The sequence below is a fragment of the Grammomys surdaster genome, unplaced genomic scaffold (assembly GCF_004785775.1).
Source record: "Grammomys surdaster isolate TR1022 unplaced genomic scaffold, NIH_TR_1.0 126118, whole genome shotgun sequence".
Classification (NCBI taxonomy): Eukaryota; Metazoa; Chordata; class Mammalia; order Rodentia; family Muridae; genus Grammomys; species Grammomys surdaster.
In genome coordinates this window covers 1895481-1967396 of record NW_021620926.1, presented here as the reverse complement: position 1 = coordinate 1967396, position 71916 = coordinate 1895481, and the positions used below count along the sequence as shown (strand labels likewise).

Sequence of the window (71916 nt, the reverse complement as noted above, 5' to 3'; positions counted from 1 at the left end):
GAGAGAGAGAGAGAGAGAGAGAGAGAGAGAGAGAGAGAGAGAGAGAGGAAGGAGAGAAGGGAGAGAGAAAGAGAGAAGAGAGAGGGGAGGGGAGAGAGAGAGACAGAGAGAAAGAGAGAGACAGAGACAGACAGAGAGAGAGACAGAGAGAGTCAGAAAGACAGACAGAGTTGAACTTCAAATGTGGAATGCCCCCCCACTCCTACTTAAGCATTTGATCCCCTTGTAGCTCAGTGAAATTGACAAATCACATTAACTATCAAAACCATTCTTAGTTAGGGTTTTGTTCCTGTGAAGAGACACCATGACCATGGCAACTCTTATAAAGGAAAGCATTTAATTGGGGCTGGCTTACAGTTTCTGAGGTTCAGTCCATTATCATCATGGTGGAAAGCATGGCAGCATCCCAGGTGGTGCTGGAAAAGGAGCTGAGAGTTCTACATCTTGATCCACAGACAGCAGAAGGGGACTGTCACTGTGTGCCACACTGAGCACAGTTTGATCGTTGGAGACCTCAAAGCCCATTCCCATGGTGACATACTTCCTCCAAAAAGCCCACACCTCCTAACAATACCACTCACTCTAAGCCAAGCATTCGAACACATGGTTCTATGGGAGCCATACATATTCAAACCACCACAGGTGACCCCCTCTGATGGTGTGTATATGCTCAGCCCAGGGATTGGCACTACTAGAAGATATGGCCCTGTTGGAGTAGGTGTGTCACTGTGGTCGTGGGCTATAAGACCCTCATCCTAGCCGCCTGGAAGCTAGTATTCTGCTAGCAGCCTTCAGATGAAGATGTAGAACTCTCAGCAACTCTTGCAGCATGCCTGCCTGGATGCTGCCATGTTCCTGCCTTGATGATAATGGACTGAACCTCTGAACCTGTAAGCCATCCCCAGTTAAATGTTGTCCTTATAAGAGTTGCCTTGGCCATGGTGTCTGTTCACAGCACTAGAACCCTAAATAAAACATCCCCATAGAATCTATGGGGGCCATACCTATTCAAGCCACCATTACCCTGTAACTGGAAGGGTCCTGCAGCAGCTGCCAAGATGGTTGGCCCACTTTCTTCTACCTTCTTCCTTTGCTGGCCTGAATCATGTGTGCTTCCATTTTGGATGATAAGAAAGACTTACATTCCTCTACAAAAGCAGAGGTATTTCAGGCCTTGAAAAATTCATGCAGCAGAACCTGCATATCCGTCAAAGACTTCCCATCTCTCATTTACATAGGAGAACAGAGAAATGTCACCCGTTCAGAACACTGGCTTCAGATGGGTTTCTACCCTTCACAGTTAGCTCTCATCCTTTTCCAAAACTCCCACTGCCCACAAAACCGAATCATAGATTGGACAGCAAATTAGAAAAAAATACCGAAGTTCAAGATTCATTTCTGTGATAAAACATTCTAACAGCAAGCAACTCAAGGAAGGAAAAAAGGAAAGGTTCATTTTATCTGAGAATTCCAGTTTACAGTCCACCGATGCAAAAAAGTCAAGTCACAGCACATTCGAAGTCACGAGCAGAGAGAAACGCTTAGTACTACTCCTCCTCTCACACACTCCAAGGCCCCAGCCAGAGAGTGTACCGCCCACTTCAGACTGTGTCTTCCAGTAATCAGAAGAGTCATGCAGGGACAAGCCGCTGATTTAGATAATCCCTCATAAAGATAAGACACTTTTCCGAGATTCTAGGTTGTATGAAGTTGACAATTTGAATTATCACAACTTGTGACCAAAGTACAGAGAAAAGGTCCTGCCTCTTGAGGGAGTACATTCCATCCTTGTACAGCACAGTAGTACACACACAGCCTGTCAAGTCATGCTATATCCACAAAAAAAGCGATCATGCCAGCAGGGATGGCTGGTGGTATCATCATCATTGCTATCATCTTTTCTTTCTGAAGTGCAGACGACTGTCTCTGCTTTGACAATGATTTGGTTTGAATTGATTCCTCATATTAAGCTGAGCCAAGCTATCCCATATCAAGCAAACAGTTTACTGTCTCATTAAATGGAAGGCTATGGCTTTGGAATCTCTTGTGGGGAGTTTTAAAAGCATCTTTAATGCATATCCACGCAGCCTTAAGGCAAAATTAGGAGATGGAGACAAAATTCTACTTTAGCATGATGGACGGACAGCAAAGCGACTGCATCTAATTTAAATTGTATTTCAATGGAGACCTAAGGTCACGGAAAGATAGGAACACAGAGAATCCCTTTTTTGCTGCAGTGGGTTTTTGCTGTGGTCGTTTTTGTTATGGTTTGCTGCTGGGAATGAAACCTAGTGCCTGGCTTGCTGCAGAGCTATAGCACCAGCCCCTAGGGTTTAAATAATGAAGAAATATTATTTATATTCTGCTTCATGTTAATATTGAATGTCCCAGAAATCCTCTCACTGTAGGAACCCTTTTATTATGCCACAGTTTTATTTGATCATAAAACTGTGCTTGCTTTTTTTTTACTCTTCTCCTTCTCTTCTTCCTCTTCCTTCCTCTCTTCCTTTTCCTCTTCCTTTTCCTCTTCTCCTCTTTCTCCTCCTGCTCCTCTTCCTCCTCCTCTTCCTACATACATATCAACATTCAGACAATGGTGTTGAAAATACACACTTTGAGAAATCCCTTACCATCCCTGCTTCCAAAGAGCTTTCCCCTCAGCGAGCATGCGCCAGCAGAGGGCCAGCATGGGAGTGCTGTGCTGTTGTGACAGATAGGCTTGCTGAATCTTCTCCATACCAGCTTTAATTAGGATTGCCTACATTTATTTAAAAAACAAAACTCTACTGTTAATCTTCCCAGTAGAGAATCAGTCCACTATCACAATTTTGAGCCAAATTTTAAGCAAGATTTAGTTAAATACTGGCCAGGAGGATGGGATCTGGCCAGGACCACTTTGGGATCCCTAGAAAATGGCTATGAGTCCTGTTCTGCAGAGAGTTAAAAAAGCAAAACCACAGGGACGCTATATTTCTCATCAGGGCCAATCAGGGGCGAGCATATATTCTGACTCACTTCCTGCCCGTGTACTTCTGGTCACCATCCAATCAGGGGCAAAGATACATCCAACTGCCTATACCTCCCGTCCGAATGTGCTGGGAGGTAGACAGACATAGGACAAACAGAAACTTATTCTTAACTGCAAACAGAGCTCTTAACATGTGGGTATATTTTTCCTGTTTTGGTCTCACAGAACACTGGCTAGTTAAAATTGGGTTTCAAATGAACAGAGGGATCTTGAAGTAAAGAAATATCCTAGGGAAGATTGGGGACATAATGTTACTAAAAAAATTACCCAATCATTGTCTACATGAATCCTGGGGGTTCCATTTTCACCGAATAGCCCCTATTTTCTCAGACGACCCTACCTCTTACTGTCGTTACGGAAAAGCAGGCCTTTTCTTCTTGGTTCAGACTTGAGTATTTAACAAAGCTCCTAAGCGGGTCTCAGGAGCAAAACTGACAGGCCTGAGCTTCTTGTATTTTTTGCTTGTTTTGCTTTGCTTTTGGCAACAGTGTCTCCTTCCCTTTCAGTCTTCCTAGCTCCGGCTCACTGGTGCTGGTATGAGACTGGATATCGCCAAGTGCAGCTTGATCCTGTTTTGGTTCCTTGCTTTTGAGGATCGTCCAATTCTAGGAATTGATCTGGGCTAGAGATCCACCATGTCCTCTGCAAACCTCTCCCCCACCCTACATAGTGCCTGACAGAGTAGCTGGTGGAGTTACCGCAACCAGGCTTCTGGTCCTCTTGTTTCTAGCTGGGCTTGGCCCATGGAGACCACAGGGCAAAGACAGAGGATAGGAGTGAGACAGATACTCATCTCCTTTCCTCTGGGCAAAGCCCTGATAAGCCGTGACTCCGCCGGGGGTCACGTTCCGGAGGCAGATCATAGCCAGCGTGGGATAGCTAACCTCTCCCATAGACACAGCCCCTCCTGTAGCTTCTTCCATTGTTCACTGTTGGAGGCCCAGGAGAAGAGTTTCCTAGTGGTTAGCAAGGCCCAGGGCTTCCACAGTCCTTCTGATCTCCCTGACTCTGCACCCTGCCCTGTTCTTTAAACAAGTCCCTCCCTGAGGTTGTCCTTGATGACCCTTTGGTGACTGTAGTCCTGTCCCTATCAGGGCCGTGACTTTCCTGATATGACAGATATACAGCTGAGATTCCTGCTCTCAACCTCAATCCTAAATCTCAAACTCACTGCTGGTATTGGCAGAAAGTCACACCCTGGGGGTTTGAACACCTGGCTAATAAAAAGGGCCTTTGTTTCCCATTTCTGAATGAATCAGAAAGAAACAAATACCCTGCCCATTTCATGGGCTGAATATAAGCTATTGTTATCATGGTGTTATCACCAGCATCCTCATACTACATTTAGATTGAATTGTTGGTATCACCTTGAGCGGGGAGGGGAGGGAGAACAGTGTTTTTAAATGCAGTGAATGAGAATCTCTATAGAAAAGAAGAATACTTGCCTGCAGACCTCATGAAAGGGTGGAGGCAGAGGTCAGGGTAGGAAGATGAGCTTTGCCTCAAGCCTAGGATCTGAGATCTAGGATCAGCAGAAATTCAGTATCCCTTATCAGAAAGGAAAAGCCCCTAGATATGTTTGTGAAGCTGTATGTCCTCAGAGCACTTAGACATGATGCGATTTACATGAAGAAAAAAAAACTAAAATAAACAGAAGAAGGCAGCTGAAAACTCTCACCCTTACCCCCGCACTCTCCCCCACTCCGGCTATTTTTAAACAACCAAATCACTGTAGTATCTGTGGCATTTTGGAGGTTGCAGGGATCGTGAGTCATATCCGTGTTTACAGGAATGATGGAGAAAGACAGCTTGTTCAGCACTTACTCCATTTATGGGATGTGAATAGCAATTAAGAAACCGGAGGAGGGGGGAGCATTTCACATGCAATTGTACCTAGTCCCAAAGACTTTATCTTTCCCTTCTCAGGACTCTGACCCGAGAGAGCAGCCACTGCCCAGACAGTGTTTGGTGACATAAAACACAGGGTCATCGCCTGCCATCCTGGAATCTTGTCTTGGCTGCAGAAACTTTGGTTCCTCAGTGGACACCCTGACTCACTCATCTATGCTCAGGATGTCATTTGGGACCCACCTCGCCCGTTGCACCCAGTGCAAGTCTGGCTCCTGGGAGACTCTGTGTTCCAGTACCTGTGACTCAGGTGATCACCTCATGGTCACAATCAGGGCCTCAGTAAACTGCCCTCGTAAAAGCAGCCTTTTATCTACCTGCCAGGGCTGCTGGGCGGGACATGCAGGAGAGACCTGAGCAAGAAGTTTTCAACACCTCAGCAAAACCAAGGCATGAGTGCCAGCCGAGCTGTATTTGAACAGTCTCCTAAATTAAACAGTCTCCTAAAGTCCCCCCAGAGCAACCTTGCATATACTGTGAAAAAGAAAAGCGAACATTCCCACTTGGTGAAAAGAGAGGTTAGAATGGGAGATGCTCAGAGCAACCCAGGAGCCCTGTGGTCAGCACCGGCCATTATTCTTCTCCACCTGTGTGCTTGCCCACATTCTTCCAATGCTCTGTGTTCCCTGCTCTGACAACCATCCCTCACCTACAACAGCAAAAGTGATACCTGAGTATAGGGAGGTGCAAGCCTGGAATCTGGGAGGTAAGGCAGGAGGATTACTATGAGTTTGAGGTCAGCCTGGGTCAGTGAATTAAACCCTGTCTGGGATAAGGCGATAATCCATCTTTTAAAAAAAAAATCAAACTCTGAGTCTAGGGTGTGACTGTGATAGTGTGCTTAGTAAGGCTCTGATTAAATCCCTTGACACCAAAGAGAAAAAAGGAACAGAGAAGAGGGAGGAAAGAACAGGAGAGAGAAGGAATGGGAAAGGCTGGGTGTGCTGGTACATGTGTGTGCTGGTGTGTGGGTGTGGTGTGCACAGGTGTGGTGGTACACACACATGGTACTGGCACTTGAGACACTGAGATTGCCTTGCATTGAAGGCTACCCAGAGAGAAAGAAAAAGGCCCTGTCTCAACCAACAAAAATAAACAGTAATCAAGGTGAAAGATAAGAAAGGCAGGCCAAAGAAAGGATGTTCTAGTTAACTGAGAAAAGCCTGCTGGGAACTTGGTGACCTTGAAAGCTAAAATTAGAAAACAGGTACAGGGCAAGCATTTTTATAAACAGCAGGATTGTGGGCATCTCCACATGGAGCGTGCTAATGGGAATAAGAGACAAACTCAAGACTAGTCTTCCAAGCAACGTAACACTGCTAAGGGCTTGTTTAGTCTCTAAGAATTACAGCCTTGCAACTTCATGTGCTCTCTTAAAAAATGAAATAAAATGCCTTAGAGAGATGGCTCAGAGGCTAAGAGGGTTAGGACTCTGGTCCTGAGTTCAATTCCCAGCAACCACATGGTGGCTCACAACCATCTATACTGGGATCTGATGCCCTGTTCTGGCTTGCAGGCATACAGACAAAATACTAAATACATAATAAATCTTTTTTAAAAGAAAACAAAAAAGCATATAGTTTATTTAGTATTGCCTGTATGCACACATACTGGAGCCTGGGTAGCCTCTTGGGGGCCACATCTGGGAGGAAAGCTGACTCCGTAGCATCTTCGCGGGTAGTGGCTCCTACAGATATGTTTCTTAAAGTAACCTTGCTCCTACCTTAATCTCTAACTTCAGCATAAACCTGTTCACTTATAGCCACACTGGCCTTACCCACAGATCTTTAAATGGGGCCTGTGTGTGTGCACACGTGTGTGTACGTGCGTGTACGTGTGCGTGTACGTGTGCGTGTACGTGTGCGTGTGCGTGTGTGTGTGTGTGTGTGTGTGTGTGTGCTTGTGGTCTAGAGCATTTTCACCACCTGCATTCTCTGCCTCTGTAGCTCTTACTCATCCTCAGATCTTATCTTATTACCAAACCATCCGAGATTCCTCATCTCATTCCTACTCCCTTTTTATACACACTCATAAACGAAATCTTTTTCCTGTTTGGCTCTTTACCCCGTTTGGCATATTCCTTATCTTTTACTGCTTAACCAATCACTCCAAAATTCAATGGCTCAAAGCAACAAGCTTTTATCATCTCGGAATTCCCAAGAACCAGGAGCTGGAAGCAGCTTACCAGGGTGGTTCTGTTCTGTCTCTGATGAGCCTCTGGCAGCCTGCAGCCATCTGAAGTCTTGCCTAGGGCTGAGGGTTGTGCCTGGCTCATTACTTGGCCATTGTCAAGGACATCAGTGGCCTTCTCAGCTCCCAGTTTGACTCTTTACAGCCCAGCGGCATACTTACCCTAGAGAGAGAGACAGATGTAGTACACCTTCCATGTTTTGTTTTCAAGTCTGGCTGTTGCCCTGTTTACTTATTAAAAACACATTTTTAAGTCTCATATGATCAAGAAGAAGAACTGGTTTCCACCTTTTGAGGGGATTTTTTTTTATTTATTTTTTCTCAAATCGTAATTCATTCACACAGCGCTTATAAACACAGAAAGGCAGGATGTGGGGAAGGGAATGACACTGAGTGTGGGTGTTCAGGGGGAATACAGGTATCTTCAGAACCGGGTATCTGCTGGGTGAAGGTTCAGGGGACAAGTCACTATGACTCTGCCTATGACTCGCTTGACCTTATCTAAGTTGGTACTGTCTGCCAAGGCTACCTATTTACAAAGTCTATGACTAGGCTTGTAGATTTCCACAAAAGCTGCCTGTTACATGCATGTTACATTAGCTTATAGCCATCTGTTTCAATGTTTTTCCACTGAGATCCAAGACTTGGTGTTAGTATACATGTATGACAGGCCTATTGTTGATTTTAGGCCTATGGTTGATTTTAGGCCTTCAATGTGTAAGCAGGTCTGCCCCTGACATCTCCTCCCTTCTCTAAGTATAGAAGGGTTGTGGCAATTCTAATCTTGCGAAGGTGGGGATAGAGGCCTGACCTCCAGTAATTGAAGGGGACCTTGTAATGGCTCTAATACCCCTGTTGTTGTCCAGTGAGGCATGAAGGCCATACCTTGAGGGGATTTTTAAAAAATATTGTAAGCTCCCCCATGTGATTACTTAAGTAAACTTGTATCTTTCCTCCTAGACTAAGAATCTCTTGGAATAGGACACCACCACCACCACCACCACCTCCACAGTTCTGTGCCAGAAGCCAGAAGGTACACAGGCATTCGGTAATATCACATAAATAGAAGGAAAGGGGGTCAAGGAAGAAGGTCTGGGAGGCAAGGAAAGAGAAATGGGGAGAAAGAGCATCATGAGTGGGAGTGGGGGGGTATCTTCGTTATTCAATCTCAGATCTAGAGATTCTAGTTTGGGGGAAAGTAGTATAAATATAGTCACTAGGTCGGGACATATGCAAATGACATCATGCATATGATACAGCAGACATAATCTATATGCATGTAGCATGAAAGACCAGAGAACTCTAAGGAAGATTACTAAAGCAGAGGGATAACAAACAGTAGTTAGAGGAGAAAAAACTGAAGACATAATTTCTCAACATGGCACAATCTAGTTATGTAGACACACAGCTATATTGTGTGTATGTGGGGGTGGGGGTAATTGTGTTTCATGAATTGAAAACATAAGGAGAGTTATTTGTAGGTAGGAAGGGGACCAAGTTGGCCAGAGGGGTCCAGGAAGAATGAGGAGGCACAGCAGGAAAGTAGTATATATGAGTAGAATATAATGAATGTGTCGTCTATTTTACATGAAAATATCACAATAAATCCCATTATTCTGTCTGCTGATTTAAAATTATGTCAAAGATGGCTCTGATGTGCAATGGACAGCATATTGAACCTGTAATGTTCTTCAAGAACTAGGGGACACCTGTACATAGAGAGTCCCATAGAGTCTGACACAAAAGGAGCCTGTTGAATCTTGCTCTGTGTTTAAGTCATTTATACTGTCTGTTTGATGTAAGCTCCACTTCCTGTGTATTTCCCATGCCTTGCACCTGTTGGTAAGTTCCCATGGCTATTACTCCAAGAACCTCGTGCACTCCTATGAGCCTCTTTCAATCCCTTCCTACACTTCTCTTTCCTTGGCACAATAAACACACTACAACCAGACTAGTCATTTTTTTTAATTCTTTATACCATTTGCTTTTGCAGTCTCCATTGCTGCTGCAATTGTTAAGTGTATAATGGAGCTGGGGGTGAGCTGCATTTGAATTTCAAGTCCATCTGCTCCTTGTTTGTACCAAGCTGATAATACACCCGGATAATATTCCCAAGCCCTCTGTGACTTAGAGAAACAAGCCCTGCCAGTTCATATACATTTGGCCACTAGCCATGGTCGATCACATTCTTCTCATGTCTGCACAAACTAAATGGCCCACAAATAGCAGGTCTTTTAGTAGAGCGACTGCAAAATGTAATGAGATTTTCATTATTCTTTAATTCTAGCTCCGAGGCGTGTACCGTCACACTCATACTAAGACCGCTGTGTTGATTTTTAACGTTCTGTAATATTAACAATATTGCTATATCAGGAGTGCTTTAATTCTGGTTTTCCTTCTTTGTGTTGCTGGGCGTTGACCCCAGGGTCTCAGTCAGTCAATGCCAGGCGAGTACTCCACCATGGCTTTATAATGTGAAAATGGCAAATTCTTAGCGATCTGTAATAGAGAAGATGTGTAGTAGTAAGTAAGGTTTGTGGGAAGTTGTCAAATGAGTGACAAATTCTGCCATTTGGTTTCTCTGACTTGCAATAAAATAGATAATACTTCATGTTTTAATAAACTGGAATCGACTGAAAACACACATGCTAGGGGCAAAGTTTGTGTCTGAGGGACAAATATCTATATTTTTCGAAACACTGGGTAAATCTTTTCATTGAGTCTAACAGGGTTACAGGTGTTATTCATACAGTGTTTCTGGGCAGTAATCCCAGTGACATCCTGTGCAGTTTGAATAGGAATGGTCCTCATAGGCTCCTATAGTTGAATGCTTGGTCATTAGGCAGTGGCACTACTTGACATGGGTTGGGAGGTGTGACCTTGTTGAGCAGGTGTGGTCTTGTTGGAGGAAGCGTGTCACTGGGGGTAGGCTCTGGGGTTTTGCACCCTCAAGCCAGGCCCAGTGTCTTTCTCTTCCTGTTGTCTGCACTGTAACTGGAAGTAGAACTCTCAGCTCTTCTCCAGCACCATGTCTGACTGCCTGTGTGCCACCATACTTCCCACCGTGACAGCAAATGGGTTGAACTGTAAGCCAGCCACGATTAAATGCTTTTCTTTTGTCAGAGTTGTCATGATGGTGTCTCTTCACAGCAACAGAACATTGACTAAGGTACATCCCAACAGTTTTACCTTCTCCAATGTTCATCCTGCTAGAGTGTGGGCTTTCTTGTCCTTAGTTTCTTCAAAAGATCATAACTCCTCCATTCTCCAGATATCAAACCCTGTGTCTACTGCTTGTGAATCATTCTTCTTCCTGCTGCTCCATTAGCCTCAGGATTGGTTAAATTTTGGAATAAAATCTCTTTTCTGTTAGTATTTCTAAGCTTCACGGTTACCAAAACACAAACAACTAAAAAATAACAAAACAAAACAAAAAAACAATTAGTAATGGTGTCTAGCCAAGATCGTGAATTTTTTTTTTTTTTTGCCTTGGGTCAAAAATTAAAGCAACAAGAAGTGTCAGACAGAAAGGTTTCACAGTGTTGAAGACTTTGAGGCCCACAGGAAAGCTTCATCTCTATAATGGGGAGGCCTCACAGCCTCTACACCACATATGAAGCACCCCCTGGCTTCCTATTCTGTGCCCAAGATCCCCAATGATCACCATGAGGGAACATCACTCTTTGTCCTGTTAACGTGCCATTGAATGGGACACGGTTTGTTTTAGGGAAGCCTGCCCTGTACGTGGTATCATTTTTGGACTCAGGCCTCCATCCCAGTAATGTCCTCTATCCTAATTGTGGTGACCAAAGAAAAGGATGAGCAAGATGCCTCTGCGGGGGCTTGCTGCCAAACCTGAGGACTGGCTTCAATCCCAAAGTTCTGCAAGGTAGAAAACGAGAACTGACTCTGGAAGTCCTCTGAAAATCGGATGGGCACCATGGCACACACATACATGTATGTTCACACACGTGTATAAACACAAATACACAAATGATAAATATTCTTTTAAAAGAAGAATGTTTCTAGGCCCTGTGACATATCCCCTGGGGGAGCATCACGCCTGGTTGGGAACCACCATCCCTGTCTAAGGTCATCACACCTCATTATCAGTTCAGTGCTCAGAGAATTCTAGATGAGAATCCTAAGTTTCTCCCTGAAAAAAGGACTTCAGTTCTTTTCCAGGACATACTACTGAGAATAAACTCTAACCAGGGGAAGTCCTTGCACAAAGGGATTAAGAAGAAAGCAAGACACAGGGCTGAACTTTGGATCCATGTTTAATGAAAAAAAGTCACGTGAATGGAAAACAGACACAAAACAAAGACAGGCAGGAAAGTGTGGGAGCCAGAACTAAGGGAGATCACTCTCTAAATCTGCATTCAAACACACATTCCTGTCAGCCTTACTGATCTAACCTATCTCCTGACATCCCCAACACTAGTTATGTCCTCTCACTGGTCTTACAGACGCTCAACTGCATGTAGTGTCTGAATGATAGCTTTCCACTTTCCCCATGCCCAGATCCCAAAGACACACATGGCCAAGGCAAACGTGTCCACTGTGTGTTAACAGAGGGAAGAAAGCCAGACAGCCTCGATTCTTCATTATACAATCAGCACCAGCCAGTGAGCTTTGGGCAAGGACACACGCCTGCTGATATTTTCATGAGAAAGCATTTAGGCTATGCAACCTTTTGTTCTTAGGACAATCAGCCACTGAACAGTTACATCTGACTCTACAGAGCACAGCTAGTCTCCATGGTTTGTAGCTGAGAGGACTTGAAATATGAAAAGGCATAAAATTTTAAAATGCACAGATGTGAAACTACAGTGAACACTCTACTGGCTTGTTTTATGGCTCATGATTTTCAGTAGGGCCAGTCAATATTCTACTTTTATTATTTTCTACTCTATTGTATAGTATGATCATATCTTTCTAACTAAGAAATATATATATGTATATCTTTGGGAAAAAGAACTCTGATCTCTGAAAATATATACTGGTGATAGCTTTGCATTAATGACCTTACTTAAAATAAAATATCCTTCTCTCAAGCTAGAAGCTAGGCAGCACTAAACTCATTCTAGACATTTGCCATATGGGTAATAAAGAGAAGCAATAGATTTTACTCTCTGTTCCTTTAGATGCAAATCCTTTCAGCCAGCGCATAGCGGTCAGCAACTTCGCTCACATTTCATCGGCTGATATTAGGAGGAGCCCTGCCTCTTCTGATACTGGATTCTGAGTTTTTCCAGTTGCTCTACACACTGAGACTGGGCCATCTTCAGTGTCCGGTTCTCCTCTGTCAGAGCCTCAAATTCCCGAACCAGCTGGGCAGCATCCAGCTTCTCCTTTTCTGCCTGGTCCAGCTTGGCGATGAGCTCCTTCCTGAAACGCAGGGCACAGGGCAAGGAGAAGCACAGGCTTTACTGCAAACGCATCCAGCACTAGGTGCTCCTCCCACAGCGCATCTCCCTGCGTACCCTTCCAGCCACCAAGGACGGACCTTTATTTTTCCCTTTTTAGTTTAAGTATTTTTGTTAAGTTTATTGTTTTATTAGCTTACAAAGCAACAGGTCTCCTTCTGGATAGTATTCCGTACATTTCTCACCTCATGATCCCTAACCTCTCTCCCCGACCGTACCCTCTGGCTCCTCTTCCACGAATTGTCCACTCCCCCCCCCAGCCCCCCACCACTGTGCCTTACCCTCTAGCCGCTCTTTAAGCGATACCCTCTCTTCCTCACTGTACACTCTGGCCCTCTTCCACATCGTTCTCTTTTCTCCACACTTCCCTTCAAGCCTCTCTTCTTCCACTGTTATAGGTCACTTCCCTCATTCCTCCCTTTACCCGCGTCCTTCCTTCTGGATATGCATATTTCACAACTGGAGGTAAGGATCTACATACAGTGTGTGTCTTCCTGAAACTGGGTTACATCACTTCTATGTTTTCCAAACCCGGCCGTTTTCCAAACCCAGCCATATTCCGAAAGTTTCATAATTTCATTTGTCTTTACAGCTGAATAAACCTCCACTGTGTACATAGGCTGCATTTTCATTTTCTGTTCATCTGTTGATGGTCATCTAGGCTGATTTCTATCTCCTTGCCATTGTAGAAAGAGATCAATGTGGACAGCCAAGTGTCTGTAGCAAGACTTAGAGTCCTTTGAGCATGTGCCCAGGAAAGGTAACCAGGTCATAAGCTGGTTCTATTTTCAGTTTTTTTGAAAAGCCTCCACACTGGCTTCTATAGTGGCTGTAATAGTTTACACTCACATCAACAGTGGATGGGACAGGGTTTCACCCTGCAGACCAGGTTGCCCTAGAACTTACTTACCTATGTAGCCCAGGATGGACTTAAAGGTGCAATAATTCTCCTGCCTCAGTTTCCCAAATACTGAAGTTACAGTTGTGAACCACAAAGCTTAAGCATTGGTCTTCTGTTTTTAATTTCTCTTAAATCACAAGTTTGGGGAACTTTTACTTAGCACTTCCACTAGACACATTCCAAAGACACATAGGTGATTGTGTCAATCATCCAAAACAATGGCCTTTCAAACTATATATTATTTGTGTATATGTGTAGTGTGTGTGTGCGCGGGTGTGTGTGTGCACCATGCATGTGCGCAAATACTAATGTTAAAAAAAAGTTGCAGCAAGATATTGAAATTATTACTTTACAGAGGGAATGAAAAGACTACCAGTTACTCATGGTATGCCTCAAGGCCCTGCCTATTGTCCTGTGGGGAGAAAGCTACTCTGTCTCTTACTGAATCTTTGTCCTTGAAACACAGTGTTTAGCTTCTTTTGTTTCTTATGTTTCCGTTTAAATAATCCTCGTGAGAGGCTGGAGCTGGAGTTCAGTGTCAGAGCATTTACTAGCCAGGAGCTCACAGTCCTGGGCTTGATCTAGAGGACATTATTTTCTATGTCTTTCTCTAGTACTCACACATATACAGTTGTCCCTTAGTACCCATCAGGCATGGGATTCAGGACCCTCATCGATCTGCTGATGCTCAAAAAAAATAGCATATTTTTAGGTGGTGTGCACACATCCTCCTGTGTGTTTAACTCCAGATAATTTACAATGCCTAACACAACATGCATGCTATGTGAAAATAAATAAATAAATAAATAAATAAATAAATAAATGTTATTCTGTTTGAAAAACAGGACAAGAAACATGCTCTAACTACTCTTCATCCTGACATATGTTTGATTGGATCATGATGTAGACCCTTGCATAGGAAAGACTACAGTCCTAAAAGTTTTCTCTTTATCTTTGTAAAAAAGAAACAACCAAGTTTGAAAGTGACATCTAATTGAGGGGCAAAGTGACAAATCAGAGAAAGATTTGACAGGATGCGTCAGAAATAGAATATGGCCAACTCTCACAAGAATAGAGAGGAAGAGAGGCTACTTAAGAACAATGTGAGGAGAGAGAAGGAGCTAGACAGAGGTGATGGTGGAGTGTGTGTGTGTGTGTGTGTTGCAGTTTTATCAGGACAGTTTTACTGAGTCAGGTTTCAATGAGAACAATTTAGACACAGGTAAAGACAGAACGAGACAGAGAATGAAAAGGAGCCAGAAGATTAGAACATATTGTTAAAGTTAGTATGAGGCCAGGCAGAACAATTCAGAATCTCAGAAGACAAGAGGAGCCAGACTGAATAAGTCAGCTTGGAAGATTGGATTGTATAGAAGCTGGGAGCCCTAGGCCTAGGAATAGTTGGAACAGAGAAGGAAACACTCTGGCTCAACCCAAGCCGTGTATTCACACTGCTTGGGTACAGATCTATCTCATCCCTTCATCTGAGGAAATAAAAGCATCATTTACATTCTTACACTAGCCTGATACTACATAAGACAAGAGGAAGAACAGAAAGCATATGCCTGTACAAAATAATAATATTCACATTCATATTGGAAGTAAGTCCAAGGTTACTGGAGCAAGGGAACTTTTCTGATCCTAAACCCTATCTGTAATGTTCTAATAATCTATAAATAGAAAAGGAAGTGACTATTCTATTCATTTAGATCTGAGCCATTTGGGCATTTAAGACCATTAGTTAAAAATTAAGATGTCATGAGTGTATGCCTGTTATCCTGGACCTTGGCAACCTGAGACAGCAACCTGTAGCCAGCCTAGGTTACACAGAAAGACCATATCTTAAAAACTAAAAAAGAAAAAAAAAGATGTTATTGGCTAAAAAAAATCACACACAAAACTGTGGACACAAATCGAGACTAATTCGTGAATTATACATGTGTTAGTGTATTCTGTATATTATAAAGCATACCCAAATATGACTGTGGTGAGGGAGCATTGGGTGTTAGGACAGGGGGGTAAGGAACAATACATTCAACACAGAGTTCACAAAGAATATTCCTGCAAAATCTGAGGAACTGCAAAGGGTAGAGGAAAGGAGAGGCCAGGATGACCAAGTCAACAGTATTGCTGTCACTTCTGCAGACATAAATGAGTACTACATGCCCTGTGAGAGACATACATCGTGTCTGTGGTATGTTCTCAACCAAAAACATGCAAGTTATGTGTGAGCATGAGGAATATTAAGACAATACAAGAAAAAAGAAAGCCCTCATTGTTGAGGAAGAGCACAGCACATTTGGGGAAATGTTTAGTAATTAGTAAATCCATTAAAAGACACACGATAATTTTAACATTTCCTTTGGAGTTTTCTGTACATTTGAAACCATCAAAATAAAAGTTACCTCCAAGAGAAGCAAAAATTACAACAGAATAGGAATTCTAGTATTTTCTTCCTAAGCCTGACAGACTCCCCTGGTCACTGAATTTGGTGTCTGCTGAGCAAAACCAAGCATCATAAAAGAAGGACCCAGCAGGAGGGCAGGAGAGGGTGTGGAACATACACTAGGTTCCTGGGCTCCAGCTGATCTCTGGATCTTCCAAGATGTTTAAAATAGAACAGGCTCCCTAGAAATACTTGACAAATGAGTAATTGAAGAAAAAGACTCTTCAGGGAGAGATCATTTGTATCTTAAAAGAAAGAAACTCTAACTCAAAGTGCTCCATTTAATTAAAAAAGCCACACAGCTAATAAGAAAGGGCAGAAATCAAGCCTGTCCTGATTAAATGCTCAGTGCTCTGTGTCCCTGAGCACAGTTACGGCGGAAAATATCGATAATTAAATATTGATTAGTAAAAGTTTTCTTGTAACTATCTTGAAGAAATTAATGAGAAAAAAACCTTCATGGGGTTGAAAAAGGAAGTCTTGCAAATCCTCAGACAGGTCTCTCCGGTCTACCCGTCCACCTCCCACCCTCATGGCACCCTTGTCACACAGGGCATTTAGGTCGACAAGAGTTCTGCCTTCACTGCGAGGTCAGAGGTGTAGGATCTAACAATGGCTAATTTCCCGACTCCTTATCTGACTTACATTGATCCCCTGTTGCCATCTGTCTGCCATCTTTGATTTGTAGAGATGACCAGCCATAGAATCACTGATTTCATAACTGCAAGGAAAGGCTGAGACAGTCTCCTTCCATCTCTCTGTATTGGAGAATGTCAATAATAATGTCACCTTTACTACAATCAAGAAGCCTCGGCTGATAGGTTTCTAAATTAGCTTCATGTAAGTAATTATATACATAGCAAATAAAAAAGCTGTCAAAATTCTGCTGTGTCCTGTTGAGGACTTATTTATTTAGGCATACTTATGTTTATCCATTAACAAGTCATGTGTAAGCCCCAGCACATCAAACTAGATGATTCCAAGAATTCACGATTCACACAGCAGTAAAATGTAGTCCTACTTTTGATTTTTTTGAGGGGCTCTCATGGTATCCCTCACTCGGTGTCATATGATGTGGGGTGGAAGGCCACAGCTACAGCAGTCCTAAGAACGTGTAGCACAGCACTTTCCATGCTATATCTCAGCAGCCTGAAGGCCACACCCTCAGCATCTACCAGGAACCGTCAGAGGCCCTCACCCCAAGCCACATACCTGGAAAAGCTTTACTTGGAAAGAAAAAGAGAGAGAGAAGTGAAAGTGTTAGTAAAGAAGAAATTAAAATTTTGTGGAAATTAATTTCAAAATGTAGAAAATTCTTCAGGTTTCAAGAGCTGACTCATTGATGGTACAAATGTTTTTTGTTGTTGTTGTTGGGTTTTTTTTTTGTTTGTTTGGTTGGTCTTTTTTGTTCTAGAAAGATCACTATCAGGTTGGGGTGGGAGATAAAGTAAAAATCAAGGTGCCTCCTTGTTCGGCTTCTTAGGGATGGCATTGCTGCCTCCTCATCAGTAATGGGCATCTACCTAAAGATACAGTCATTACGGGAACATACATGCCATGTCCCTTTTAACAAGGTTTCAGGCAGGAGGATGGGAATGAGATTCTAGTCAAGAGACTGGAGAGCACTGGGCTAGAAAGCCAATGATGACTAGGGCATTGAAGAAAAGTGTGATCTAACCACTTGATGATGTCTGGAGTACTGATATTTCACACAAAGCTAGCTATTTAAATGAAATAAAAATCCTTTGGCCCTTCCTCTGCCTCCAGAACCAAAGTCATCCATCAGCAATCAATTTCAGTTTCAATTTTCAGGGTCTTCTCATCACTTGCTCAACACATATTACATCCAAGCACAAACCAGGCAGTGTGTCTATTCTTACTAGCCTCTTAGTCTTAGGAAACATACCTTCACTGCTGGAAAATGAACTCCAATCCCATACCTTACCAGGAGGCAATGTGTATGCATAAGACACCACGGGAAAGAGAGGACAGGAGGTTTATACCATATGCCTACTCACTATTGGAAACATCTGTGGAACAATCCTCTCTTACTGTTTCTTTATGACAATGAAAACTCAATTTCTATACTGAGTAAATGCTTAAGTCCCATGTTCATGGAGTATAAGAAAGAGATTTGTTTCTCTGTATGTTCACACCATACAATCTTTTTCAAAGCTCACCCGCCCCCATGAGGGGAAAAATGCAGATAAAACTGGCATTTCTCTGTTGACTCTAGGACAGTGGGCTACTGACATCCTCTCTATCTCCAAACTTTGGGAGAGAATTTGGCTTAAACATCTGTCTTTGAAAATAATCTAAGACAGGGCTGGAGAAATGACCCAACAGTTAAGAGCACTGACTGCTCTTCCAGAGGTCCTGAGTTCAATTCCCAGCAACCACATGGTGGCTCACAACCGTCTGTGATGGGATCTGATGTTCTCTTCTAGTGTGTCTGAAGACTCATATACATAAAATAAATAAATCTTTAAAAAGATAAGAAAGAATGAAAAGGATCTAAGGCAACAAATGCTTCTATGTAGACATAAAAAGGCTGTTGACAATTTCAGAATGAGCTAAGTACCGGGATGAAAAGCAAACAAAAAGAGGGCTATTGTTACAGTAAAGTTTACAAGTAACATAAGTACCCTTTCCCACATTACAATGTTCCCTAGACAAGCTACTGTTTTCCGTCATCACTGTGTATCTGAATAAGACATAAACATGTGGGCTTTATGGTGTTTGTGGCTTTCCCCTTCTGGTGCTTCATCTGAACCCACTAACGGTATAGGATCCTTCTACTCAGCAACAAAAAGAAAACCTCTTAAAACTAGGCAATATATCTAAATAAATATTTCTCCAAGAAAACATAGAACTGGCCCAGAAGTGCATGCACAGTTGTGCAACATCGCAGCCATCAGGAAAATGTAAACTAAAACCACAGTGACACATCACTCTGTCCACTAGTGTGGTTTATTCATCAGACGGGCAGGGCAGACACCAGCAGAGACATGTGACCAGAGAGCACAGCTGCTCACAAATGTCTACAGTGACATTCTTCAAATACTAAGCAGTGCAACCAACCCAAAAGGACATTATCCAATGGAAGGCAAATAAGATGTGTACAATGTGATAGTATCCACAAATTAAAAGAAGGAAGTACTGAGGTGTGATGCATGGATGGACCCTGAAATATTAGGCTATAATAGTCTGAATCACATCAAAATCATATTACACAATTACATCCATTTTTTAAAAAATGTCCAGCAGAAAGCTGGTAGAGATGGGCAATAGGCTTGTTTGCTAAAATGCCTAGGAAAGGGGACCAATAAGAAGGACTGCTCAGGACCACAAGATTTCCTTCTGGGCCGATGAAAATAGTCTACATCCATGATGACAGCTATTCAGCCCTGCAAGCACTGCAGAGCCCTGAATCGTCAAACAGTAGATTTTCAGTAAGAAGTATCTTTTAATCTTTTGTAACGCTACCCTTTTCCTGATGCTGTCAGTCTCCTCAGCATGGTTCATATAAAGACTGGAGAAATGTTTTCTCTACCACACAACATATAATCATGTCTGGAACTCAGCAACCTTTACAGCTGGTTGTAATTTAATCATATATTTTAAATCATCCCTGTCTGGCAACTGATGCTTGACTTCGAAAGGTATTATAATATACAAAAGGAGGTATGTATAGGGAATGAGAATTCTTATAAGATGTATCAAAAAGACATGATGGGTTGTAATAAATGCAATTACAAGGGGTATGATCACAGGCAATCAGGCCAAAATGGTCCACCTAATGTAGAAACTGACTCTATCTAACATTAGCCATAAGCCAGAAAGAAATGTAAATAAATAAGATTTATCCCATGGTGGGAAGGCTTGACTATCCTATCCACCCAACAGCCACGACCGGGAGCACTTCTACAGGATCTTCTCCTGTGACTGTTCTTCCAAACCTGACCCAGGGAGACCTCCTCTGGAGAGACAAGAAAAGTGCAGCCTCAAGTTCACACATCAGGCTGTGCTTGAGCAATTCCAAAAAGAAAACCTTTTTATAAACACTTCAGAGTCTGTGCGCCTTACTTGCACGAGCTGGTTGCCAAAGGTGTCAAAGTCAGCCACAGTTTATGAAGTGTTGGGAGAGAAATTCTCATCAGAATCACTTTTAAAATGGAATGCTAATTGCTTGGGTCAGATCCACATGGCCTGATTTATTTTACTTGAAAACAAAGACTGTTCAGAAAAATCTGTTATAAAATGAACTACTGCTTCACTACAGTGTGACAAAAACCAATACAGTGGTTAGAGATGGATCTCATACTGTGATGTTTCCAACCACAGTTGGTGATTTGACAGCTTGTCTTAGTAACCCTTACTGACATCAACTCTGCATTTTTAAATATAAGACCATAGCAATACAGAATATGTATATGCCGAGGCTGTTACTGCAACCTATAAGGGGCTACCTTAGATCAACCTAATTCGTATTTGACCTCTATGATCAGCTCCATGGTGGGTGATAAGGATACAAAGAGATGCTAAAGAAAGTGTGTGTCTGTAAGAGCGACAAAGAGACACAAAGGTAGGAAGAAATTTAAACTGATAGCACTTGCCTACTGAAAGTTCAAAGGACCATTCCAGTGGCTCCTCCACTGCTAAAGAAAAGTTCTGATCACCCTGGGTGAGGACATAGAATAGGCCTTCCTTGAGGAACTACTGCCTGTGGAGCAGACACAGACAGTGTCCTGAGAAAGTTAATGAGTCAGTGGAATTGAGGCAGAAGGTCAAGACAGGAAGTTCTATAGAGGTTGCCAGGTTGTGGCTGTCGGGACTAGGAGTGTAGCTCAGTTGGGAGAGTGCTTGCCTAGCATGCCAAAGGTTCTGGGTTCGATTCACAGCACTTCCTAACAACACATGTCTATGATCTCAACATTAGGAGGTTGAAGCAGGATGATCAGGAGTTTCAGGTCATCCTTGGCGACATAGTACATTTGACTCCAACCTGGAATCCATGAGACTCTATCTCCAGAGAGAGAAGGATCAGGAAAGAGAGGAAGAGGCAGGAGCTGCTGTTAATTTTAAATACATTAAAAAAAACAGGAAGGAAAACAATTATAATATTCCACCAACCAAGATTTGAAGCAGAAAATCTTCAACCTAGACAGAAGAACTAGGAATGGGGGAAAGGGGGAGGGGCTTGAGAAACTATATGAAATAGGAAAATATAGTAAAATAATTTGTTCTACATTACAAGTAGCAATCATTTAGAGTATGCAGTTACATTTGATGAAGGGGTAAGATGACCTCTGCAGAAACACATATAACCTTGTGAGTCCCTTGGATGTATGTGTGTGTGTTGGGGGGGGTGTGTTGGGGGTGAGGATCTAACTTCATTGTGGTCCTGGAAGGTTATATAATCGATGCTGTGGTGGTACCCACAAGTTATCATTTTTCTCAACACAAAGAAAGGACAAGTATCAGAGCACAGACATTAGTCATCCTTATGTCATCATCTTGCCATATTTCAAAATATACCACACAAAAATATAAACTTTTAGGGCATATAATTTAGTGGATGATCTTACATTCCCATAAAAATGCCACATATGAGGTTAAATTAAATAACAAAGTCCCCCCAGAAGATCTGACCTGAAGCTACCATATCAATTAAATGAGCTATCTCAGTAGGCTTTTCCCCATTGTACCTACTTACTTCAGGTGTGCACATGCACAAGTAAACACAGCCCGGAAAATACAGTCGCAGGCTGCTGATCCTAAATCCTCCCTTCCCTGCAACGTAGGGCACTCTCAGATGTCCCGCTGCACTTACAAACAAATCTAAATATTTTGGACAGCTTATCAAGATTCTCCAACCCAAAAGAAAGGCATAGATTTATAAAGTTATTCTTTTGATTTCTTAACAGTTTTTAATCCCTTACAGCCAAGAGTCCAAGTGAAATGTTCTGTGTGACGTGAAGCAAAGCAGGGAATTTAGAGGAGGTTGGGTCTGTTCGGTAAATGTGAGTAGCCTGCTACCCAAATCTACAAATGTAGAGGTGTCCAACCACTATACTGGAGAGTCTCAAAAGAGTCCTAAGATTCCCCAAAACAAAACACATTCACCTTCTTTCATTTGGAAATTAACTAATAATATATTGTGTCACTCCAGGAAGCTGAAGGTGAAGAAACAGAAGGGTCAAGAACGGCCATGTCTCTGAGTTGTCTCATACCTAGCAAGAACGTGCTTAGCATGTAGGTGTACCCAACAGAGAAGGCTTCAGGAACCCAACCGTGGGAAATGTCTCTCTAGCTATGTTTTCACAGACTCACTCCTTAGTCAGAGGTGTAAAGACTACCAGCAGATCTCCCTGATATGGAAGAACAAACTGGCCAGCAGATGACGGCATGGTGTGTAATGATGCTTTTCAGGAACAAAAAGGGACAGATGTTGGAAAAAACCAAGTGCAATTGAGGTGAGTTCTGTGAAATAAAGAGCCAGTAAAATTAAAGTGCTCCAATGAGTTGAATTGCATAACCGATTACTTGAACTGTATAACTTTCCATAGCAGACCTATAATATAAAATGCAGTTAGTCAACTAATACATTTGTATAACTAAAAAGTGTTTCCATTTAAATGTGGGACCTGTACTGCTTAAACATAAATTAAAATTGACCCCAAGCCAAAGTATCCTGCCAACTCTGTTATGGCCATGAAGAATATGGCATGGCCCGAGATGTTACTATGACAATTTGAATTTCTTTAACTAATATTTCTTATTTAAAAAATAAATGAGCTTTGAGTGGCCGCACACCTGCAGCTCTTCTTCCTAGTGCACAGGTAAAAGCACTTGGTCCGTGGAAGGTCTGTTGCTCGTTCCTAAAACTCCTTTCTGGCACCCTCCACATCCCCACACTCCCACTCCCCCACAGCACCTGCCCCACTCTATCCCCCCATTCCCCCCACCCTCCATCCCCCACACCCCGCAACCCCCACCTCCACACACCTCCACTTCCACCACCCCCCACCAACCCTCATTTCTGCTTAGTGGGATAGTAGGTGGGAAGGTACTTACTTCCTTTCCTCAAGCAAGGCGATCTCTTTTTTGACTTCATGGTACTCTTCTGCTATTTGGCAGTGCTGTTTAAACACCTGCATGGACTCTACAGAGTCATGACAAGGTGGCAGAGGCTGCACAAAGAAAGAGAAGCAGTCAGTCGGTCCCATTGCCAGAAAGCAACATTGTCAGTCAACGTGGCATAGAGCCAGGCTACTTCTGTTTGTGGAACACAGAGCAGTGAGATGCTCCTGGAGACACTGACTGTCCTGTGACTTTCATGGGCCCCTCACCCCTGAACCAGGGCCCAAAGATGTACTACATGTCAGTTACCTGCCACATGTGGATGAAAGATACATTTCCCATTAATTTTGCTTCTCCTTGGAAGTTGTAAACTGCTTTAGGAAAGGTCAGTGGGAATACTTCGGTTGTCTGTTTTTATTTCCCCTTTTTGTCTACTTCATGGTAAGAAGCCCAAGCACATGAGAGTGGTGCAGACAAAGGCTCCCTTCTGAGAGGTGTGCTCAATGAGAGAGACAGGGTGTGAGGCCGGAGGCCTGGCTGACAGAATTAGCAAACTGGTAAGGAAGACCAGCCCCGACACCCTGCTTGTGACACGTGAGGTTGAACGGAGAACAGATTTGAGTTTCTTCTTTCCTCCCATCGAGGAGGAAAACAGGTCCACTTGGCAAAGTTTTCTAAATATAACATGAAAAAAAAAATCCTACTTCCAGAAATCATTTTTAAAGAACTAGTTTTCCGTGAGTTTTTATTCTTATTTCTATATCAGCAATGTGTGATTTAAAACACTATTGCTCGGAATCGAAGTTAATTGTCTTTTAATGAGTTTTAAAATCAATTTCTAATTAATTATTGGGGAAAAAAAAACATGTAAAATCTGAGAACCATGAAAGTTTGTTGTTGAACAAGTTCTTTGGTCTTATAATCTCCATAGATAAGTAAACAGTATGTCTGACTAGGCACCTCCTCACTAATTTATATTAGTAAAGTATGAACTAAAGGATTTCTTGCTCTTTGTTTCCATATTCTTCAAACACACAGATTACTTTGGATGGACGTTGTATTTGCTCAGTAAATAACAGAAATTCAATAAAGTGCATACTCTGGCTGATAGCTAAGAGGACCCCGCTCACTCAAAGGAAATAAAATTCTAAATAGATGTACATATGATTGACATGTCAAACAGAAATTCGTTGACATGCACAATTAATGCATATCAATAAGTTCCACAGTATTTTCAAATTCTCATTAGGACAAATTTTACGTTCGTGTGACTCCTCATCATTACTTAACTCACGTAAGAATCTAACGATAATCACTTTACAAAGCACCTTTCTCTGGATGCCTGTGGGCACATTTACAACGTCAACCTAGCCGGCTTGCAACCATGATTCTTTGCAATACAGAAAAAAAAAAAAAAAAGGGAAACTAGGGCACAGTAGTGTGACAATATAATTCACCCCGGGAGACGAAGCCCTTGCCAAAGGAATTCGGAACTCCTGGCTCCTCCAGCCTGTGTCCCAGAAATCTCAACCCACTCACCAATTTTCACCTGTTACGCTGGCAAGTCACCAAGCTTAACAGTCAGTGGAATGAAGGCGACATACCCCGCGCTCCAGAGCCAAGCTCTTAAATCGTCAGTGCCCTGTCAAAGGATTTGCCTACTGGCAGCCATAAGATTACACATTTCATCCGGTCCTCATAAACAGCGCATAAGCCACACTCGACTCAAGCGGAATTCAGCACATGGCTTGCCACCTACAAGTACCTGGACTGCGAATTCCGTGGCTGTTTAATGTCATTGTCAAAGGAATCTGTCCTGCACAAAGGCTCTGCACCCCTAGGAGAATCCTTTCTGCTGTGGTTTAAAAGGAAAACAGAATCCCAAGCACACTTCCTCCAGGCGAGGTGGGAGGGGATCCTCCCTCCTCTGCCCCTTGCTTGACACCCTACAACTCTTTTCAGTAAATGGTATTTTCCCCGTGACTTTGCATTTGTGTTTTGTAATTTTATAGGTATGGATGTTTCTTTTCCGCGTATATTTGTGCACCACATGCATGCAGTGCCCTCAGAAACCAGAAGGGGTCAGACCCTCTAGAACCAGAACTACCAACCTTTCCATATGGGTGACAGGAATAGAGCCCTCATCCTCCAGAAGAGCAGCTGTTGTTCTTAAGTGGTGAGCCATAGCTTCAGCCCCTTCACCTCTGTTTTTATCTGCACCTTAGCATGCTACCGCCAAGTGACATCTCTAGGACTTTTACAGTTTTAGTTTGGGACAGGATCTTGCTAAATTGCATGAACTCTCATTAAATTCACTGTGTAGTCCAGGTGATCCTCAAATCTGTCTCAAGTGTCAATCCTCCTACCCTGTACCCCCAGCAGCTGGAATTACAGATGTACGCCAGTGTATCTGGCTAACTGGCATCTCTTAATTTAAGAGACTTCAATAAATAAAATACTGTATTTTAGAAGAGGAAGAAAACCTCTGGGGGTGGGGAAGGCCAGAAGGGGTAAATATAATCAGAGCACATTATGTACACAGATGGAAATGCCAAAATGAATCCTATTGATGTATAATTAATACCAGCTTTTAAAACTATTTGGCAGGACACTTTTTACATAAGCAATGTGGCCATACTACAGAGGGTATGTGCTTAGTTAAGCAGCTGAACTGTGCCCTCGGAAGTGTCTACGATGACATGCTGTATTTATTGTAAACCATAGTACATGCTGATGTGAAGGTGGTTTCTCCTACTTCCCTAGCCCATCTAAGATGTTTTCTTTCTGGGGGTTTGCTGGCTGAGGCTCACTTCATTTGTACTCAGCTTTTTGTCTTCCCTGGCAACTTTGGCCAGGGAACTTCAAAATTCTCACCACTTTAAAACGTCAAGCCATTCACTGCTAACCACAAATGTTGCTGGGCACGTCAACATGTTTGCTGGTCAGCAGCATCAGTTGTCGTTTGAAGACAATGGACATTTATCCCGGACTAGAACATTCACTGAAGAATTACTTTATTCCCATTGCATGGGGTTTGCATCCCTGAAGAAATTCCAGTCAATAAAAGTATTAAAACATTTAGGTTTTACCTGAATGAATGAATGAATGAATGAATGAAACATAGGATAATGATGTGCTATTCTATGCTGCATCTAATACACATGGCCATGTTTTTTTTTCAAACATGTCATCAAGTTGGCCTTGATATTTCTGTGTAGTTGAGGATGATCCTGAATTTCTTTCTTTCTTTTTTTTCTTTTTCTTTTTTCTTTTTTTTTCGAGACAGGGTTTATCTTTATAGCCCGGGTGTCCTGGAACTCACTCTGTAGACCAGGCTGGCCATAAACTCAGAAATCCGCCTGCCTCTGGATCCTGAATTTCTGATCTCCCTGCCTCTACCTCTGTGTGCCACCGTTCCTGGTGTATGCAGTACTGGAGATTGCCCCTGGGACTTTCTTGTGCCAACAGAGCTCCAACCCCAGCCCTCTATGGCCATAGGATAGGTGTGTACTGCTCTTAGGGACTCTCTCCCTGATGGTAGTTCACTCTGGCCATCTTAGAGCCCCTCAAACGAGGAGCTGCTGTGACCTGCAGTGTTCACTAAGTTAAGAGAACATCCGTTCCTCACATCCAAACACACAAGCATGGTTTGTAGTTTTTAAACAGAGCTACCAGCTCTTGGTTGCACACCAAGGCAGGAATATGGTGTCTGCAAAACAAGATGCAAAAGTCTTTGGAGTTGATCAATCCCAAGTTCTAACTTGTTATGAAAACTGGAAACTTCATGACTCTGGAGACGAGCACATGGAAGAGAGGGAAATCACCAGTCCTTGCCAACTGCCCAGCTTTGAGGACCCCTGAAACAGAATATTACGTCATGTTGGCCAAAGCTGGTGGCCATCACTACAGTGGCAAGGGTATTGCATGAACACCACACATGGAGATACTACAGTGTGAGCACACTGACTGTCGCTGATCTAGGTGACTCTCGTATCATTAGAAGCATGGCATCACAGACTAGGGAAAAGTAGACCAGGAAAAGTCTTAGTAAAAACTTGTCAGGAAGATATATATATGAGATTGAGATATATATATATATATATATATATATAGATATAGATATAGATATAGATATAGATATAGATATAGATATAGATATAGATATAGATATAGATATAGATAGATAGATATAGATATAGATATAGATATAGATAGATATAGATATAGAGATATAGATATAGATATAGATAGATAGATAGATATGTGTGTGTATGTATATACATATATATACATATATATATATATAATATTTTTATATATATATAAAAAATTTAAAAACTACCAGTAGGCTTAAGTAATGAGACATTTAAACCTGAGCATCTATGATTTAATTGGTTTGCACTCCTGCTTAACACATGTTCAACTAAAGTATAATTTACAAGGATTCCTAGTATAACCAGAGAGAAAACATTGGGGGGGGGGTGTAAAAGCATCAGTTTCTTCCAGGTATTGTGCACACTTGGAATCCCAGTCCTTGAAGGACGGAGAACCAGCAGCTCCCCTGCTACTTACTAAATTTAGCACCAAACTGCTATATCATAAGACTTTTCCAAAAAAAGCAAAAGGGAGCAAAAAAGATTAAAACGACAATAAAGATGATGTTTTTATTTCCAGCATTCGATTTAAACTATTTCTATTAGAGTTTCCACTGCTGTCCCATGCTGGGCGTGGGGGAGCAATAAATCAGCGTCGTGTTTGTGTTTTTTCCCTGACATCAGGAGACATCTCCCTTGTTATCCTCTCCTTGGGCTGCACTTCCTACACTTTGATGCCCTTAGTCCACACTCTCTTCAAAGGAGTAGGGCAGACTCCCAAGATTCGGAGCCTCGCAGGAGCCCTAACTGAGCATTTGCCCTGGGTTCAGTCTCTGGCAGTCCACCCCCACCCCACCACCCCACCCCCATCACGGAAAGCAATTGTTCAAGATTCTAAAACACAGAGTCAGTGTTTTCACAGAATCTGCTTTTCGGTCCCATGAGTGATGGTATCTCACTGGAATTCAAAGGGAGTAAATAAAGATGTTCTTGCAGCCTCACTTCCAGCCAGCTTTGAGACATAGTTTCCCAAGGCACAGACTGGGGCTTGGATGAGGTCAGAGCCCAGGGTAGTGACTTCCTTTTCACCCCCTTTCCTGAGAGGATGGAACTTGAGAAGGCTTTAAGTTACACCGCAGAGTCAGAGTCCGGAGAGCCGTTACAGCCTCTGGTCTCCTGCCCAATCACCAGAACTAATTTAACACGGTGAAATAAGAGAGAAACCAAACCGCAAGCTCCAGTTCCAAGAATGTGGCTTGAACCACAGCGCACCATCTCAGTCACCGGTTCACAGCCTCCAGAAGTGTATCCATCCCATCCTTTGGAAAGGAGCCCGTGAGAAAGCGCGCTGCCAAGCACCCCTCCGAAAGGGACAAAGCCGGCTTAAGCATTTCCGTTTTCTGCTTGGCTACTTCAGAAACTACTGGCCCTGTCCACTTCAAAAAACACAAGAATTAAATTCTCCTACCCCAGCTTCCCACACAGAAGCTATATTTAGGAAACCAAACATTCTACCGTGGATGAGAAGAGTTTGTATTTATTCCTTGATTCTCAGGATTACCTACTTGGTAGGGGAACAGAGGTTACACTCCATTTTAATGTCTCTCAAAATTAACAAGCACAGTCTACCGAAGCAAAGAGGAGAAAACTAGCCTACATTGACAAAAGGAAGACCTAGAGTACATTCAATTATGACCATTCAATTTTTTACTATTTTAGGACTTTAAGGACTTGAAGATATAAAGTAACTGACACTTCTATAGCACATACAGCTGGGATTTACATTGTGTAGCTTACATAGTGTACAGATTGGAGTAAAACACATTTACTCCCTTTCTGTTGCTCCAGAGACTATAAAAGAGCAATAGAATTCAAGAATCCTCAGACTCTTCCCACAGTTGTTCCTGACTGTGCTGTTGTGTATATCCTAACAACCACTGTCTGGGCTTTTAAAAAATATCTTTGCAGGGCTAGAGAGATGGCTCAGCAGTTAAGAGCCCTGGCTGTCCTTCCAGGGGTCCTGAGTTCAATTCCCAGCAATCACATGATGGCTCACAACCATCTATAATGCAGCCTGACGCCCTCTTCTGGCATGCAGGTGTACATGTAGATAGAGGCCTCAAATAATATTACTTTTGCAAAGTTCCAAAATCTCTCAATCTCCCCCTTCTCTCTATATATTGTACATATTATGTTATGTTATATTATATTTATAATATATATTATAATATGTTATATATTAGTACCCATTCAAAAAATTATATAAATACACATATATGTGAATTTTTTTCCAAGACACTTTTAGCAGTGTGTGGACAAGAGAGAAATGTTGGCCATTTTGAGTACCCGTCAGCCTTTCCTGACCACAGTTCCAAGAAGGTATTGAAGATGTCATGTCCCAGATGCCAAATAACATACTGAAGCAAGCACTAAAAGAAGTTTCTGGAGAGGCTGCCCAGATAACGATACATTACAATGTTCAAGGGAAACTGTGAAATTGTCTATTTGTAGAAATGACATCAGATTTGGGACTGACAGGACTCTGTCTGAGAAAAGGCAAGTTCAGTGTGTACCACAGAGACACCTGTCACTGTCATCTCCTGTCAGACGAGAGGGCTTTAGAAGGCTTTGAAGCTATTGCTCAATTTATTATTTTTTTTAAGTGATCATCGTTTTCCAAGTGCCTTGGCTTGATGAAGAGAGCATCTAAACCTCTGTGTGTACCTCAAAATCTCCAGGTGTGATGCTTTGCTTTTTGCTTTACACGTTTAGAAATAAATCTCTCAGTGTTAAATAATAGTGTTCAAGCAAGAATAATAGTGTTCAAGCAAGAATTTCACCAAGGAAGACTGCTTGTGTTGATTGAGCATAATTTTTTCACATACTTTGTTAGGTTTCCTCTTTAGCATACTTCATTCCTCCCCTTACCCCAGTGTGAGACAGCTACCAGCTGAAGAGGGTGAGGCTTAGAGAGAACAAGCTTTGAGTCAAGCCATAAGGACTAAAACATAACTCTTCCCCTCAGGCTGTAAGACGGACTTGGTCTTACACTAGACCTGGAAAGAAGTTCATTGTCTTTCCAAACAGAGAAAAGACAGAGGTCTGTCAACACCTTTCCAAATAGAAGTAAACCTCTTGTCCCTAAAGAAAAGTAGTAATTTTTCATTCTCTCTTGAAGTGGTGGACATAGGATAGCACCTTCCTTTTTCCTAATTATATAATCTGAACCTGATGCACCAAATACTGCTCCTCGTGCCCACAAGGGAATTGGAAACTTGGTCCCAAGAAAGAAATGTAAAATGAACCTGCCACCTGCCCTTGTGCAGAGGCTGAAGGCCTAGAAATGAGCAAATAGAGCAATGTTCACGTCATTCTAGCTTACCCTGAGGTCTCTGACCCAGAGCCTTGTGTTAATAGAGACATCAAATGAAAGGTTTGTCACAGCTATTCTTGCCCAAGGCTTTTTTTGGCTTCTGTGAAAATAGAAGCACCACGAATTGCATGTTCAAACATGTTCACATTCTTGGCTTGCAGCAACAGAAAAATCTCAGGGGTCAAATTGGTGATGGAGTATCCACCAAATAGATATTTTATAGCTACACTCTATAAATCACCGAGGAATGTGCGAGGATATCAGAAAGTCCCAACGAGTTTAAGAAGGGCATTCTAGAACCACATCACTGGTAGCCTTGCCAAACTGAAGCAAAACAAGTCTCAGTTTATCAAACTAATTTGAACGGCCCCGTGTGTTCCACAAGTAGTAAGAGAAAGAGATCAGAGAATTGATTTAGACAAAACTTTGACCTCAGGTCGCTCATGTACAAAGTAGAGACAGAACAGTTAGCATCTATAATTTTTGCAAGAGCCTAAGGAGATAACATGTAAGGAAATGGCCCTTGCCTACTATGGAGCAAGTATGCAAGGGTGTGGTGAGCTCATTTCCAGGGTAGCTGGTATGATTTAAGTCTCCTGTGTAGACTCCCACAATGCTCTTCCTTCTAACCGGAGTTTATTTTCCCATAGTGGATCATGACACTCAGACTATTACAGAATAGAAGAACTCACATCCAACTGTAAGGAAGGCCTGATCCAGGTAAAAGATGGTTCCTTTTGTCCATAAAGCACTTTCCTTGTTTTTTGGAATGGGACTCTCTGATGTAGCATGGCTTAAATGTGTGTGCTGTGCTAAGCCTGGGAACAGGAATGTGCTCCCTCGCTGTCTTGTGTTTGGGGGTTTTGTTTGTCTGTTTGATTTTTGATGCTCACATCCTGGAGAATAGCTCTAGACAGTGGCAGTCCTAGACAAAAGTCTAGACAACTGGTAGGTGTTAATAACAGACTCAGTCCCATCTCTCACCCCAGAAACACAAATTGACTTGAGGGTGTTCTGCCGTGCAGCTAGCAACATCTTCTCTGTTCAGGAAGCAGTAATGCCCATACTGAAGGAGAACCCAAACCATGAGGCCTACCTCATTAAGGATCAATAAAAATGAAAATCTCTCACTGAAGTGGAATAATTAAATAGACTTAATTTCTAACATGTTTCAAATAGAATTTTAAACTGTAATTGAAGTTATAAGATTTTTTTTTTTTTTTTTTGGTTTTTCGAGACAGGGTTTCTCTGTATAGCCCGGGCTGTCCTGGAACTCACTCTGTAGACCAGGCTGGCCTCGAACTCAGAAATCCGCCTGCCTCTGCCTCCCGAGTGCTGGGATTAAAGGCGTGCGCCACCACCGCCCGGCGAAGTTATAAGATTTAAATGGACTTTAGCAACACTCTAACAGGAAATCATCTGGATAATCATCTGGATATCTGGATAATCATCTGGATATCTGGATAATGCTATGACTCCTTTACAGACTGAGCCATAAGCTAAGAAAGATCATTGATATTCCAATTAGGAGAAAAAATGATTTTTCTGACACACACACACACACGGGGTAGAGGGGGAGAGAGAATTCATTATTTATAATTTCATGGGGGAACAAGAGCTTGACTTCCTAATTTATCTTCAGAACATGTTGAACCCTGTTTTCATCTGATTTCCATGATAATAAAACAGCTTAGAGGAGACAGCATCAGATAGGGGAACATGGTCCCTTTCCAGTCCCTGCTCCACTTAGGTAGTACATACATAGACAACCCCCAGAGGGCAGTACTCAAGGACTGTAATGTGTGATGTGAGCAAAACAGAAAGAAAAGATGCTGGTCCAGTGTGAGCATAAAGGAAGTGTGATTAGGTATCAGCAGCTAGAGATCCAGACTGACAAGCCACTGGGGCTGGGGAGCAGGGCACAGAGAAGCAGCTGCAGAGAACATCTTCAGGATCGAAGCACCATCTCCTGATGGCTGTGTGGTAATCAATGCACCCTCCCACCTGCTAGGCATTCTTTGCTCAGACTTACATATCCTGACCTGTTGAACAACCTCCTGTGCTGGTTCTGGGGTGCTACACCTGCAGCCAAGAGAACTGGTTACTCTTCAAGGACCCAGGATCAATTACCCACAACCACATGACTTCTCACAACCATCTGTAACTATGGTTCCAGAGATCTGACAATACCAGACTCAAAAGTGGTACACAGAGAGACATGTAGGCAGAAACCCCATACACACAAAATCAACACTTAAAACCTCCTTGCCTAAAGCCAGAATATACCATCTAAAACATTAAAAGTAAATTAGCATCTTTAAAAATAAACCATTCTGATGTGTTCTGCTGGGATATCTTTCCACAGGTCATCTAGAAGTGATATGTGCCAAATATTTTCTCATAGGTAGAACTGACAATTTTCTGAAGGTCTTAACTCCTACTTGCTATGTTCCACAAACAGTCTTTCTCAACCTTCCTAACGCTGTGACTCTTTAATTCAGTCCCTCATGTTATTGAGACCTCCAACCATGATTTCAATTATTTCACTGCAACTTGATACCGTTGTTACTGTTGTAAACTGTAATCCTACGATCTGACATGCAAAGATCTGATATGTGAGGCCCAAAGAGGTCACAGCCCACAAGTTAAGAACTGCTGCCCTAGAAGTTGTCAGAAAACAGAGAAAGAGGCAGTTGGCAGGAAAAAAAAATCATTCCAAAGCCTTGGGAATATGACAGTTTTTCTCTGCAGGGTGTAATGCTAAATGAAGCAGAAGTCCAATGACCAATGAGACACCGTAGTAAGAAAAAGTGGGACCACATTCTCAGCTACTTGACTCTGAGCATTTGGAGTCCAGGTGTCATAGCTGGATAACCACAGGTATTTCATAACTGCTTCTGTCTGACCTCGGAGGTCTAAAAAACACAAATGCTTAGGACTTAAAAGCCACCTGCCTTGTGTATCCATTTGTATTTCCCCACTTAGCCTTTTCTTGGCTCACCATATTTGTAGCATGGCAGGGAAGCAGGCAATGCCTTCACAGAATCCTTACCTGGAGCTGCTGCTCTAGCTCTGGGAAGACCAAAGGAATGGCATCTTCAGATGGTGTACCATCTAAAAGAAGAAAAAACAGAGGTTACTCAGCATCCTGTGTCTTATGAGGCCCAGCCATCATTTTATGTGCATGTGGAGGCACACAAACGAAACTTTTCAGTAAATGTGTGCGTACACACACACACACACACACTCTAATAACTCTCCAGTTGAAAAGGGCTACTTAATACTGTCACATTAGCCCAGACGAAAAACTCTGATCTGCATGAATGTGCTTTAACGAGGTGCTAACGGGGGGCCCCCAGAACAACGTCAGTGGGGCGCAGTAGCTTTACTGGGATAGTTTTGTCCTTTACCCTGTCATAAACCGCCATTTACAAGCACCTTTCTGGAACTCAGTCTGGATTACTATGGGTAACAGCCAGCAGCCCAAACAGGGAATCTCTCCCCATAGAGTCAGGCAACACTGCCAACCTGGGCAGGCACCACAGCCACAGTTCCAAAGAAGTGTGAACCCATACTACTGACACAAGCAGCTTGGTTAACTGTAAGCAGCTCTTGCTCCTTCAAATATTCTTGAAAGTCTGTGAGGAAACCTGGCAGAAATGTTGTCTCAGATACTCAAGTTACCCCCAAATTTCTTCAAGAACGGGCTTGCTACACCAGCCTTGATGCCTTGGTAACAGGATCTGTCTCTCTAGAGATCTTTGACTCTACAGGTACATCAGTTATTCATTCCTTCCCCCAGTACATGCTGGAGAATACAACACACACACACACACACACACACACACACACACACACACACTCACACACACACGCACACCACAAAACCAAAGCCATTTCAAGACATAACAAAGCAAGGAAATACATTAGTTTTTATATTCTCACTAGCATAATCAAATTCACTGACAAAACCAATTGATATTCATTTTTAATTATGCATGTCATACACAACAAAGGGAAGGACAGTCATGATTGGTATCCATGGAGACTAAATTCCATGACCCCTCATGGATAAAAATCTGAGGAAGCTCAACTCAAATCCTTCAAGCCAGGCTGTGGTGGTGCATGCCTTTAATCCCAGCACTTGGGAGGCAGAGGCAGGTGGATTTCTGAGTTCGAGGCCAGCCTGGTCTACAGAGAGAGTTCCAGGACAGCCAGGTCTACATAGAGAAACCCTGTCTCGAAAAACCAAAAAAAAAAAAAAAAAAAAATTTAAAATCCTTCATCTGAAATGGCACTTATATATAACTTACATGTCTCTTCACATACACTTTCATCTCTAGGTAACCCTAACAACACAATGTGGTTGTCATGGAAATAATTGTATTGTGTAGGTTAAGAAAAACAATAAAAAGAAATCTGTACCAGTTCAGTACACTCCAGTGTTTCCTACCCTTGGTTGAATCCAGATACAGAAGTCACAAATACGCAAGGGGAACTCCCAACTCGCTGAGAGCATGGTCCAAAATAAAACGTAGTAAATAACTCAGGGCATTTGTGGCTTCTGAGGGATGCTCTTTGATGGCATAGAAAACAAACACCAGAGAGAGTATTTAAACAAGGACCAAACACCTCAAGGATATGGTCACTCAATAGCAGTTGGTATATTTTGGTCAAGAGCCTTGAAATAACATTCCCACTTAAAAGTGGCCTAAAATAATGGCAGTATGTCATTAAAATGAAACTCGTTTTGTAACTGCAGTTGTGCTGGTCAGTGGATGTCTATGGTTCACTAATAATCCTAAACAACGACTTCATGAAAGGTTAAAGCCTGTGCTCCTTGAATGTTCCCTTCCTATCAGAGTAAGTAACAGCAAATTCTAGTCAGTTACTGTGGCTTTCTCCGCCTACATCATCATTGGTAAAGAAACTGGTGAAATTATTACTACTGACACATTGCAGAGATACCTTCCATTATAAAGTTTATAAGATTGATTTGGGTCTTCAGTCCATTTAGTTTACTTCAGAACAATTTCAAAAGCCTAGACATTGCAATTACTTGAGCTCATCAGGGGTAACACCAGAGTGATTTGGCACAGAAAATAGAAACACATTCTACTTCGACATCCTAACCCTGATGACCACAGATGAGGAGGCACTTGGAAGGAGAAGCCACTTCTGTGAAGTACAAACACAGACAGGGCATGACAGGATTTTAGAAGATACCTAGAATGAAGCTCAAGGCTTCTTGACATTTAAGGCATCCTGCCCACCCTGCGATCACACTCCTTGCTTCATTTTAAGACGAGTGAAGGGTAGTTATCCATTAGCGGCTCCATACTGTGAACAGTAAACGCCTGCTACAACCCAGAACGAATGAAGCAACGTATAGATCAATGCCTTCATACACCATGCTGAGACACATGTGACTATGATTTGCGGATAAATGAAGGCTTGCGATTGGACCACTTTGACTGAAAGGAAAGCCTAATCGACATAATGGATGTTTTACAGACAAGCAGAAAGCAAGCAAGACCTTTGTTTCAGAATGGATCAAGCTGGATTAACCCGAGCAGGAAATAGCAGCGGAAACAAGAAAACCGAAGACAGATGCGAGGAGTCTACCAGCTCTGAAAGCCAACCGGCATCTCCCGCTCCATGCCATCTGCTTCAGTTGGCAGCCGCGCCTGCCAGAAATTTCAGCGTTTGAGAAACTGCTTACAAAGCTACCCCGTGTTGGTGTGAGGGGTGTTTACTTTTAAACAGTGGCTGCCTTCTTTGACTGGTTTTTAAAATAGGCAAATATTCTAAAAGCAGAATGATGAATCACAGGATTGGGCTGAAAGGAAAGAAGGAAAATGACTCAGCCAGGCCACTAGACAGCTGCTCCACAAACATTTGGCCAAATCTTTGTAACACTTCCACCATCATAATGGATCAGAGCCCCTGAGAGTGGTCAAGTTTATTATGACAATTCAGAAGCACACAGCAAACTGTACAGTACCTATACCAAGAAATTCCTAGGCATATTTGTTATTTTTTCCCTAATAGAAGCAGTTACTAGATACGTTTATAACGGGACAAGATCCCAGAATAACTGCATTTTTATTACGATTTAACTGCCAGATATATTTATTGTCTATCATGGGCACAGTAAGGACTCAGACTCCATGTTGAACAGGAAAATCACTTTATCCTGGGTTTTAATATGTTGAGAAAATAAAACGAATGCTCTGTGAACTTCTTAGACCAGACAAAGGCAGGGCTGAATCCCAGTGATATAATACTCATCTAACACGAATAAGAGCCTGGGGTTATCTCCAGCACAACCTAACAGAAAGAACAACTAAAATGCATCCTAAGGAATTTCTTTTTTTTTTTAGAAAATTTTAGACACTTTTGCCTATTTTGTGTATGGGTATTTTACCTGCATGTCTGTTTCTGTACCATATGCACATGAGATGCCCACAGAAGCCAGAAGAGGTCATCTGATCCCCTGAGACAGGCTGTGAACCAGCATGTGGATACTGGGAATTGAACCCAGGTCCTCTGGAAGAGCAGGCAGTGCTCTTAACCACTGAGCTATCTTTACAGCAAGGATAAAATACACAAAGGAAAGAGTTAGAAAGGAGAGGGGAAATAATTAATATTCACTGCCTGTTTGGCAGCTGTGTTGTGAATAAGCCACAGTGGTCCTTAAGATAAAAGTTTCCTATTGGTGTTCCAGCCACATGGACACAGCACAGCACATTTTATGATGGGCTCCCTTCAGCATCTATAGAGCAGCTGTTAGTTGGTTTTCAAGGGCATTGTGTTTTCAGACTTCCTTAAACCATCTTATCTATGTTTTTCCATGAAACAGACAAACAAGATTCACCGAGGTTGGAAGCTAAACTCTCACGAGTATTTAGGAATTACCTGTTCCATCTGAGTCATGACAGAATGCTGAATGAGAGGAGATGGGTGAGCATTTGGCCCAGGCCATTAAGAGCAGAATAAGGACCAAGTTAAAAGAAGGAGAAGGAGCTCTCTAAAATGCCACGACTAACAAATGGCCTTGTGAGATGAGGTATCTCCAGCCCAGGGCTCTTTCCACTGTCCCAATGTGCTGTTCACCTTCCAGTCAATAATTTCCCAGAGTTGCATTTCACAAACAAGAGCAAATTTTGGAATAGTGGAAATCATACCTTAGATTACATGCAAGTTTTATCTTAGTCTATGAACATGATTCAAAAACAATTACCGTACATTCTTAGTTTCCCCGTGCATCAGAGAGAATGTTTAAGAATAAAAAATTAGATGAAACTTGAAATAAAAAGGCAGCCATTATATCAAATGATTTCTGCTTTGTACCTTAAACCCATGTGATGTAAAACTCCATGGTTACACCTGTTTTTTTTGTTTCAAGTGAGAAAGAGGAAAACTCTGTCAAACAGTTCTATAAAACAACATTTGAGAATTGCTATCCTAAATACTCTCTTCATTGGGCAACATTTCCATTGGACTTTAGAGTCCAAAGATACTGTTTCCATCATAGATATAACTGGAAGGTAGACTGGAAGGCACTAAATCCGTGCTTATAAAGACCTTGGGTTTTGATACAGGGAGTCCAGAAGAAGAGGAGCCACATTTAGCAGACACTCCCAAGCCCATCCCACTCTGCCACACAAAACACAACTGGCTGCCCTGTTCTGAATCCTCTGAATAACTCAATTTTGTAAGCTGGGAAGATGGCACAGTTGGTACAGCACTTGCTATGCAGACCCAAGGGTCTACGTTTGATCTCCAGAACCAGGGTGAAGGGCTAGTAACCTGCCAGCAACCTTGGGAATTGATGAAGCTCAGGTTCAATGAGAGAGCCTGCCTAAGAGAAGAAAGGTACACAGGGGTAGAGAAAGTCTTTCACACTCACACATACATATGTATGCACACAAACATCTATTTGCACACACTTAAATTAACATTAATATACACACCATGAATACAACAACTGCAACACAACACAAACAACATACTATACACATGCATCAAAAAGAGACTGGAGCTGGAGAGATGGCTCAGTGGTTAGGAGCACTGGCTGCTTTGGCAGAGAACCGGGATTTAGTTCCCAGTACATACATGGTAGCTCTCAAACTCCTGTAACTCTAGTGCCGGGAATGACTCTAGACCAAGGGACCTAACACCTTCTTCTGATCTTCTCTGGTACCTATCATATACACAATGCACAGATATATATGAAGGCAAAAATACCCATATACATGAAATAAAAATAAATTAAAAATCTAAAAAAATCAAATATGCTGGGTGTGATGGCACCTTTGAAGTGGCGAACTGATTTCTGTGATTGAGGCTATCCTGGTTTACTTAGTGAGTTCCAAGATAGCCAGGGACATATAAAGGATCTGTTTCTCTGATTTTTTTTGGTGGTGGTGGTGGTAGCTTTTTTTTGTTTGTTTTACTTTGTTTTTGTTTTTGTTTTTGTTCTTGGGTCACTCTATGTAGACCAGGCTGGCCTCAAACACAGAGATCCTCCTGTCTCTGCCTCCGAAGTGCTGGGATTAAAAGCATGTGCCACCACACCTGGATGGTTCAGTCTTACAAAAACAAATAAAACCCACCATTTTTATGTGCCATAATGGCTTCATATATCTTTGCCGTCACCAAGAGTCATAAGACCAGATGAGCCACGCCTGCTTTAGTGCTTTGACTCAGTGTCTTCATATTTGAGTCAAGCATCCTCCATTTTTGTCTTTTGCTGTGCACCCCACCCCACCTCCACCCCACCACCCACCACCCCCATGCATTGCTATGGCCTCCAGCATAATCTCTGAATGTTGGTGATCTGGAGGATGTTCTGCAAGCCACCAAGGATACAGTGATACTCTATAAGCAAATAACCTACCCGAGGCTTCTAAGTGAGGGTGATGCACAACCTTTCCTGGCAACGGTTGCCTTGTGAGAGCTCATAACTACCTAGTATAACAACCAGGGACCAGCAGCAGCACAGACTGTATGCGAACTGTAGGTCCACCTTAATGGTGAATGAGAGTGTACGTAGTTGGGATAATTTCTTTAAAACTCGGTTTTCTTTCTGCAAATGAGTAGAATAACTTGCTTGAGAGACTTATTACTGATGAGGAAATACGCATGTCAATCACTTAGCCTGAAGTTTCACATCTAGGAAATGATCACTAACAGGGTTGCACCCTTCCTTAACATACTTGAGTTTCTTTTCCATTTCTTCTTACTATAAACCCAATCACTGTGTGGAGGTGAGGCAGTCGTATGTGTGCACATGAATGTATGCATGCGTGCAGTGGTTGGGGACATTCTCATCTAAAACAAAGAGAATGTGTGTGGGTAAAGGTCACCAGCTTAGTTTACTCGCTTCTCCTCTACAGTAGAGGGCTTTCCCAGGTGCCGCCAGCACCTCAGGTCTTACAATTTACTTTCTCCCTCTAAACCTGAATTGAAGAAGTGTCTCTCCTTCATTTCCCAACCAAAGCAAACACTTCCTTCATGAAACGTTACCTGAAAATGTGAACTCAACAGCAACAACTTTAAATTCTTTAAATTTCTTTTTCTAGATACCTCAGCTCTTGTTAGAACATCAGTTTTGTGTTACATAAAAACACGTTTTAAAGTTTTGCTTCCTGATTTCTCCATGTTATGTATGAATTCTGTTTTAAGTGTTGGATGCTCAGTGCTCCAGAGCTAAAGGGCAGCCAGAGAGGTGGATAGGCTTGGAATACTGAGGAGGTAAAGAGAGAAAGCCAGTAGGATAGCCATTCACCGGTGGTTCTTTATCATTAACAAACACCCGTGACCTTGATTGGTGCCACCTCTGGTGAGTATGTTAGTGCTCTTTCTCTGCAGAGAATGACTTGATGAAGCTTACAGCAAATTTTGTTTTTTAGGAGTACTCTTCTACACCCTGTTATTGTCGCTGTCATTTTGCTGGTTCCATCATTCATCCTTTTTCTCTCAGAACGTCTTGACTTACTCGGCTCATTGGTACTCTGTCTTCCAAAGGCATCGAGCGCAGCATGTCATACACAGCTGGCCCTCTACACCTGTACGTTCAGCCAATCATAGACTGAAAATGTTGGATAAATGTAATTATGTCTGCAGTGGCATGCATCAGCTGCTTTCCTTGTTATTTCTGAAATAGCACAAGGTGGCAGGTATTTACACAGCCTTCATTCTGTATTCGGTTACGTTATCTAAAGAGACAAAACACAGGAGGGTGTGCACAGGCCATGCAAACACAATGCCATTTTATAAAGAGGGCTTGAGCATCTGCAGAATTTGATGTTGGAGGGTAGGGTCTGGAATCAAGAACCTCAGAAACCTCCGGAAAAGGACACTTCCTGCTTAACACCCCACCAAATAAATTTTCCCTTTATCTCTAACAGCATACTAGAAATAACCTCTCATTCTCTCACTGACTACTAGGATGCTATTTGCTGTCAGGAACATTCAAGTTAAAAGAAAAAAAAAGACATGGTCTTTATTATATAGTGTAAGCTTTCCTGGAACTAGTGGAAATCCTCCTGCTTCTGTCTCCTGAGCCCCATAGGTCTGCACCACCATGTACCCACTCATGAGTTCCTCTCATTGAATGAGCCCTCCCTCTGGTTGGGTAGTGACACACAAATACCCAGGACCTGGCCTTTAAGCCCTCCTACTTACTAACTGCTCATTTGAAGCAGGCTATTTAGTTCCCTTAGGGAAACATTTGCAGACATGGTTACCACATCTTCCTGTGGGGTCATTAGCAGCATGAAACGGAGGTGGGATAACACAATTATAAACGTCTCCGTACCGCAAACATTTACTTCCTGTAGAGCCTTTCTTTGAAAACTTAAGCAACAGATTCTAACCAAAATAAAGAAAACTGATTGCATCCCAGAAAGAATTTTCACTATTAATAATGAACTCTGCCGAAAGGCTGTAGTATTATTTAATAAATGTGTTGCGCATCTATAAAGTTGAAAATGGCTGCCAAGGTGCCCCTTTTCTTGCTGGGTCTGTCAGGCATCCAGAATTCTAGCAGGACTTTAACCTTTATTTTCTATTAAATAGATAGGTAAAACAATTAAACAGTAGAACAGACTAGAGATTAAAAAGTAATCCTTAGTATTCACTTATGGGTAGACATAGTAAGACTTCCAAACATCTTCCTCGAGAAAAAAGATTAAAAGTCTAGAGAAGAGAGTACTAGAAACACCTAGGCCCTAGAGAGAGAGGGAAAGATAATACTCCAAGTAGGAAAAGGTGATAGGAGAGAGTGGTAAGGGACACGTCACCTAAGATAGCCAGTCTGATAGCCGTGTGCACTTGGACAGAAAAGTCACTGGACCATTCGAGCACAGGCAGTTGAAGCTGCTTCAGCTGTTCTCCAGAATTCCCACTGTTAGACGGAACACATGGATTTTTTTTTTTTAGATAAAAACAAAATACATTAACGACTCTGATAGAACAGCTTCTGGATTTTTAGACTAAATCCTGTGTGGTTAATTTGTGCCCTAATGTGAAAATTCCAACAATTTAACTTTTTAAAATGAAATGTTAACAGCTACCAACCTAGGCTGATGCTAGCTAGTATTTTTGGAGTGAGAGTGGAGTGGAGGGAATGAATACAAAGTCTGTATTTATATGAGCATATGCCACCCTTGTGACCCAGTTGACGATAAAGAAAATTCTCAGGTAGTTAAAAGGAATCCTAACATCTGTCCAATTCTAGATTCTCTCCCATTAGAATGAAGCCTGTGGTTCATCATAATTCAAAGTAGGGGGATTCTTATTTCTTCTCAGCATATTTATTATTGTGGAAACTAATTCAGTGAAGGACCTTGTTTAGGAAGTTAACACTTGGGGATTCCTGGTTTGGAAATAATATTTAGCACCTGTGTTGGGGACTTAATTTAATGGATTCCCAAATTACATGGGGATTTCCACGATTGCTTATAAGCTCCCTGCCCCCAATTGATTTTGATTGGGAAATAAAGATCCCAACATCCAATGGGCTGGGAAGGTAGACTGAGGCAGGACCTTCAGATTTGTGGGGGCTAGGAACTGGGAAAGAAGGAGGAGGCAGAAATCTTCATGACAGGGAAGAAAAAAGACTGGACCTAAAGGCCTGCTGACATGTGTGAATCAGGGTAAGTGGTCACGGGCCACTTCTCCAATTGGACCTGGGGTAGCAGAGATGAAATCTAGATTTTAAAAGATGTTAACTCAGGAGTTTTGGAGGGGAGTGTTTGCTAGCAGGGGAAGATTTAGGAGTGCCCAACCATTAAGCTAGTCACCACATATCAAAATTAAGTGGTGTGTATGGAGTGTGTGTGTGTGTGTGTGTGTGTGTGTGTGTGCGTTTTACATTCACGAATCCAGAGAGCTCCTGGGCGGGCAGAGCTCACATGAGACCTGTCGGGAGCTGAAGCATTAGCTAAATGCAAGGATAGAGTATTGAAGGCAGTCATAGCTGCCTCCAGGAATTACAATTACCTAAGTACCAATTATGGAGGACAGAGGTCTGGAAAAGATGACTGTACCTTATAGGACTCCATATATTTCTCTCTAAAGCCTGCCTTATATGGAAGCCGTCTGAGGTCCACAGAGATTCTGAAGCCCTGTTCTTCATTTTCTATCCGTGAACAATCACCGGGCTTCACTCTCAAAAGCCAAACTGTCATCCAGTTGTTCCAATCCTTCCTTCAAACTCTTTTTCAAACTCCACCATTTCATCCTAAACCAGACTCACACCACTTCCTGTTGGTACAGGGCAGCTCTTCCATTCTCTCTTCTCTCTACAGTCTGGACTCTTCCACCAAATTTCCACCCTTTTGTTATATCAGTATCTGGGCGAAGATACCATGGTTTAGTGTTTTCTGAATACACCATGCTCTTCCTGACTCTTAGGTTTTGCTCACAATTTCTGCTTGGAAGCAATAGGAAGAGAAGTTGCTAAAAGATATATTTCTTACATACATACTTTATATCTAGAGATGATACCTTTCTATAATCTACCTCTCAGCCCAGTTTTATTGGCAGCTCCTTTCAAGGGCTTTGCCAGTTTCTCTAGATAACATGGACTAATGAGCAAATATCAGACTTTTAAGGGCGCGTGTGTGTGTGTGTGTGTGTGTGTGTATGTGTGTGTGGTATTGTGTCTTTTTCACTGTGTGTATCATGTCTTTGCCCCACCCCAAGTACATCCTAATAGCCTTGTTAAAATACCAGAGACATAGGAGGTAAGAAATGTTAGCTTCTGAGAAGAGACAATAGTGGTAATCACTCACTGGATTTCTCATCCTCAAACAACAACAGGCACCTACACTGTGAAGTATATCTTGGCATCAAGAGGCAATGTGGAATGTCCATGGGGCACATGTGCCCTAGTTATTTATATATTTGTCTTAATACTCTCCTATTAGTTACCATAATTAAGGGGACAACTTGAATATTTAATTTGGGTCAAACACTTGGCTGAATGTTTCACCTATAAGGTGGTATTTCATTCTTCCTTCCATATGCAATTCAAGAAAAAAAAACGAATTTCAACAGGGCTGAAGAGCTTACCCCAGATCACACTATGAAAATGAGTCCCAAATTACCCTTCCCTAGCTCCAAACCCTTAAACTTCTACGGTAAATGTCTCAGGAATATATGCCAAAACATCCTAAAATGACTGAAATAGTAACTATATTAGTCCTACAAGAGATGAATCCATGGGTGCCGGAGAGGTGGATCACTGGTTAAGAAATCGTGCTGTGCAATCCTGAGGATTAGAGTTCTAATCCCAGCACTCCTGCTACATGGTATCCTGAAAATGCCCTTTCTTCTGGCTGTGCCCACTTCTAGTCTCAGGGTAGCACATACACATGTAAATACACAAAATAATCGAAATAAGTAGATACGATCAAGATAAATTTTATACATGTATAAAACTGCCAAAGAATAAATGATCCTCAAAAAGAGAAACAAATATAACGGCATTCACAAGTAAAGATTCCTTTCTCTCAGGCAGATTTCTGAGTTCGAGGCCAGCCTGGTCTACAGAGTGAGTTCCAGGACAGCCAGGGCTACACAGAGAAACCCTGTCTCGAAAAACCAAAAAAAAAAAAAAAAAAAAAAAGATTCCTTTCTCTCCTTTTCACTCTGCATATTCACCCACAGTATATCTAACAGTGTGGAATTAATAACTCCTCCAAAGGTTGTGTTCCTTTACCCACTTGCTATGAAAGTGTAGGATATTTCCTTTTGTTCTTTTTTTTCTTCCTAAATATGTGGTCCACAGGATGGATACCCTGGAATTCAAAAGGCATGTACAGCTTGTGTGATGGCAAATGTTACTCTGTGTGCCTGTGGAACGTTCCGCACACTCCTTATTCAAGAATTTGGAGGGAGTGTCCCAAATAGCTGCAAAGCATCTCTTGGTGAACCAACAGCTTTGTGTGCAAGGAAGTTCTCCAAGTCTTCCATTCTGACCGATCCTTGAAATGTTGCACATTTAATATGCATAAATATGTAAGAGGGCTTCCTTTGTCCTCACAGAAAAGTAGCAAGTCTATAAGGTCAGGATAGATAGATAGATAGATAGATAGATAGATAGATAGATAGATACATATAAATGTATATATATATATAGATATATTATATATAGGACTTGTATATATATGTCCTTTCTTCTTAACATGTTTGTTTATTTATTCTTTGATAAATTTACACATTTACACAGAATATCTAGAGCATATCCATCCCCCATTACTTCCCTCTGGTCCCTCTAGTGCCCCCAACCCATCTCCCTCACAAGTTCAGGTCCTCAGCTCTTGTTTTTCTAAGCATGTGTTCTTGATGGATGCTCTTAAGGGATATACTCGGGATAGATTGAGAAACAATGAGAACTACCCACTGCCTTAGATTCTATAGGCAGACGACCTTCCTGAACAAACTGAGACACGTCGATCTTAAAGCTAAAATAGTTAATCATGGTAGATTCTTTATAAGCCTTCCTAATCATCCTTTTGTGGAAATAGAGGGTAAGGATTACTTCAAGTGTAGCCTGTTTTAAACACATCTGTTAAGAAACACAAATTTCAAAAGTGGACATCTTGAAAACATTGAAAAGAGAAACAAAAGAGACTGAAAATAAATGTAAATGTATCGATTAAAAATGCTGAAGCATTCTCAGCCAGGGTCATGAGAATTCAAAGGCAGTGCCAAGAAAATCTTGGTAAACATTTGGACTTCAAAGAAAACTTAATTCATCCAGCTCAAAGACTCACATCTCTATGACTCTTTTCTGGTATACTGCATTTCTTTGTCTTGTACAAAATATGTAATAATTTTACTTGAGTAAACTAAGTAAACCAAGCTTTATAGACTGAAATTTTCTTTGTAACCCTGTTTATTATAGTGGGACATGTTCTGTGCCTATGGGACATGAGTATAAGAAGACATCTTCTTACTTCTCGGATTATGAAGTTGTGTGTGTGTGTCTTGAGGTCTGCTTGTTACATCCACGCCAGTCCTTGAAATTTTGGAGCTATGAACTGTCCTAAAAACTGGAAGGGGTTTTCTTGTGCTTTTTAGAGAAGTAACAAGACATAATGAATTTGGACTTCTAAGGACCTGGGGTTGGATCATAACTCCATTGTTTACCTAACAATGTGGTCTCCGGCCTCAGAATTCCACCCTGTAGGTATGGAATGTTCATGCCTACGTTATATGGTCGTTTAAACTAGCACAAAGAGCATAGATAAGTTCCTACTGCAAAGAGAATCAGAATGATAGTGTTTATGTCTATGTTGGTGTGGGTCTTCCTAGTGCAGATATTTCTTCTCACCAGTGTCTTACAGAATAATCCTAGACTGAGAGACACAGTACATTAAAAGGGGTCATGGTGTCAAAAAACATATAACGAAGAGTCAAGGTTTCACCTCTCCATGCTCCAGTACATTCTGCACTGTGACCACTGTCTGGGAGACTTCAGGGTAGACGAATAACTATATAATCACGCAGCATGTAGCATATGGGTGTGTCATACCAGAATTTCTAGAGCCAAATTCCTTACTTTACATTCTTTTGGAATGATTCTGCCACTTTTCATGCATTAATCATGTGTGTGCGCGTGTGTGCATGTGTATGTGTGTGTGCACGCGCATGCATGCGTGCACGCGTGTAGAGGCCAGAAGACTAGCTTAGTGGCACTGTTCAAGTGCCACACACCTTGTTCTTTGAGACAAGGACTCTTACTTATCCTGGGACCCACTGGGTAGGCAGGGACAGAGAGTCCGAGGATCCTTCTGCTTCTACCTCCCCAAAACTGGATTTACAAGTGTGTACTAAGCCTGAGGCTTCTAGGGAACTGAGCTCAGGTCCTTGTGTTTGCGTGGCGAGCACTTTACTGGCTGAGCTATCAACCCAGCCCTGAAGCCTTAATTTTTAAAACATTACTCCTGTGCGGACTCTACAAGGAGAGAGAGTGAGAGAATAACAGAGAAAATGAGGCTCCGTTCTCAAAAGACCTGAGGTTTAAATGGTAACCCGTGAGCAGGTGATTTTAACAGGCGTCGTTAGACTCAGAGCAGCGCCCAATGCCGGTGCTTGTATAGCAGGCCTTCCTTTTCATAGTCACGGTGACCTCCCACCACTTGGGCCCCTTGATCAAGGGTGGTGCAATTCCATATTCGTGTTAAGAGGTCACTGAGGGGAGCTATGACAAAAGGCTCTAAATATGGCAGGCTCACCTCAGCCCTTACTATTTCGAGAGGCCCCTCCTCACCTGCCCCATTCATCATTCCTGGTGAAGTCTGTTTGTTTAGCCGGAAGTGTGGGAACACCAGTAAGACACCAGCCTCGCACTCCTGTGGCTGGAATGGGGACAGTGATATTTTTATATTATCTAACCAACTGCCAACTCTTAATAAACACTTCCTCAGGCCATTTTAACAATGACATCGTCTGCTATCCTTAGAAGTTGTTGTAGCTCCGTGAATCTTATCCTGAAGGAAAGGTTGAATGGGAAAAGGAGGGGGGGGAGTTACAACAACTAAACTAGTGGTGGTCGTAAGGGGGAAGAAACTTCTAGAAGCACTTCTGGAATATCTAACAGTGTGTGGTGGGGTATCACACGCCTTCTCCTCGGGTCATGCAAACATGCGATTTTCAACATTCTCTGTGGAATCACAAATAGGGTGAAAATTCTGCAAGTGTAGGAGGCAGCCCACTCCCCTGAAGCCAAGTGTACCTGGAGCATCATTGAGGCTAAAAGCGATGCGTACTGGCTTATCTGCAGGTACCCTGGCTGTGCTGACCATGTGGGCGCCTGAGGCCCGGCCTTCTCCTGGGTCTTCCAGCTGCAAAGACAAGAGATAGCCATTGTCAGTTTACCTAACATTGTACTCAAACATTCCAGAGACCCTCGGAAATAAGAAGGGAGATTTAGTAAGTTGCCTTTTCCCACCGTAAGGCACACAGCTATAATTACCAGCACTTGTAGAAGCAAGAGGATCAGCTGACCCAAGGTAATATGTACTAAATTGTGAGTCCAAAGCCAGCTTGGGCTACATGAAGCCCTCTCTTAAACAAAACACTCAAAAGCATCCCATGAGTGTTTGGCTCTGTTTATTAAAATATTATTTAGTTAATAAACTTAGAGATAATTCATGGAAAATATCCTATATTAATGTTTCTAATTTTTTATTGTAAGTACGTACCTGGTCCATTTTAATTTTTTTCTCTCTTCTACAAAAAAATTACTTCGATAATAGACATCCAGAATGAATGAAACGTGGTTTAAAAATTCCTATTTCACAGTTTCAATATTGCTTTCCATTGATCAGTTGAATTTTGGTTTTGAGGGTCACCTTAATTGGGGACAATATTTTAAAAAGATACAGGCTTAATAGACTGTCAGATGGCTTCAGAGTAAACTACTTTTCCATGCTTATGGGGCCTGGAAGAGAGCCCAGCTGGTAAAATGCTTGCCATGCATGCAGAAGGATCTGAGTTCAAGTCTCCTGTAAAAAACAGATGGCTCGTGGTACGAACTTGTAACCTCAATAATGGAAAGACACAGACAAGCAGATCTCTGAGGCCTCTGGGACAACTAGCCTAGCCTAATTGGCAGCAAATCCCATGTATTAGTGAAAGACCAGGCCTCAAAGAACAAGAAAGACCAAACCGGGAGTAACCTCAAAGGTTGACCTGTGGCCGCAAGATACATGTGCACACCTGCACAGCCATGCAGACACACACACACACAAAGCCTAAATTAAACATGATGTTTCATTTGGGAGGTACTAAAAGATGAATATCATTTAAAGTAAGCCCAAACCGTTTTACACCACCTTACAGTGGTAGTATGAAAAACTACATTCTCAACTATCTGATGACCTAGAGATCTATCAAACACTTGTGCCTAAGGTTTCACCTCTTAACAACAGGGTACAACCCAGAACAGAACTTAGCTGTAGGGAACAGGGCTATAAATAATTACCAGCACTTGTAGAAGGAAGAGGATCAGCTGACCCAAGGTAATATGTACTAAATTGTGAGTTCAAAGCCAGCTTGGGCTACATGAAGCCCTTTCTTAAAACAAAACACCCAAAAGCATCCCATGAGTGTTTCGCTCTATTTATTAAATTATTATTTAGTTAATAAACTTAGAGACAATGCGTGGCAAACATCCTATATTAACTATTTTTTTTATCATGCCTCTCCTTAATTCTCTCCTCTTCATCTCGTGTAGGCAGAAACTCAAAAAACCCTGCATGATATTTTAAGGAAAATGTCTCCAAAAATGGCAAAATATAAATAAGATCTTTAGCCATCCTTGACAGGATCCTGGGAACCACAGTAGCAGAATATTTTCTCATGGTTAGTTCCTTTTTTTTTTTACTCTTTCCCATAGCTTTTCTGTGTCTAAAAATAGTATCCAGAACACTGGGGTTTGTTTTTACAATTACTTATGTGGGCCAGTTCAAGGCATACACTTGGACAAGTGCATTCAGATGTACGTACATTGTGAACTGTCTTAGGTACCATACTGAAAGAAAACAGGCTTATATTAGCCATCCAGTAAAGCTTAAAAACACAGCAAATGTTTACGAGCCACTTAGAATTCTGTTGAGCCCACTAAGTTAATCCTCAGAGTTAATAGCTCTGAGCTCTGGACATTCTCCACACCACAGCGCATAACTTTGTGTTACAAAAGGATGGTATCCTGAAATGGCTATGGCTTAACACAGGACTTCTTGCTTTTACAAAAAATAAATAAACAAACAAACAAACAAACAACCTCCTGGCACATTTCTGTGTAGTTTCTTCTGCTCGGTATCAGTGTTCTCTTAACCACCTGTTTCTGAAGAAATAGCACAGACGGTCTCAAATTGAACAAACCAAACAGAAGGTCTGAGAGGTGTAGCGGAAAGGGAAAGTTTTGCCTCTGGGCATCCTACAGTGCCCAGTCTGCCTGAGTGTGATTTCCAGGGATGGGAAGATCACTCCTCTTCAGGTACATCCCTTTCCACTTTCCTGCTTCCTCTTCAGGTACATCCCTTTCCACTTTCCTGCATCAACAAATGAAACACAAGAGACAGAAAGCTGCCTCTTGGGTTTGCTAAACAGACCTCTCCTCTGGTTTCAAGCTAGAGGAAAGAAATTGATCAACACAGCTAAGGGCAATAAAACAGAAAATATCTGTCTGCCTCTGAGAGAATGATATCCAGATCCGATAGATTTTGAGTTCCACAAAGCATCCACACTTGCCTTTCCATCGCACCTCCTGGGGAAAACGGCTGCTGGGTCCTTCTCCGGCCACTGTAATGGAGCCTTAGTTAAGTTGCCGGTTCTCAGAGCGGTTAGCTGAGTTTCACACCTGTTGCCTTACCTCACTTAGTTGAGAGTCTGCGCTTGTGTAATCCAGGGCCAGCCACTGCCTTGGCCAGTCGTTGAGTTTGTGGAGTCAAGACTCAGCGAGAGAGCAGTCTGCACCTGCTGCATAGCAGCCACCGACACTCTGAGGAGCAGAGACAGCTGCCCAGGCTGCACACTACCTGCTCTGCCCCGGACCCTAGCGTCCCATCCCACGGGACCTCCCTGTTCCGCTTCCTCGCATAGCCCCTCTCTCCTTTCCTTGCCACTCCAACAGCCAGGATGTTGTCATGTTTCTAGAAAAAGCAAGAGCAAAAGAAAAACCCTCCTCCTGTCAGAAGCATTGATAAACAGCAAGTTGTAGAGCGTCCAAATGTTTTAATTCATTAGTCCTGGCAAACCTAAAATACAAACAGACTTGCTTCACAAGACAGGAATGTCTTCGTGGTGACCCAATCCATGTCTGTGTCTATTCCAGCAAACTGGCAAAGATAGCATGACTCTAGTCAGCAAAAATGTCAGCTCAGCTAGACCCAGCCAACTTGGACAGGCCACTGGCCGACTCTTGGATCGTAGCAGTGGCAGTAATGATCCCATTAAGAAGGTGAGGTTTGAGGTTGAGCTGGGTTTCAGCTTGATGACTTGATCCATTCTACAAAGGCAGACGTTCACAAAAGGGGTCAGGGGTCAGCTAGGAACATCGGGATCCTTCAAACTTCTCTTTACAGTTGTAAATTTGGATGCCTTGGGTATTTAAAAATAACTGAACCATGATGTGAAGGTTAAACAGTTAAATATAAATAACGTTAAGAGAATGCAAAGACAAGCCACAAACTGAAAGAAAATATTTGCAAAACGCACAGGGGAATCCAAAATATTCGAAGAAAACTTACAACTGGACAGAGGGGAAACAATCCAGTCAGGGAGGGGTAGTGGGGGGGTGGAGAGTTCTGAACAGACACTTTTTCAGCAAAGATAAACAGATAACAAGTAAACCTATGGAAAGATGATCGACTTTCATGTCATTAGAGAGCCTCAGACTGAAATAATGGGGTGTTGCTAGGCACCCGCTCCCGTGGCCCACATCCCAAAGCAGGTGATGAAGTACATATGGAGAAGAAGCTAGCTCTCCCTCACTTCTAGCGGGACTATAAAATGATACAGGAACTTTCAAATACAATTTGATCATTTCTTACTAAATGAAACACATTCTTATCGTGTGATCCATCCGTTGCAGGTTGTTCCATGGTCTTAGCATCCAGGTTCAGGTGACAATTATATGTGATACATTCAGCCTCAAAGAAATCAAAGTTGTCCATCTTTTATGTGCTGAATGCCAGTAAATAATTACGTCTTGCATTTTAAATGCCATCAAAGGATGCATGGAAGTCCACAGCATAATTTTGAAATGATGGAAACTTTTGAGGGTGTAGTCTCACCGTAGAATTTAGGTGACTGGAAGTGTGCCCTTAAAGATACTGGTGTTCCACCCCCTCTTCTTTCTCTTTGCTTCTGGATGTATTAATGGGGGCAGTTTTCTTATGCTCATAGAGCAGTTTCACATGCTCTATGATAAATTGCCTCTCCACAGGCCCAAAGGCAATGGGACCAAGTAACTATGGGCCTTTGAAACCATGAGACCAAGCTAATCTTTCAGACTGACAAGTTGACTTTCTTAGGTCCTTTGACAAAACAATGAAAATGAATGCAATGCCATATCTTTAGTGACTGCCACATCAGGCCCCTAGGTCTGTGTCTAAAAGAGCTGATGGTGACACCGATGTTGCTACAGTTATCAGTAGCTGCTAGCATCTGGAGTCCAGAGACACTGATAGTTAGGGATGGAAAACAGACCTTTCTTTTTTTATTTTATTTTTTATTCAATATTTCATTTACATTTCAGATGCCATCCCCCTTCCCCATTCCCCCCACCCATTAATCCCCTATCCCATCCCTCCTCTTCTTTTTTTGCCGTTATAGTGTTTAAATTACATGCAAGTATTAAGGTCAGTTCTAGGTTGAGGAACTAGCAATACAATAGATGCAAATAGTCAAAGAACAAGGAAGACAATAAACCCAGATAATCAAAGAACATGAACAACAAAAAACAGTGTCTTGTGATCACCCCTGAGATCACTATTTTTAAGGGCTTATCAGGATGATCAAAATATCTGATCATACTTCCCTGTCCTAATCCAAAGTCATTTTCATGCCTGGAGCCTACTTCTTTGTTCCAGCTTTTTAGATTTCTGCCTGAAATTTCTTCTTTGTTCTAGCCTAGGATTTAGATTTCTGCCTGAAATTACTTCTTTGTTCCAGTCCAATGTCAGATTCCTGCCTGCAGTCCATTTCCTTGTCCTTGGCCAATGTCAGATTCCTGCCAGGCAGCCCCAAAGGCTCTCCATATCTCCCTCCTTTTTATTCCATAAACCAGACTGAGCCTGTCTTAGGTCCTTCTGACAAGAAAGCCTTCCTTACCTGTTGTGGAATATGCATTATCATAAGCAATGAACTTCTGTCTTAGGTTGGTAAGGCTCTGTGCTTGCCAGCCAAAACAGACCTTTCTTAAAGTGACCGTTCATATTTAAATACATGGGAATTATATCTTTCTGTGATCATGTACATGAGAGAGTCATGAAAGTAACCCTGGAGGCTTCCCAGTGCATGGACTATAACATTCATGGGTGCATCTTCTAACATCAAAGATGACTTCAAGAGAGAGAGAGAGAGAGGACTGACAGATGCTACAAAGAAAACGATTTCAACAAAAGATAATTTGACAATAGTGAGTAAAGAATAAATAAAATATTTTTTTTACTTAGACTAGTCTAAGTATGCTCTATCCAAACCAGATAACATAAATTGGAACTTTTCCAACCATAATATCTACTAACTTTTCTATCACCTGAAGAATGATGGTGCACATCTGAATTTGTTACCCAAAACATATTCAAGCAACAAATAGGAAACACAAATGAAATCAAGTCCCACTATTGAAACCCAAAATAATGCAGATAGCACTTTAGGAATGCAAAAATAAATATATAGAAATTCAATCCAGAAGGGATATATGTGCACACGAAAATATTAACACATCAACTATATGTTTATGAGTGGTACCAATACCCACTTTTTTGGTTTTACTCATTTCAGCGATATTTTCACTGTGTTAGTCAGATTTTCATTGCCATAACAAGACATTTGAGATAAATCAAGTGAAAGGGGGAAGGGCTTATTCTGTGTCATGATCTCAGGAGCTTCTGTCCATGGTCACTTGGGCCCATTGGTTGGTGCCTGTGGCACTTGGGCCCATTGGTTGGTGCCTATGGCAGAACAGTATTCAATGGCAGAAACACTTGGTGGAGAAGACTGTTCTCCCTCATAGAATGAAGCTAAAGGAGAAAATTCAATAATCTCCCAAGTGCCCAGTTGGAGATCAAACCTAGAATACATGGGCCTTTGGAAACACTACATATGGAAATTAGAGCATTGTTATGGGGGGAGGGAATTATTTTTTAATAAAAAAGGGACTTTCCACTGGGCATTATGTACATGCCTTTAATCCCAGCCCTTATGAAGCAAAGGCAGGAAGATCTATCTATGTGAGCTCAGGGCCACTCTTGTCTACAAAAGAAGGTTCCAGACCAGCCAGAACTAAGGGGGCCATAATCCATTCACATACGAGTTTGCTTCCAATTAGGATTTAGGATATACTCATAGCATAGACTGTCATCATAATTTGGTGATATAAATTTCTCAATACAATCCATACATTCTGTGAAGACTTTATATTTTCCAGAGCAGTGTTTCCTCTAATTTGCTTGGTTGCTTAGGAAACATGGTCACTAGCTGGTTAGGTCATCTTCAGGCCAGCCTCTCCTCCTAACGCTGACCACAGTCAAGTCTCAAGTCCCCAGAGCCTCTTCCTGTTTCTTTTTGGTTTGTCACAATAACACAACAAAAATGTCACACAAGCTTCAAGGACCAAGAGCAAACGCAAGACACTGCTCCACTAGATTTTCCTTTTAGATGATGTGCAAGAGCTTATGAATTCTTGAAAATTTATTTTATGTGTGTGTGTGTGTGTGTGTGTGTGTGTGTGTGTGTGTTTATACGAACACCACATATGGAAAGGAGCCTTTGTAGGTCAGAAGAGTCATTGGGTCTAATGGAGTTGGAATTACAGGTAGTTGTCAGGTGTCTTGTAGGTGCTGGGAACCAAACTAGAACATCTGGACAAGCATGACTAAACACTAAACACCCTCCTCCAGATTGAATAGGTTTTCTTCTTTTTTCTTTAAGATCATATCTTGCCACCACCTTTCACTATGAAGGAGACTACGGATTGCTTTTACGAATCCAAGTTCACTTGAGGTTTCAGATAGCAGAATGACCAACTTTAGATGGTTGTTTTCCTGAAGCTCAAGATTAGAACGAGGGTGAGAACCACTGAACTTTCCTTCCCAGTGGTTTCTCCTTTGTGAACGTTTCTAAAGAAGATGGTGATGTCCACTCGATGTTCTGACATGGGGAAAGAAAAATGGGAGGTGGAAAACTGTGACCTATGAGTCCAACCCAGGCTGCTCTCTGTGTATACAAAACTGCACTGGAACACAGCCATAACCGCCGTCCCTCAGTCCCTGTTCTTCTCACTGAAGTCAGAGCCAACACACACCACTTAAGAATCTAAGAATCTGGCTGTCTAGGTCCCAGTCTGGTTCTTCTCCTAGAGCGTCAGTTAATTCAATCAAATAATCTATGCTTCGATTTCCCCGGCTACAAAGTGGGGGATACTTTATCATTATTAAGACTAAAGTAGTTGACTTCCCTTCCCACAATCCCTCGTGCCCTTCTTTTCCAACTTGGGCCTGGTAGAATGGCTCCCTCAAAGAAGGGTGGTGAAAGAAAGAAGGGCCGTTCTGCCATCAAAGAAGTGGTGAGCCGAGAATACACCATCAACATTTACAAGCGCATCCGTGGAGTGGACTTCAAGAAGCGTGTTCCTCGAGCATTCAAAGAAATTCGGAAGTTTGACATGAAGGAAGTGGGGACTTCAGATGTGTACATTGACAACAGGTTCAATAATGTCGTCTGGGCCAAGGGAATAAGGAATATTCCATACCATATCCTAGTACCTTTGTCCAGAAAACATAATGAGGATGAGGATTCACCAAACAAGTTCTACACATTGGTAACTTACATGCCTGTTGCCACGTTCAAAAGTCTACAGATGGTCAATGTGGATGAGAACTAACCTGCTGAACGTCGAACAAAGTTGCAGAACTGCCAAAAAAATTACAGGAGTTAATATAAATGTATACAAGAATGCCAGAAATCGTCATTATTCTAAGGGGGAAAAATTGGGAAATTTTACAAGAAGCACATCTATACTGTTTTAAGGCTCAGGGGACACTGAAGACAAGGGGTCAGAAAGAAATGTAAGAGTAACTGAAACAAATGGTACATCTCATGCTCATAGACACACAAGCTTAGGAACTATACCTGAAGATGGGACAGAAAGATTGTAAGAGCCAGAGGTTTGGGAAGATAGAAACAAAACACTGTCTTCAGAACATGATGAGACCAATGAATCCCTGAACTCAGAGCAGGTATGGTTGCCTGCCCAAGACCAACACAAGAATAAATCTGCTAACAGACCAGCGTGGCACTCCTAACTGAGGAGCTGTGAACAACTGGTGGTTTCTAGGGGAGGGAGAGCCAGTTCTTATTAAGGGTGTGACTCCTGGCAGTCCAACAATAGTCTAGTAGATGTCCCCAAACTCAGAAACACATGGAAAACACAAACTGGACTCAACTGGTCCTTTTAAAGAGAAAAAGAAGGTTAGTGTGGTGGCACACACCTTTAATCTCAGCACTTGAGAGGCAGAGGCAGGCAAGTCTCTGTGAGTTTGAAGCCAGCCTGGTCTACATAGTGAATTTCAAGACAGTGAGACACTGTGCTAGAGAGAGAGGCAGGGGAGGGGCATGGAGAAGGGGCCATGAAGTTGGAAGAGGGACATGGGGAGGTATTGGATCTGGGAATTCTCAAAGAATTAATAAAAATATTTTTTTAAAGATTTATTTATTTATTATTTATGAATACACTGTAGCTGTCTTCAGACACACCAGAAGAGGGCATCAGATCTCATTACAGATGGTTGTGAGCCACCATGTGGTTGCTGGGATTTGAACTCAGGACCTCTGGAAGTACAGTCAGTGCTCTTAACCACTGAGCCATCTCTCCAGCCCAATAAAAATATTTTTAAGATGAAAACAAACAATAAAAAAGAGGAGACAAAGAATATATAAAGCAAAAGACTGGAGAAGAGCTGTTACATACTGTTTTCTGGGAATGACATATCATGATCTCATAGCCACTAGAGTTGCCTTTAGTGAGCCTGGGTAAGACTTGACATATTTATAGTCAATCATATATTGATCAGGGAAGGGGTCACTGGGAACCCTATCCTCTTTGCTGAACTACTGGCTGCGGTGAATTCTGGAGGAGGAATGGCTATTTCGTCCCCAGTGATGGGCACACGGTCAAAAAGATGGCCCTGATTAAATTCAATAGTTAACAGGACAAAAATACATTCATGTAGGAAAGAGACTTAAAGTGAGGAGGGTGGTAATGGGGGAAAGGGAAATAGAAGAGAACTGAGAGAAATCAGAATGCATTATGTATATGTGTGCAACTGCCAAAAAACAAATTCAATTAAAGCTACTGTTTATTTTATTTTTATTAATAATTTTATTCATTTATATTTCAAATGATATCCCCCTTCCTGGTTACCCCTCCACAAACCTTCCCCACCCTATCCCCCTTCTTTCCCTACCCTTTGCCTCTATGAGGGTGCTCCTCTACCCACTCACCCACTTCCACCTCACCCCTCTAGCATTCCCCTTTGCTGGGGCATCAAACCTCCAGAGGACCAAGGGCCTCTCTTCCCATTGATGCCAGATAAGGCCATCCTCTGCTACATGTGCAGCTGGAGCCATAGATCCCTCCACTTGTACTCTTTGGCTGGTGGATTAGTCCCTGGGAGCTCTAGGGGGTCCAATTATTGGACATTGTTTTTCCTGTGGGGTTGCAATCCCCTTCAGCTCCTTCAGTCCTCCCCCTAGCCCTTCCATTGGGGTCCCCGAGCTCAGTCTGACAGTTGGCTGTGAATATCTGCATCTGTATTGGTCTGGTGCTGGTACAACCTCTCCCAGTAAAGCTACTTTTTAAAATCAAAGAATAAAGGACACACGCACACACACAATATTGACATATTTATAGTCAATCAATATGGATCAGGGAAGGGTTCACTGGGAACCCTATCCTGTTTTCTGAACTATTGGCTGTGGTGAATTCTGGGGGAGGAGTGGCTATTTTGTCCTTCCTGATGGGCACATAATCAAAGAGATGGCCCTGATTAACCTGTGATGGTCCTGTGTAACCAAAGGGTAGACATGGAGGGATCCATGGCTCGCTCCAGCTGCATATGTAGCAGAGAATGGCCTTATGTGAGGGAAAATCAGACATGTCACATCTCCATGACCTAGTTTGCTTAACTAGGCCAGCAAACTTGCTGTAAAGAAACAGAATAAAAACTTTGAATGAATAAAGAAATGTTTGACACCCTTAGTCATCAGGGAAATGCAAACCAAAATGACTCTGAGATTCCATCTTACACTTGTCAGAATGGCTAAGGTCACTAACATGAGTGACAGCCCATGCTGACAAGAATGTAGAGCAAAGAGAACACTCCTCCATTACTGGTGGGACTGCAAACTTGTACAGCCATTGTGAGACTGATGGGTTCCTCAGAAAATTAGGAATCAAATTACCTCAGGATCCAGCTATTCCACTTGAGAATATACCCAAAGGATGCTCCGTCCTAGTGCAAGGACACTTGCTCAAATGTCTTTGTTGTGGCTTTATTTATAATAGCCAGAAACTGGAAATCAACCTAGATGTTCCAGAATATTGGATAAAGAAAGTGTGGCACATTTACACAGTGGAGTATTACTCAGCTGCTTTTTAGAAATGACGTCATGAAATTTGTAGGCAAATAGACAGAACTAGTACAAAGAAAAAATTATCCTTAGTGAGGTAACTCAGACCCAGAAAGATAAATATTGTATGTATTCACTTGGAAGTGGATATTAGCCATTTAATTAAATGATAACCAAGCTACAATCTGTAGAACCAGAGAGAGGTCTACAGGGGACACAAGGATCTCTGGCGGGGGGGAAGGGGGGTGGGGAGAGGGGGATAGAATAGATTTTATAGGCAGACTGGGGATATGTGGAGATTGAACTAGGGAGATCAGGTAAAGGGAGAGAGGGTGGAGGAAGAGAGTGTGTAAGAAACAGTTGGAATTGAGGGCCATTAGGGGGAATATGGAAACCTAGCTCAGAGGAAACATCCTGGAACCCATTAAGGTAGCCTAATGAAGACTCATAGGAACAGGGGATACTTAGTCTCAGCTAGCATCTGAAGGAGCATAAAGCTAGGTGAGGCTCTCAGAAGCTTGCTCTTTTCTAACCAGAGGCAGAAAGGAGTGGCTCTGGGGGGGAGGAAGCAGGAAGAAACAGAGAGGATGAGAGGGAGGGAAATTATGATAAAGATTTATTATCTAAGAAGAATCTATTTTCATTGAAAGAAAAAATACAGTCAAAGAATGAATATTCTAGGTAAGTTTTTCAAAGTACATGACCTTGGTTGTAATTACTCACCCTCTTAGTCTTAGATGAGTAGACACAGACAGCAGACAAGTTGGAAGGACTCCAATAGAATTTTATTTGGAAAGATAGTAAATAAATTTGTCCAGAAGAATTCCAGGAAAACTGCATACTAGACAATAAAATTAACATTTATTTCAATTTTCAAATGTCACAAATTTTATTCCCCCTTTGACTTTTTTTCAGTATTTAAAAGTGTAAGAACCATTTCTAGGTGTTGGACCCCATGGGCAGATGGTGGAGCAAGTCTTCATCTGAGGCCTTTGATCTAGGAGGAGTCAGCTATGAAGCCTACGTTGGACACATCAGGATTGTCCTAACTGGAATACTCTGATGTTTTGTCTCTGGCTTTTAAAACTGGTTTATATAAAAATTAAAAGGCTTTATACTCTCCGAGTTTTCTAGTTGCCGTTGATTAAACTTGACATTTGTGTTGCTGTTTTGAGGGCAGCTTAGATATCAGGCTCTTGGAGAAAAAATGAAATTTCCTTTTTTAGCTGATAAGAAAATTGTGTTTATCTTATATAACCCAACAATCCACATATTTCCCAAGAATACAACCTAAAAGGAATAACTAGGTCTTACATTTTGTCTTTTATTACAATATAAGTAGAGTTACTTTTCTAAATGCTATCCTAAGTACAGTCTGGATTTCTTATCATCTGTAACTATCCCAGTGTGTTCCTCCAAAAGGCAACGGGACTGTTTTTCTTAACATAACCAAAGAGTTCTATCACATCAAGCAACTACCGTGAAAAGGATTCCCTGGAATCATTAATTTTGTAATTAATTTATTTTCCAGTCACTGTTCAAACTTCCACTTTTCTTACACCTTTTCTTCTCAATTCATGTTTATTTTTTAATCTAAAATCCAAGTGTAGTAAGTTGTTATGTTTCTTATATTTTTAAAAAAATCTGTAATTATCCACCACCTACTTTTTTTACAGTTTTAAATCTGTTAAATAAATAAATAAATAACCCTACAGTTTCTCACATGTACCCATGTCTTTTATTATTATAATTATTATTTTTCAGTCTGGTTGTTGCCCCCCTCCTGGTCCCCCCTCCCACAGTTCCTTGTCTCCAAGAGGATGTGCCCCTCCCCAACCCCCACCAAGCCTCCCCACTCTCTGGGGCCTCAAGTTTCTCAAGAGTTAGGTTCATCTTCTCCTACTGAAGCCAGACCAGGCAGTCAGCTGCTATATATGTGTCAAGGGCCTCACATCACCTTGTGTGTGCTGCCTGGTTGGTGGCTCTGTGCTTGAGAGATCTCAGGGGTCTGAGTTAGTTGAGACTGCTGGTCTGCCTATAGAGTTGCCTCCTCCTCAGCTTCTTCCAGCCTTTCCCTAATTCAACCACAGGAGTCCCCGACTACAGTCCAGTGGTTAGGTGTAAGTATCTGCATCTTACTCTTCCAGCTGCTTGTTGGGCCTCTCAAAGGACAGCCATACTAGGCTCCTGCCTAAGCACACAATAGCATCAGTAATAGTGTCAGGTCCTTGAGCCTCCTCTTGAGATGGATCTGAAGTTGGGCCAGTCACTAGACCACCTTTCCTTCAGTCTCTTCTCCAATTTTGTCCCTGCTGTTCTTTTAGACAGGAACAATTCTGAGTCAGAATTTTTGACTGCAGGTTAATAACCCCATCCCTCCACTTGATGCCCTGTCTTTCTACTTGAGGTGGACACTACAAGTTCCTCTTCCCACTATAGGGCATTTCATCTAAGGTTCCTCCCTTTGAGTCTTGAGAGTCTCTTCCCTCCCAGGTCTCTGGTACTTTCTAGAGGGTCCTTTCACCTCCCATCCCACGAAGTTACATATTTCTATTCATTCTCCTGGCTCTCTGGGCTTTTCTCCTGTCTCCCTTCCCAATACCAGATCATGTTTCCCTTCCCCTCTCCCCTCTCCACCCAGGTCCTCTGCTTCCTGTGATTGTTTTCTTCTCCCTCCCAAGTGGGATCGAAACATCCTCATTTGGGCCTTTCTGTTTACTAACCTTCTCGAGTTTTGTGGATTATATCCTGAATATTCTGTACTTTTTGGCTACTATCCACTTTTTAGTGAATACATACCATGAATGTCTTTTTGGGTCTGAGCTACCTCACTCAGGGTGATATTTTCTAGGTCCACCCATTTGCCTGTAAAACTCGTGATGTCCTTGTTATTAATAGTTGAATAGTATTCCATTCTGTAAATGAAGCACTTTTTTGTATCCATTCTTCCTTTGTGGGACATCTGGGTTGTTTCCAACTTCTGGCTATCACAGATAAGGTCACTATGAACATAGTGGAGCAAGTGCTGCTGAGGTATGGTGGGGCATCCTCTTACCCATATCTTTTAACATACGTCTTTCTACATCTTCTCTAAAAATTGACAATTGAACACAGAAAGTTGGGTACATTTTGGTCTGAGTTTATTTACTTTATGTGCATGGGTGTTTTTGCTTGCATGTATATCTGTGTATCAAATTCACAAATACATGACTGGTGCCTGCAGAGGCAAGCAGAGATCATCAGATACCCTGATACTGGAATTATAGACAGTTACAAGCAGCCATGTGGGTGCTGGGGATTGAGTCTAGGTCTTCTGGAAGAGCATTGGTGTTCTTAACCTCTCCAGGCCCCTTGAATGTTTTTAAAGAGTACTTCACAGAAAGTGAGCACTATTGATGTCTCCAATTTTGATCTAGATTCTAATTCCGATTATGTGTATTAAGCATAAGTGCAATGCTGCACATAATCTTTCAGAACTCTTATAAAATCGAGACTGTTATTTAAACACAAACAAGGCACTTTTGAAATACAATTCAACTGAGCACAATGCATTCTTGAGATGAAACAAATGCACAAACAAAGCTTAAACACAGACTACATTCTGAAATGCACAGGCCCTGGGCTTCCGCCTGCCAGCAGGACATCATACTCGAGGAAGGCATCCTTCTGCAGCTTTATCTATGACCTTTGTAGTCTGTATTGGGTTGGTGCCTGTGACATCCCTGGCAGAACAACACATCACATGGACAGCAATGAGCACCTGTTATTCCTGATTTTTTCTAACCACATCTAAAGCTTAGCAACAAACATAAGCATCTTAGAATTGAGTCTTAAATGGTTACATTCTCTGTGACTTGAGACATGTCATTTTTAAGGTCTTATTGTTACTGAGAATTATTAAGGAAATCCATTGAACAGTTCCTTAAAAACCCAAAATTGACTGATTCTTGGAACTACTGTCTCCAAAGTGAATCTACAGCTTGTCAAGTTGACAATCGATAGAAGTGGTGGTTACATTAGCCTGCTGCCTTGAGGTGTGCACCTTTGGATATAAGCCCTTCTATTTCAAGCGAAAAAAACCTCCCAAGTGAATGATGGGAAATAAAAAAGAGAGGTAGATATGAATAATCTATATCTCAATTTCTGAATTGTTGCTAACCAAGTTAATATTACCTTAACTGCCAAAGGGCAGAGTTTGACTCAAAAACCTGGGAAATCCAGGAACTTTCTAGTTCCAAAAGCAGATTTTTCAAATGGCAAAAATAAATGAATGAATGAATGAATAAAAATAAAAAAAATAAAAAAGTAATACAAACTGACTTGTTTACCTTAGGGGACAGCTTTAGTCTATGTGAATTCTATTTCCAGGTGGAGTTTCCCCATTGGGACCACCACCTGCCTACATATGTCTCCAGATTTCTAGGCCCAAAGGGAAGAGAAGAACCCTCCTACTGAGTCCTTAGGCCAAGCTCGAGCGTCCTTCTCCTCACTATAGTTAAGAGTGGGAGAGCTTAGTCAGAGGAGAAGTGTGTCATGGATTCACTTGTGAGATTGAATGGGGAAAATGTTTATGTTAGGAAGGGGGGAGGAAATAAAGGAAGAAGGGAACAAAAAGGGAGGGGGAGCAGGAAGTACGGAAGGTGCAAAGAAAAAGAAAATGCTAAAGTTTTAGGCTAGTACCTTCATGGATACAATGTATCAGTCTAATGAACTAGTCTGGTTTAAGTTAAGGGTGAGACGCTGTGTACATGAGGCGAACACTGCCAGACATTCAGCTATCTCCATTAATTCACATGGTATTTAGTGTACAAGGCCACCCTTTCACATTCCTATTTTATAAAGGAACAGAGAGTTAGAAAGTTTCAGATATTTGCTCAGTGTTCCAGAACTCAGAAATTATACTCAATTTGTTGCCAAAAATAAATATTCTCAACAACGCACCAAAATCTTTTTCAGGGCTAAGACTGCCTTTGAAGGAGATGTTTTTCTAGTGCTGGAGCTCCTCAAGAAGTTCCTCCTTTTTTTCCTTAAACATTTTTGTTAATTCTTTGAGAATGTGAGACAACGCATTCTGATCAGATTCACCCCAACTCCTCCCCAGTTACTCCCTGATCTACCTCCTTTCTTCCCACACCCTTGCAACTTCATGTCTCTTTTTTAAAACAACTAAGTCCACTTCGTACTGCCCATATACTCCTGGGTATGGGACCATCCACGGGAGCATGGTCAACCTACCAGGGGCCACACTCTTAAAGAGCACTGACTCTCCTTCCCCAGAACCCATCAGCTGTTAACATCTTCTCAGCTAGGGGTGAAGGCTCACAAGCCCCACTCCCATCCAGGCTAGAATACTGGCTCTGTTGATCTGGTACAGCTCTTGTGAAGGCAACCAAGGCTACTGCGATCTCATGAGTTAAGTGGTCTATTCACGACCAGAAGACACTGCTTTGGTTAGGTTCTCTCTGATCTTTGGCTGAAGAAGCTATTCCTTAGTAAAGGAAAAATGCAAGGTCTGAAGGATTATAAAAAGGCTCACTCGTTTCAACAAGCTAATGTCTATGAATAAAAATCTGACAGCTTCCTCGAGTGAACTGATTCATGAGTTACTTCTTGAGTAAGAATTTATTGTTACGTCTCTATAGATAATCGGAGAAACACAGACTATTAGAATAAAGTAGAATCTTTTTAAAAACTAAATATAGAGTCGAATGCCTTTTTCAGGAGACTGTAGACTATAGAACAAAAGGACGTAGGCTGAGAACTCACTGTCCATCCACACTTTAGAGAGATTTCCAGTAGCGCCCCATCCATACCAACTTTACTCTCTATAAATGTACATGTATACCACCAAACACTACCTTTGAAAGCAAACCATGGCCCTGGGAAGGAAAGGATGAATAGCATCTAAGTTTTGAAAATAAGATAGGAAAATTTTCCAATCTCATTGAAATTGGGTTTTCCTTTCCTTAATTCTCTACACAGAATTATCAGCCAAATCTCATTTATTCGTCTTCAGAAAGATTATAATCATAGCATAACATTGAACTTGTGATTTTCCAAAAGCCCTGCTTTATCCTCTTCTGGTTCACCTTTCTTATATTGATAGAAATGGAATAGCTGAGGTAATCTGTGGAACTGAGCTAAGGAGACATTGACATTGACGTGAGTGCATGTTTTCTAGCTATATGCTTTTTTTTTTTTACAATTATCTCATTGTAAAGTTCAAAGTATGTTATTAGGCTTCTCCATGTGGAAATGTCACCTAGAATTAACCCCATCACCCACTGAACCAACTCATATAGCATACCAGAATGATAAATCAGGTCCACCATCCATTTCATGCCATTAATGTGTCCTAGACAGCATTTATCATCCCATAGCCTTTATGTCCAATGATAATCTATGACTCAACACCTACACACCTATTCATAAAGGCACTTCCAGGTAAATAGAAGCATAAATATTTCCTGGTTCCCAAGCTCAACTAAGGCAATAAAGTTTTATTGTTGTTGTTGCTTTATTTGTTTCTTATTGGTTTTGGCTTGCTTTTAGGCATATATTCACAAGGATGAAGAAGAGAAAAGAAAATAGAAATAAAATTTTGCAACCAGGAACTTAGTAGAAGAGTGGTAAGAAGTGATATAGCCAGAGATAGTTGAACACATTTAAACTGGAAGAAAGCTAAGAATGAATCAAAATAGATTCCACTATGAAATCCTCCAACTTCTGGAATTCATAGCATCAAGCACAAGTGACGATAACGAAAGGGAGAGATTTGGAAGATTTGCTAGGAGTTTCTTCAAGAAGCAAGTAAATGCATTAAATGCAAATAGTCACTACAGTGAGTACTACACCACATGTACACACACATACACACACATACATACACACACACACACACACACACATACCCTAGAATGACTATGGTGGAAAAAGACTGTCTTCAACAACAGTGTGTCACAAGCATATGGAACATCTGGACTTCCTGTACTTTATTGCAAAAATGAAAATCGTTAGAATATACTTATTTGAAAAAAAAGATCTGAGAGTTTCTTTTAGAAGTAAACATTTGCCTACCTATGAAATAAATTTTAATCTTTGCATTTTATACCCCAAACATGTTTAAAACAAGCAAACAAAAGCTAATATAACAGACTGGAGACATGACTTAGTAGCTATATAACAGCACAGGCTATTCTGATATTTAATCAGAGTTTGGTTCCCAGAACCTGCATCTCACAACCATCCATAACTCCAGCTCCAGGGGATCTGATGCTCTTTTGGTCTCCACGGATGTCTGAATGTACGTGGCATAAACACTCGTGCACAGAAATATAAATAAAAGTAAATCTTTTAAAACTACAGATATACATGGAATATTCACGACAGTTTTTCCCATGATAGTTCCACACAGGAAACATCATGGATTTTCATCAGTAGGAGCATAAACACAGATTCTGTGGTAGATTCTTGTAGACTACTGACCATCCATGAAAAGGAACAAACTATTCATGCATGCAAAACATGAGATGAATCTCACAAGCATTTGCTTTTATGAAACTTTTCACAGAGTAGTATATACCATATGGTTTCCTTTATGTGAAATTCTAGAGCAGGCAAACCTAATTGACGGTGAGAAAGAAATGAGAGCTGATAGCTTCTTGAGGGTAGGGTGAGGGTTGACGGGAAGAGACCTTCAGGCATGTTCCTGTGCGATAATGATGGTCTGAATCATGACAGAGGCATGGGGACCACAAACCTACACATTTGTCAAAAGTTCAGGTTGTGTGCATGTACATATGTGTGTTTCGTTCTATATAAATTTATATCAAAATAAAAAAGATCTTGAGCTGTATACATAAGATGTTGAATGTATACCTAAGTATTTTGTAGAGAATGTCATAATGCTTACAGTTTGCTTTTAAATGCATCAAAAATTAGATGGTTTCATATATCATAAAGAGATATGTGGATAGATACATGATAAAGAATAGAATGGAAGTTAGGTGGTAAGCATATTGATATTTGTTATAAAACTTGCTATAAACTTTGGTATGTGTGGAAATGTTCCTAATAAAATGGTATGTGTGCTGTAGGCGGGACTCATCAAATCTTCAGAAATTTCCAGCTACTTTGTTCAGACAAGAGATTCATCTCTGCTACATTCAGAAAAGAGTGATCTATTTGTCTCTGTGTTTCATTAAATCGAAGTTTTGAGCTGATAGCTCCAAGCCACTGCTGAGAAAGGTAGAATTTTACTAAAAACATAGATGTGGTTAATATATAATAACCTTTGCAGTAGAAACATCATTTTGAGCTTGGTCATCTAGAATCCCCTTGGAGACAAATCTCTGGGCATGTCTGTGAAAGATGATCTATGTTTGGTTCAGTAAGGTGGGAAGACCTACTGGAGATGTGAGCAATAATGGACACACTAAGTGTTCCACTCACAATTGTGAGCACTTGAATTTAAGCCCCTAGGACTCCTATTTAAAAAGCCGAGCATGACAGCATGCTTGAAACCCCAGTACTAACACTGTAGAAACAGGGCTTTTCCTGGCATTTGGCTGGCCAGCAAGCCCCTTGTCTCAAAATAAATAAATAAATAAATAAATAAATAAATAAATAAAAATTAGTCCAAAGAATAAAGAAGAAAAACAACAGTCATTGATCTCAGTTTGCACACACACACATGAATGCATGCACACAGGTACATATTCTCAATAAACAAAGTAAAGTAGAAGACAATGGACCTAATTTTTATACTTTAAAAGAAAAAGTTATTCCAGCCTAGTTTCATAGTTGTACAACTATCAACCAAATCTTGGAGTTAAAGTCATTGTATTTGGTTGTTTCTTATTATTTTTATTTTATGCATATGATTTTTTTTGCCTGCAGATAGGTCTGTGTACCATATACATGTCTGATGCCTGCAGAGGCTAAAAAAGGGTGTCTGATTCCCCTGGAAAGGGTGTTACAGTCAGTTATGACCCACTATGTGGGTGCTGTGCATGAGAAACAAGTGCTTTTAAGCACACATCCGCCTTTCCAAGCCCTAAGATTAATTTTTAAAATCATACTGAGGACTATTTTTCAGAAAGCCACTGCATAAACCAGTAAAGAAGCAGCCTGAGGCACAGGAAACAGAATGTTCCAATGCAAGTGACCCCTCAGATGAGAAGTGTGATTCCATGTGTCAAGAGGAGAGAGCAGCCTTTCTCCAGGCACTGCAGAAGAAAGTCTGATGGCCATGGGGATGGCTTCACTGGGAAGAGGAAGTACTTAGACTGACTGCCATCACCTTACAAACCTCTGACCTCTACGTGCAGACACATAGACACACACACACACCCTTGCAGACACAAATAAGAGGTTGGGAATATGCAGCAAATTTATTTTCAAAACTCAATTTGATTTATACTTTCCTAGAGAATAACTCCCTGAGCTCAAACCCTGTATAATTTGTGTTCTTCAGGGTTCATCTCAGGCTCAACCTCTCCCCAAGTGGAGCCACTGTCCCTCAAGTGTCTTTAAACATCCCTGCTTTGATGCCAATATTGTGGCTTGAGCATCAAGTCCCTCATTGCTGCCACCTTTTCTGTGTGGTCATCAATTCTGTCTTCTGTTCCTTTTCATGCTAAAGCACGTAACACACTATGTGTTCCAAGCCTTGCAGATTTATCTGCCAACTCTTGGAGAGTGTAGACACCATTCTTGAGGAGTGTAACCAAGATGGATGACATAGAGAACTGTAGTGATCAACAGATAAAAAATTGCCAATAGGGTGATGATGTGATTTTCCTGTTCATGGTGGTCCTTTCTTGATGCCAAAGTTGAACTTACCAATTTGATTACTACTTCAAATATACTTGACTTTTTCAAATATCAAATGTAAAATCACACGGAGAATGTGGTAGAGAATGAATGTCTTGGCTATTAACTACTGAGTGAAAAAAATAATTAACATAAAGTATAGAGAAGGCTAGTATTACGTATGCTATCAAGTATGGTGTCATGTATGGTATCATGTATGATACCATGTATGGTACCACATATGACATTGTATGGCATCACATATGACATCATGTATGACACCATGTATGGCATCATGTATGGCATCATGTATGTGTCATGCATGGCATTATGCATGACATCGTGTATGGCATCATGAATGGTACCATGTATGGTGTCATGTACGGCATCATGTGTGACATCAAGTATGTGTCATGTATGGTATCGTGTATGGCATCATTTATGGTATTGTGTATGGCATCATGTATGGCACCATGTATGGCATCATGAATAGCACCATGTATGGCACCATGTTTGTCATCATATATACCATCATGTATGGCACCATGTATAGCATCATGTTTGTGTCATGTGTAGTACATGTATGGTATTGTGTATGGTATTGTGTATGGCGCTATATGTATAGCATCACACTGCTCTATTACTCTATCGTCTAGTTTTGTCTCTTACTCATCTAGCTACGTTGACTGTTGCCGAGCATTTCTCGGCTGTGTTTTCTCTTTTGGAAGAGAGATATTCAAAAGCAATAATCTACAACATTCTTTACAATTCTTCATCAATTTTAGCAGACAGAGCTGGGCCTCGATTGAAAATTTGATTATTCAGAGAATTCTTTCCCTTGCTTTGATTCAGCTAAAAGAGTGAACTGGTTTGTAATAAACCAAAAATACATTTTACAGCAGCCGTCAGGAAAAGCACAGAATGAAGATAATCCCTCCTCCTCTCCCCGCTGAAGCCAGCTACCAACATAACCTCCAGTTTCTCCGCCAAACCCACTTACTCATCAAATATTTGGTACCCAAGCAATATCCGTTCAGTCCTTGATTATACAGTGAAATCTGAGGACATCCAAAAAAACAACAAGGAAGTGATCGTGTTTTGTTCATCAAAACACTTTTCAAATTAAGCCATCACATCCTAAAATAGTGTATTAGAACCACCCATCAGGACGTCTTCCTGAAGGCATACAAATGTGCGATCCTTGTTTAGAAGTGGGGTGTCAAGTACTGTGCAGATACAAAAATGGCTAATAGCAGAGGCCTAACGAGACACCTGTCAATCGCCTTTTTTTAGCTTTCAATTCATTCGAGTTGTTGGGCACAAACAGCATTTTGCTGACACTTCTGTGTGTGCTTGGGCAATGACACCATTCGAATGAAAATGGAGTTTTGGATATTTCCATCTACTTCTTAAAAGGATGTTTTAAGAATTACAGTATTAACCACAAATGAATGGCTGTTCAGCCTTTCAAATGAAACACAGAAATAGCATGTTAAGCCCATCTGTGGAGGACCAGCTCCCCATTGCTGCTGCAGCTAAATGGGGTTGAGGATATCCTAGAAGAGCCCAGGAATAGAAACTGACATTTTCCTGAAATCCAAAAAAACAAAAAAAAATCCCAGTGAAAGTCAGGAAATTATCTCCTTTAGGGATTTAAAAATCTGAGCTCTTACAGTTCATATGTATGGTAGTTATGTGGAGGAGAAGGAACACACCAGTGGAGGAGAAGGAACACACCAGTGGCTAGCACTGGTTTATAGATGCTTTCCTTTTGAGAGGGAGCAAGATGGCCCAAGACAAGCAAGACCACAGTTCAAAATGAAAGAGGCATTTTTGTAGGCCCTCAAATTAACCCAAACAATTCAAATTAAACAAATCCGTCCTGTCCTCTACAATCTCAGTACCATGAAAAGGAGTTATCAGGAAATCATTCCTGTACATAAAAGTGTATTGCTTTAAAACACCTCCTGGACCAACTATAGCCATTTCACACCCTGTAAGGTAAAATCAGCTGTACATTCAAAATGTTCAAAGTGCCTTCTGCAGGGCCTAATTAGCATGCTGTTAGAGTCTTCTTTCCAAATTTGGATCTTGTGATTCACAACAAACAAGAATGGCATTTCCTTGCAAGAAAACAAGTAAACATGGATGAATGAGATTCCCTTTGCAAGTTTTAAATAATGGTTCCAAGAAAAAAATTTAACACCCATTGATCTGAGATTTTTAAAAATAAACCTTTTAAGGATATTATAGAACAAAAGACAACAGTAATTTTTTAAAACTAAGTCTTCCTGCTTGTGTGTACGTGGGTGGGGGAAAGAGCTGAGACAGGCGACTGTCACAGTATTGCCCAAGCTAGACAGCCTTCGGCCTACTTCATCATCCTCACTGAACATCTGAGGTTGCTCACTGACCGTTGGCATTTATACTTTCTAGATAGTTACACTTATAAGCTTTCTCCCATATTTTGATACTCAAGTCTCAGTGACGTTTGCCTCACTCTTAACCCAATGCCTCAAATGAGCAGTAATCACATGGTGCTAGAGAGATGGCTCTGTGGCTAAAAGCACTTGCTGTTCTTACAGAGGACCCAGGTTTGGTTCTCAGCACCCACATGGTAGCTCACAACTGTTCGTGACTCCAGTTCCAGGGAATCTGACACACCTTCTGGCCTCCACCGCCATTTGCATGCACATGATGCACATATACACACTCAGGACAACACACGTACACATGAAATAGATAGATGACAGATAGATGATAGATAGATGATAGATAGATAGATAGATAGATAGATAATTTTAATAAAAAGAATAGTGTGGCCTGTTAAGTAACAGAGTGATTACATTGCAAGTTTATTCTAATGCGGTATAGTAATATAAATCAAGAAAATAGGGCTGGAGAGATGGCTCAGTGGTTAAGAGCACTGACTGCTCTTCCAGAGGTTCTGAGTTCAATTCCCAGCAACCACATGGTGGCTCACAACCGTTTGTAATGAGCATCTGATGCCCCGTCTTCTGGTGTGTCTAAAGTCAGCAACAGTATACCCACATACATGAAATAAGATTTTTTAAAAAAAAAAAAAAAGAAAGAAAGAAAAGAAATCAATTTTAAAAATCATGAGCTACATATAGGCACTGTTCTTTTTTGTGCATGGAATACAGAAAAGCATTCAAATTTTATGGTATGAAAAAAATCAACATGATTAGAGAGCATCAGAGCGTCTGTGAGTAAGTAAACTATGCAGGGAGCCATGAGGCACAGCTCAAGTCTTGCTTCACTGTCAGACTGAGCTACTCACAGTCCTGGTTCCCACTCTATTCAACCCTCATTTTCTAATTCACCGAGCCAGGCGCTACTGTAAAGGCTTTCAATACAAATTCACTTAGTTCTTAAAAGCAATCCCGTAACTCGGGTCATCTCACTGAGCAGTGACACACGGGCTCACTTTCAGAAGGGTCCCCCACTTGGGTGACGGCTCTCATGTTACCAACTTAAAATCTGAGCCGGAGATCCCAATTTTCATTTTATCCAGATGTGAACTGAAGAGACTAAAATGATCTCACTGGTCCTCTCAAGGTTGGAGAGAACCGTTAACATCCCCACCTTACCGCTGGAGATATGGAAGCAAAGAGAGGCTAAGCAACTGCCTGACACGTGACCACTGCGGGATCCAGGTTGCACCTGAGCTTACCGCTATTATGACCTTAGCACTTAGGGGAGACAAGGGAAGCCATCCGTGCTCAATGCCTTAGCAGTTCTACAGGTG

The 71916-nt window shown here is 41.6% G+C and overlaps 1 protein-coding gene and 1 pseudogene across 2 annotated transcripts; one reads left to right on the top strand and one right to left on the bottom strand.

The window, feature by feature from the left end:
* Positions 1–11388: 11388 nt before the first annotated feature.
* On the bottom strand, positions 11389–50777 carry Map3k7cl (MAP3K7 C-terminal like). Of its 2 annotated transcripts, XM_028756397.1 has the most exons (5): positions 50350–50777; positions 47707–47815; positions 33505–33566; positions 22980–23095; positions 11389–12517 (listed from the first exon to the last, which is right to left on the bottom strand). In XM_028756397.1, exons 2-5 carry the CDS (start codon positions 47774–47776, stop codon positions 12337–12339), a joined length of 429 nt encoding a protein of 142 aa, XP_028612230.1. In that variant the 5' UTR covers positions 47777–47815; positions 50350–50777; the 3' UTR covers positions 11389–12336. The 2 variants fall into 2 exon arrangements, with proteins under 2 accessions (XP_028612230.1, XP_028612231.1); XM_028756398.1 differs by lacking the exons at positions 33505–33566; positions 47707–47815; positions 50350–50777 and adding an exon at positions 28309–28356.
* A 4423-nt stretch (positions 50778–55200) lies between these two features.
* Positions 55201–55587, top strand: LOC114611658 (annotated as a pseudogene).
* Positions 55588–71916: the final 16329 nt, after the last annotated feature.

Excerpts from the sequence above, each read along its gene's own strand:
- Map3k7cl (XM_028756397.1), bottom strand. The coding sequence starts at position 47,776 with ATGGTCAGCACAGCCAGGGTACCTGCAGATAAGCCAGTACGCATCGCT. Across the intron at positions 33,567-47,706 it reads TAGCCTCAATGATGCTCCAG|ATGGTACACCATCTGAAGAT; the intron begins GTACACTTGGCT and ends TTCTTCTTTTAG. Across the intron at positions 12,518-22,979 it reads GCCTTGCTTGAGGAAAGGAA|GAAGGAGCTCATCGCCAAGC; the intron begins GTAAGTACCTTC and ends CCTGCGTTTCAG.